The 72,019-nt window shown below is 33.8% G+C and overlaps 1 protein-coding gene across 2 annotated transcripts; it reads left to right on the top strand.

Annotated features, from left to right (window-relative positions):
- Positions 1–20,279: 20,279 nt before the first annotated feature.
- LOC115979146 (vacuolar iron transporter 1-like) lies at positions 20,280–29,773 on the top strand. Of its 2 annotated transcripts, XM_031101111.1 has the most exons (5): positions 20,280–20,449; positions 26,319–26,577; positions 26,755–26,840; positions 29,034–29,148; positions 29,227–29,773. In XM_031101111.1, exons 2-5 carry the CDS (start codon positions 26,336–26,338, stop codon positions 29,525–29,527), a joined length of 744 nt encoding a protein of 247 aa, XP_030956971.1. In that variant the 5' UTR covers positions 20,280–20,449; positions 26,319–26,335; the 3' UTR covers positions 29,528–29,773. The 2 variants fall into 2 exon arrangements, with proteins under 2 accessions (XP_030956971.1, XP_030956970.1); XM_031101110.1 differs by lacking the exon at positions 20,280–20,449 and having other exon boundaries at positions 26,230–26,577.
- Positions 29,774–72,019: the final 42,246 nt, after the last annotated feature.

Below are 72,019 nucleotides of genomic sequence, written 5' to 3'. Positions count from 1 at the left end.
AGCTCAGTTAAAAATAATTCAAATTATTTTAGAAATTGCAAGGAAAACAACTAGGCTACTCAACATAGGTTTCTAAGTTTTGAATTACCCTTACCCTCACAGTTTCAGTCTCATTTAATGAGCAACTTCATTGATTATGAAAACTAAGTTTTCAGTGTGGTGGTACTAATTGAAGTTGTCCAAAAGGTGACAAGGTTGGTTGGATATCCAAGTTGTTTAGAGAGCTCGGTGGTTGTGGGCATTAGAAAATTAATTGAAGTGGATTCCATCGATTCCTATATTTGCTGGGTGCTTAGCATGTTTGACTGGATTGTAATAACTGGACCATGTCTCAAAAGATATTTACTTTTATGATAATGTATTTACAAAGACATTATAGTAATTTTGTACATGTAAAAATCTGTTGCATACCATTTTCCTGCTTTCGTAGCTATCTTTTTTGGAACTAATTACGGTTTATTGTTAAGAGTTAACTGTATAGCCACTTTAAGTAACTTGATGTTGGTTTTATTAACTTGAGTTGGGTTGTAGCTTAATTTTGTTGATTTGGTTCAATTTGGTTTGGTTAATGTGTGGGGAAGTTCTAGGTAAGGATAAGCCAAAAATAGTGTGACAATCATGTAGTGCAAAATTAGGCAATATTGTAGTAGCTGAAGAAAATTTCCCAATAAAGCATTTATACCTGTAAACTATCATCCAAACCATAGTCTCTTGCCACAAGTTGTGATGCAAGAGCCATATCATCACCTTCCATAGTATCCCATATGCCTTTTGGGATATGATTTTGTAGATTCTCTTTTGTAATGCACAATAAATAACTGAAGTACATCAGCCATGTGCCTCCTTGGTCCATAAGTGTCAGATAGATTTAGAGCTATTACCACTATGGAGGCAGAGGTGCCAGTCTATCTGGATAAAAAACAAAAATGCGTGCGGTCAAGCTTGATACAGTTGCATAGAGTTCAAACATAATACTTCTACTTTTCTGCAGTGTATTGTTTAATGAGTTGCTTTGCTTGGAAATTCCATTGTATAAAGCTGGAATGTTTCTTCAAGTATGTCCAACACTCAATTATAAATAAAATGAAAAGGCTATACTAAAATATTTTTATATTATCTTTTGGTATGCTTGAATAATTTTATATTATCTTTTGGTTGTGTTGGCTGTTCAGTTCAAAAGCTAGAATATTTCTTCAAATAACTCTAAATGTCAGTTGTAAATAAAATGAAATGTTTTGCTAAAATAGTCCTCATATTATTTTTGGTAGTGTAGCATGTTCATATTATCCTCCAATTATTTGAAGTGATTTTTAGGTGGGTGCAATCCAATGGCTTTCTATAATTTGACTGAGAAATGAGAATTAAGACAAAACATTTCATGCAAGAGATATTGCTACTTCTGGAATTGTTTCAAAGACACCAATTAGAGCTTGAATTTCTATGAGGTTGAATATATGTCATTGCTTAGTGAAATGGATAGCTTAGGAGAGAATAAAAGTTAAGGGAAATAAAATAGTGCAAAAGATAAGGTTCCTCAAGTTGTCTTTCGTGGGTTCATAATTTGAAATGTAAAAGAAAAAAAAAGGCATATAGAGCATGTAAGTGAGAATCCGGGGCAGTGCAAAAATAGGCAATGGAAGCTTTTAACACAAAGTGAGAGAGTAAAAGTAGAGAGAAGTTAAAAGCAAAAACAGAGGGAGATTAAAAAAAACGAGGTTGGTCTAAAAATGGAGATTGGTTTAAGTATTTAGGTTGGGTCTTAGCCTATGATATTTTCATTTTTAATGGAATTGCATAAAGGCGGGAATCTACAAATAGTCTTAGAAAAATGCTCTTCAGGTTACTTGTGTGAACTTACTTACCAAGATAATGATTAGTTTGGTCTTCTTTTCCTTCTTCTTTCGTTGTCTTCTTTACTTCTTTGTCTTCTTCATTTTTTTTGAATCTATAAGTCCAAGATAATGCTTCCTTTACAAGTTATAGTTTATTAGTTTGCTTCAAGTCCTATCCTACCACGTGTATGGTTCACATTTCAAGTGTCCAAAAGTGAAAACAAAGTTTAACTCAGCTATGAATTTTCTTCTTCTCTTTACCTATTACATCTTATATATATATAAAAGATTAGTTTCAAATATTGACCTCATTTTTTCCACTGGTTAATAGCCACCACCCACTGCTTCTTTTTTTTTTTTTTTTTTTTTTAATTTTATTTTATTTTTTTATTATTCTTATTTTTACATTGTCTCATGTAACTACTAGGTTACTCCTTCCCACAAATCAATAACCCACTAAAATACATATACTATTTTCATATGTTCATTTTATTGTTTCATTAGTTTTGGTGGACAATTGCATTTTACTTGATGTGGTTCAGATTTGTTTGCTATCAAAACACTCCTTTTTTTTTTTTTTTTTTGAAGTGTTATATTCATAATATTTTCGCAACATTTTCACAAAAAATCACATATGGTAAGTTATTATTAGTTCTAATTTGAATCTACAACTAAATTACATTTTTACCCACTCATAACAACCTAACACTAAGGATTTGTTGTAAAAGTGTTAATATTGTAGACATAGCATTTCTCTTTTCTTTTTTTCCCCAGTAACAACTTATTCTTACCCCACTTATTATTAAAATAACTTTAACTATTTACTAGCCTAAAATGTCTTTAAGCTTTACTGTGTAAAAAATATAAGCTTAAATAATTAGTGAGCCCAACAATTGCAGCTCCTATTTCTCTTCATCTCAAAACTAAACATGACATTGGCCTTTTTTCAAAACCACCTATTATGCAGGTTTGAGCACTATTTTTAAAGATAGTCATAGTTCTCCTATCATAGTCCATATTAAATTAATTCCTTACCAAGGAAACCCATTGTGGATGGCTACCATGCTCTATTGAGTGTTACACTTCGGTCATGAACTGTGGATCAGAGATTTAATTGTAAAGTTTGCTATCTCACAATTGCTGGCATCAATTAATTGGGTTGTAGGAACCATGCTTGAAGGAAATTTCATGTGTTAAAACAAATTCATGCTTTCTGTGAAATAGGCGAGACATATATCCTATAGGATAGTTTCTAGACTATGTAATAAGTAGGTGTAAGTGTTGGAGTTCTATAGCTTTTGAATTTTTTTATTAAAAAAAAACTATTTAGGATGTTTTATAAATATTTCATTTTTGGAATTTTCCTATGCATCACACGGGTTAGCGACTAGTATATGTAACATCCAAGCTTCAGCCTTGATGTTAAACTTGAAGATCTAGTGTGTTATAGCTTTAGCCTTGTCTATAAGCAATGCCTCCTAATTTTTTTTTTTTTTTTTTTTTTTTTTTTTTTTTTTTTTTTTTTTGCTTTGTTAGGCTGCATTGTGGACCTGACTTTGTAAACATGAAGCACCAAATCTGAACATTTTAGATTTGCAAGCATAATAATTCCTATAAGATTTGAGTATTTGCTCTGGGTGCTCAATATTATTTGATATTATGAACAAAATGCCAATTTATTGTAAAAACCAAATTCCATTCTTCAATTGAAAAGCTATTCCCTCTTTGCTGTCATAGAAGATTTTTTAGGTTCTACTAATTTTTCTTCCATCTTAAAATAAAATAAAGTATCACCAATTCATTAATAAAACATACAATTTGGAAGCACATAAACTTAAAGCATTCATATTTTGTTTAACAAACTAATAGGGAACTTAACTTGGAAGTGCATAAACTTTAATGAACTCCGAAACGAAGCCATAGGTATATTACATCAACTCATACTAAATAAAATTCCTCATGTACCCCCTATCTATTTTTTCATTCTAAAGAGAGAAACTGAAACAAGCATGACATTCACATAAAAAATAGTAACACTTCGTTGAATTTCAAATTGAAAAACATTCAGTAAAAAGGAAAATGATAAAATTAAGAGCAAAATTTATTCTTTTTTCTTTTTCTTTTGCTGAAATCATATAGCTATATTTTGAAAGCATGCACCAAGCATGTCTAAATTGCTGAAACATTTATGAGACTCCTTTCAAGTAACAGAAATTGCATATCTTCCTATATCATATTTGTATATTGGGCTAACACTATAAAATTGTGTGTTAATCCAATCTAAATGAGGCTCATTAGGGGGTCTAGTGAAAAAGGGATGATCACCCGCATGCCAAAATTTAAAATCAAGACAAAAAGGAACTAGGATGACTTAAGAGCAGTTGATTCCTTTTCAGCAATAACATGATTGGCCTAGTTTAATCTTGTTACCACCCACTTAATTTTTCTATCTTAGCTAGTCTTATAGATAAATATTTGGTAGTTTTCTTATTCCGCCTACTTGTGAGCTAACTGAAACAGGGTTTATTCTTTAACCCCAGACAGAATAAGCCAAATAATGATACTAAATTCTCTACCAATTACCTTGGTTAGTTATTTGCAATACTTGAGATGAACCTAAACACCTGATACCCTTTAATGTGTAAGGATTTGGAAACTGCATGATTTCAGTGAGTGTGGACAACTCAAGACTAATGCTTGCACGGTGGTTGCATGGTGCTTAAGATTATAAGTTATAGATGTCATTAGATGAGTTCTTCATTTATGGAATCATTATTTGCTATTTGTTTGTTTCTTGAAATATATTAGTTAGAATTAGACTCATCCTTAGCTTTGCATGCTTTGTTGTTTGACATTGGTTGATATTGTCTCCTTCAAAATTTAGATGTGCGGCCAACTGTACATGCCACTCGTGGGCCAAGCAAGTACTTGGATATTTGGGATCTTCTCGAAGACCAAGAAATTGAGTTGCCACTAAATAGTTTGCATCAGTTGGTTGATGATGGGATGAGGACTTTCACTAGTTTCTTGGGTATGATTGCGTGGAAACCCCACATGTGCCGGATTAGATATTTTAATTGGAAGGACGTGCTAAAAGAACTTAAAGAAGAGTGTTGGCGTGTTGTGGGGGTATTAAAAAAGTTATAATACTTGTAATTATGACATTTTGTACTAGGTTTTACATAAGTATTTAAGCATGAAAACATTTGTAATTTGATAATTCAACTATTTGATTGTAACGAAAATACACTGTCCCTAGTGATCCTATTGCATATGCGGCTTTAAAGATATTTACCTTACAGAAAATTGGGAAGGCTTGGAGGGATCATAAGTGTAGGCTAAAAAGTAAGCATTATATATTGCATTCAAGAAACAAAGCAGGGGTGAAGAACAACTGACCCAAAGGATGCATACTAGAAGATTGGGATGTACTTGTTGACCATTGGTATATAGATGATGCAGTGGTATGTTTGTAGGGTTCCTTTTAATCATAGTAGAGGAAAAAGTTGTTGAAAGGTACATGAAGATGCTTAGCTCCAAGAAAAGTCAATTATAACTGAAAATATTTGCACTTGTTAATGCCTTGTATGTTAGGATCTGTTTTTGGCCATGATTTTGCTTGAAAATTATACCCACTGCCTACTTGAATTGTATATATGTCCAGAAAAAGATGATCAAAATATTGTGAATGGTGTCCTAAAGGGATCACCATTGCACAGGTGATCCCTTTATTTTTCTGTGATATGCAAAGTTCTCATAGAACAATCCTATGCTTCTCTTTTCTCTGTTTAATTACAAAAAAAAAAAAAAAAAAAAAAAAAAAAAAAAAAAAAAAAAAAAAAACACAGTCCCAAGGATTGGGCATCGAAATTACTGATAAAAAAAACATGTGCTTGTATATATCTTGTAAAAGACAAAAGGCCCAAGACATTGTTTACTTTAATCTGCAGATTCTAAACCCCAAAAGTGTGTGTGCATTGTTTATCTGGGTCATTGGTTAGATTCTAAAAAAAACATGTACTTGTATATATCTTGTTGCCTTAATAACTTTTGAAAATGCTATCATGTACCATTTCAGCAAACAATAGCCAATTTAGCTTGATTTTGTTAAATGTAGATAGAGTCAGAAAAGAATAAGGACAGTCGTTCTGAACAGGATGACTTACATACTGCTAGTTCTTGTAACTATGCTGTGCATGCTGCAAAAAAAGTAATAAGTATTATGACCAAATTTTAAATGATTTTGACTTCTTCTAAGTTTATGTGGAACCAATAGTCGTCACTACATAAATATGCTATTCATAACGTAGGCAAAAGCGGATGGATGTCCTGTAGAGCGTGCAACAGTATGTCAAATACTGCATACTCATAAAGATGGATATGCAATTAATACTGTAGTGCAAGAAAAATGGTGAGTAATTTCTATGAGATTTGTATCTATGAGAATTGAGAATTGTACCTTTGTAATTGGGAAAGCTTTTAGGTAATGCTTCCCTCTTGCAAAATTAATGCCATAAAATATGAGTAGAAGAGACTTAGGTTCTGCATGGGATCAACTCATACAATATATATTGCCATATAGGATCAAGGCCACTGTAATCTTTTAGGCTTATTACCAATCACTAGGTAAAGTGTGCAATATTTGTCGAGTCAAGAAATTGCTTCTATAACAGTCACCTCTCTTTCACTCTCATTCACTCACTCTCTCGGCAAATGGGCCCACTTTGGTAAAATCAAAACTTGCAAAGGCTAAAATCACATTTCCCTGAAGAGTAATATTTGTTGTTCAAAGCTAAGTCCTTTTTCCTTCTTTATTGATTTTCTTCTCTTTGTTACTTATGACAGTGTTTCAATTTCTGCAAAATCATGATGACCCAAATATCTTTTTCTTTTTCTGAATCTATTACCAATTTCTGTGGTATTTTTTTTTTTTGAAAATTTGATTTAGACCCATGATTGGAAAATTAGGAAGGTTTGGAAATATGAACAAATTTAGAAGCAAGAATGATTCTGGAGTAAATGGGTGTTTTTTGTGCATGCTGAAAAGTGTCTATAGTTCTTTTATAAAGGCTATTTAATTGTGTGTTTGGGTTTATTTTTGGATTAACTTTGGCCATCAAAGCTTTTAAGAGAATCAATGGTAAATGGTGTGAAACATCAATTCAAGTCTTCACTTGTATGACATTTGTAGTCTTGAAGCAAAAGGAAAAAGTGTTCAACATGGCAAAACTATTATTCATCCAAATAATAATAACATGAAAACCATGATTTGAATCTGGCTAAAGTCAGTGAGTCTTGGGATACTTTGTCCACTAAAGATGAATTTTACGTCATTCTTGCTTACATTATTTTGTTGCTCTCATTGGGGATTGGTTTAAAGCAGGAATAATTGTTATTTGTAGTATCAAGCATGCTATGAAAAGATGTATATATTCATTTTCTAAAACTGGTTATTGTTCTCTAAATGTGCCAAAGTTTGTCAATTGCTGTGAAATTCATGAAAAATAAAATTTTTGTTATCTTGAATCAAATGATGTTGCTAATTTCTAAATTTTTTGTTTTGTTCAAACCCAAATATCAGGAAAAAATGCAGGAATTGTTGACTGACCCTTCAAATTAATTGCAGTCATTTGACATAAGTGGTAGTATTGCATGGTCAACAGATGATGTGTTTGCCAAAGTGATGGGTAAAAAGTGCAAAGGCTATATTTGTGGGGTAGGATTTGGTCCAACCTCAAGTGGTCAAAGTAGCAAGAGTGCTCTCACGGGCATTCAAATACAATCAAGTCAAGCAAGGGACAGCGAAGTTCAACAACTGAAGGCTTCCTTGGCTATTATGGAGGAGAAACTAGCAAGTTTTGATGCAATTAAGGAAAGATTTAGTCAATTTGAAGATATAGAGCAAAGAATAGCTTCCATGCTTCAACAAATACAACAAATATCTTCACAATGCAGTTAGATATGATAAATGACTTTTAGAATGTCAATTCAAATTGTGTTTTTATTTAATGGATCATATAGGAAATATATATATATATATATATATATAGACAATTTACAGTTATGCAAGCTTGATAGTAAAGTAAGATGAAATTAGGAAATAATTTGAATAATCATTTATGACTGCTTCTATTATATATCTTTTCCCCATATAAGAAGAATGACAGAATCAAGACAAGCAACTCAGGGGATGTTAAAACTTGACAGAATCAAGACACTTTGTATGCTTATTTCGACAACCTAAAACAAACAGCTAGGAATTATTGACTTTAAAACAAATATGTAAATTAGGATTACATAAAGAAAAAGAACAAATATCCCTTTTTATATTATTAACACTTGTATATACCATGACTGCCATAACATCCAGTAGTAAGGAAGGTATGGCAGATTTGAGGTAAGTTTTTCGAATGGTTGAAATGATCAAACCAAGGCTGATGCAATTTCTTAGGTGGGACTTTGAACTTCAGCAAGTCTATAATCATCACACCTTGCCAGTGGAAGTTTGTCTTTTCCCTGCCTCCCTAACAATGCTAATACCTTTTCTTTTTCTGGACTTTTTGTAGATTACTGTCATATTTAGAGCTTGGACTATTATGTGTTTGTGGTGAGGTTGTGAAGTGTTGTTGGGTTTGAAAGGGAAAAAGAATTTGGACTATTGTTGGGTTTGTGCTGCCTGTGGCTAATTGGTTTGGACTTTGTGCTGCCTATTGGGTTTGGACTTTGGCACTCTCTTCAGCCAATGCATCACAGAATGCTCTATGGGTTTTGAAGTTGTCCTTCCTGTCAATTTTACATGAAAATTAGAGAGAAAAAAAAAAAAAAAAAAGAAGAAAATAACTATGTTTGTAAATGATAGTAAGTGTGCGTTAGGATCATTTTTTTATTTTTATTTTTGCTGAAAAAACTTATTTGTTTATTTGCTGAAAAATTAATGTATGTACAATTGTAGAGAGAGTGAGAGAGATTTTAAAAACCTATATATACATAAAAAAAATTAGAAATTTAACGGAAAAAAGCTAATCCAAATGGACTGGTACAACCATATAGTATATACTTCTCTTTATACTGTTGTGATTGGTAACATTAAGTAACAACCATATCTTAATATCAATTATATACTAATTATAGCCAAATTACAAGTCATCCAATTCAATTTTGAGAGGGGCTTTGTTTAACTTGTTCCCATTTTTTGCCTTGACAATATTTTCTTGTCATTCTATTCCATTTATACGCACTTATTGAGTAATCATAATTTGTATGTAGGATGTTCCTCCGGTCCAACGATCTCCAGCTCTTCAGAAATTGTTAGTCCCATCCTATCAACCAAGCAGCTTATAAATTTTATCTTGGTGTTCGAGGACTTTTTTGTGTACAAAGAACTACATTTGAACCACCACATTTTTTTGCAAGTGTTGAAGGATATTTTTAAACACTTTGGAACTTTGATTATTGTATTAGTTTAATTTGAGTAGTTGTTTTATTCAAAGGACCACATCTTTTTTTAATTAATCTTATGATGATGGTTATAGACAATGTTATGTATTTGATAATATATTTCTATGTTAATATTATGTTAGTTTGGAGACATTTATGGTGTTGTTAATTAGTTACATTTATGGTATTGTGTCAGTAGAGCTAAAACTATTACAAGTTCTTTGTAATAGGTCTGTAAACAATTTATCAACAAATCATGGTTTTAAATCCCAGTGTGGGGGGGGGGGGGCAGTCAAAAAGCACAGCTAAAGGTGCACATGTTATGTTTTAAATGAAGCCCTATAGCGGCGCTTATTGCCCGCTGCGAAAGGTTGTCACATATATTGGCACTACTCGCCTGTCGCTACTAGTGCAATTAGTTCGTTAAGGTGGAAACCAACAACAGCGCACATTACCCACCGTAAAAAGTCAATTGACTTGAATTCTAACTTGATATGGTGGCAGTTTTTTGCCCGCCACAATAAACCAAAACCACCACTAAAAGGTGCATATACAACGACACTTTTTGTTACTGTCGCAATAGATCTATTGCGGCTCTACAACACTGATGGGATGAATCGCCGCAATAGCACCCACCACTAAAGGTCAAATGTACCTTTAGAGGCGCTTTTTTGGGCTTTAGCGACGCTTATGGCCCACCGCAATGGCCCAGTTTTCTTGTAGTGAAATTTGGTTTCTCAGGATTTTGTGTTGCTTCCTGCACGTTCTCTTGTTCATCTTTCGAGTTTCAGTTACCTTCATAAGATCCTTAGAAACAACTTCCATATAAGATTTCTTTCGAGAGTTGTCCATCAAAAAGTGATTCTCAGTATTTTCTTGTTTCCTCACGTTTATTTCTTCTATTAGTTTAGTTGAAAAGTGTTAGGAAATATGTGATTCAATGAGAGGAATATATGTCATTATTTTATGTAATTGGCTAATCCTTTGACAAAACGCACTTTACTTGTAATTGGGTAGATCTAGGATGTGTTTAATACTTCAAGAAACAAGGTTTCAAGTTTAAGTGTTAAAGTCATACAAGTCTATCCAAGAATCAAGTTAGAAAGTGCAGGATTTTAAAACTCGACAGCTAGCATTTATTGAGGTTTAAAGAGAGCTGTTTCAGCCCGAGGCTCGACAGCTGCTCGACAGATAAGGTATCTGTCGAGATTTATGAAGTTCAAATTTTCAGTTCAGATTTTCATCCAATCCATGAATGTATGTTTGGACTTTCTTTTCTCACAACTCTAAACATATATAAGGATTATTTTAAGGGCCGTAAAAGGTGACATAAGTTGCACAAGAGTACAATTCTATAATGTGAAGAAGAGTGTGACCAGAAACCTAGCTAGTTTGCCCTAGTTCTTGAAGAAGCTACCGTGTTTGTACACCATAGGGTTTTGTGACCAAGTAACTTCATGATCTTCATCGTGTGATGAACTAAAGAACTTTGTAGCCAACATCCTTCTCAAGTTGGTGATCAAGTCGTGTATTGGGATCTGCGCAATTGGTTAGTCACGTACTGGGAGCCGTGCATTGAAAAAGAGAGATTGTCACTACAGAACAAGTCCAATTGGGTATTGGGGTAAGGGTTCAACTGTAAGTTGGTATAAGGTATTGTGATTCCTTTACTTGTAACCGCTTGTTTTGATAATAGTGAATTCTCAGGAGTGGTAACCTTAAAATCACCCGGTGGAGTTTTTGCCATGTAGGTTTTTACCATTCATAAACAAATCACCTTGTTAATTTATTTTCCGCCGCAAACTTTAGTTAATTGGTGATTTGTTTGTGCTGCCACGTACAACTGCATGTTAATTTGATTAATTAATAAATTTGACTAATTAATCAATTAATTCATCACAAGGGATTAATACGTTTTTTGGCCTATCAAAAAGTCTTTGGTGTAACGTAAGAGTTGTTTGGACTTTTTCAATGGACAATTAATGTTGATGTGATGAGGCAAGTGACCTTTCTTAGAGCATTAGCATTTTGGGGGAATAAAAATAGCTGCAATTTTAGCAACCAATATGCCAAAAATCAGCAACATCCAAGTATGTGTTGCTATTTATTTTTAGCAACTATGAACAATTGGTTCTTATATATAGAACCTAATGTAGTTGAGGATGTAAACAAAAAAATTATTATTATTATATTAAAAATATCTCCTCTTTCTCTCTCTTCAGTCACGCTCTTCTCACTCACTCGGTCACTCATTCTCTCCTCTCATTTCTCATCTTTGTTTCTATCTCCCCACTCTTTATTTTGGTCTCTCTCTCTCTCTCTTAGATCGGCATGGTGGTTTGTGGTTGTGTCACGGTAGTTATGGCCCGATTCTTTCTCTTCTTTCACTCTTCGATTCTCTCTCTTTGTCTCTTCTCTCTTTCTCTCTCTCTCTTTTCTCTTTCACTCTCCGATTTGGTGGTTTTTGATTTTATGGGTTTTGCTGTGGTGAATGGGTATGGGTATGTTGTTTTGCCATGGGTCATGTGTTATTTTGCTGTATTGTGGTGGGCTATGGTTGTTGTGGGTGGTGGTGCTATAGGAAAAAAAATATTAAAAAAATGAAAATTATTAAATGTGAATTGAAAAATAAGAACTGAGATGTTGGATAAATTGTAAAAATAGGGTTGTAAAATAGATAAAATAACTTTTTGAATTGTAAAATAGGTTGTTTTTTTATTTATTATTATTTATTTATAAAAGAGTCTCCAATGCTAATGCTTTTAGGCACTCGTTTGGAGGGGTAGGTTCACTTTGTCAGTTCAGTAAGATAAAGTGGAAGTGTTCTTGGGCCAGACCACACTTGGATTGAATACTGGTCCTGATGGCTTGTTTAGAGGCCCATTGTGTCAGGGCCTTGGCCTTAAGATTTTCCCCCTTCAATTGATAGCATTTATTGGGCTCTATCTGAAAGTAGTTTTCGAGTGGCAAAGGTTTGAGTTCAATATATATTGGTAGCAACTAAAGGAAGGCCGAAGGTCCGAGCTTGATCCCTATAAAAAACCAGGGTCTAAAAGAATTCAAGCTTGACAGGCAAAACAAAGTAAAAACAGCTCAAACCCTAGACTATGAAAAGTTGATTTTTCACAACATTGAGTAAAGGAACACAAACTTTGAATCTTTGATTAGACAAAGTGGAGTGGGAAAAAGGCAGGCAAAGTATTACCAAGCTCGTCTTTGACAGATAAATGGGACACATGGAAAGCTATTGTAGACCCTAGTCATGCATAATGAGAATCAAACTCATAAAAATAAGTGACCAATGGGGAGTAATGGCCTAATGGGTATGCCGGGGAAAAATTAAAAGAGAAAATTTTTGTCTCTTTTCCTTGTCAATTTCCTTGGTTGACATTGAGGAAAAATGTTGACTTGACATAAAAAGCGTAAAAATAGTTGGCATCCATCTTAATAGTTGAGCATTATAATTCAGAAACCGACATCTTATAGTCAAAATTAAGGTTTTTTTTTTTTTGGAGGAACGTAGTCTAAATTAAGTTGGTAGATAAGAAAGGTAATTATTAATTTTTATTTTCTTAATTTAATTCATCATATTTCTTCAATAAATTCAGTTCTCTGAGTTAACGTAACGAGGTTCAATTATAATAATGAATAGTTGAAGAAATAAATGGAACACATGGAAAGAAGCAGCTATTGGTCTCTAGTTTGTTGGGGTTACTTATAATTTATTTTTCACATGATAAGTAGATTTTTGAAGCACATGGAGCTTCATTTTTTCTTGAAACCAATTGGACCCCCGGTTTAATAATTTTATATCTCCAATTCATAACTATCTCCCTCCTTTTTTGGAAAGTATGTCCTCACCCCCACCTCACAAAAAAAAAAATATTAAAAAATCACTAATTTAAAATTATTAATAGTTAGAGATGAATTTTTAAAAAACTAATAATTGATAATAATGATTAAAGTAAAAAAAGAAAAAGCTTTTTTTTTTTAGAAAAAAAAAAAAAAAAAAAAAAAGCTTAACCAACAACATTTGTTGATTGGTGATTCCTTCGGATATTCAAATTTAAGGGACTTATAATGTCGGTTCATAATTTTTAGTTGTTCTATAGGCTATAGCCATGATTATGATCATCAATCCATAAAATGACCATTTTATTTTTCTGTAAAGATAAATTATAGTTTTTAATATCTTTAATAAGGTTGATTTCTTATAGCCATGATTGTGATCAATCAATCCAAAAGAAAATTATCGTTATTTTTTGTCATTTTATTCGAATAGACTGCATAGTGCTTTTTTGATCAATCAATTCTTCACTTGTGCCTTTAACGCTTTGTTTAGTTGGAAGAATGAAAGTGTGATGATAGAAAATATTAAGAGGATAGAAAGTATTAAGAGCACAAGAAAGTTAGAGAATAAGAAAAATTGTGTGTTTCTCATCAATCATCATGTGCATTTGGTAGCTAGAGATGATAAAAAAGTTGATGGATAAAAAGTAAATTATTATTATACTCTTATTATTATATATTACAAGAACTTGAAATGTGAAGATAGTTTTTGTACTCTTTTTTTTTTTTTCAATAATTTTGTAATTTTCTTAGTTAATGTTATTTTCTTTCACACTTTCTTCTTAATTTGTAGAGAGAGAAAATTGTGGGCTCGGTTGGAAAACTCTTTCCATTTTGTTTTCTCTTCTCTCTTTTTTCACTCCTACCAAATAATGAAAAATTACATTTCCTTCTCCATTTTTCTTCCCCTATTTTCCGTTCTCTTAATGACTATTTAGATAGCACGTTTACTGCGTCTGCATTTTCTTTGAGTTTTATTTATTTATTTATTTATTTAATACGCGTTTCAGCTTTAGGGGATAAGTGCAATTCATGCACTGTTGAGTATTGTTTATATATTGTTCATGGACCCACACTCACTTTATTCAGAAAAAAAAAAAAATTTAAAAATAGGTCTCACGGTACTATTCACATATTTAAAAATTATTTTACTACAATTTTTTCAATTTTCAATTTTTAATTTTCAATAAAATAAATTGTATCCAAACATAACTTTAATCTCCACTGTGTCCAAAAATAGCCAAAGCTTCTATCATCAATTGAACTTACCCAAAGGTCATAATTAATGGCCTAACAAGTTGACAAATTATATGACGAAGACATTACATTAAATTGTGTACTGTTTACAAGCACGCGTCCTCCACACACCATTGTAGGCAGATAACAAAAAATTGTTTAAGCATTTGATATATTTTTTTGATGAAAAAGCATTTGATATATTTATTCCACTAACAAGTTCTTTGAACATCACACATCAAAACAAAGCTGCTACGTATATTTTATTTTATACCAGCATAGTAAATGAGATTATTGCCCACAAATCACAATCATAAGTAAGTGCCCACCTTTAAAACTTTTGATAAAAGTGAGACGGGAAAATCGGGAAAGAGTAGGGAACTTCGTGAATATATAATAAAATAAGACAGTTCTAGTTCAAAAGTTGCTTTGTTTATTTATCTTATGCCTTCTGACATCTATTGACTGTATTATAGAACTAATTAACTTGAGATTGCATATGGATCCGGATATCCGGGCACTACTTTGTGCCAATAATATTATAATTCTTCCATTATAGCAGAGATACGAAACTCAGAATCTCAATCTCCCCAACAAAGATGGATTATAATATAGAACTGACAACCATGGTGATAAAGAGGCTAGAATTGCACATTTTGTGCAATTTTCTTATGTGGCTAGTGGTTATTCTTATAGTGTGCTTCTTTTTTACTTCTTTATTTCAAACCTTTGACATGCATAACACCGAGAGATAAAGCTGGATCAATTTGATTTACTGGTGCCAATGAATTAAGAAACACCATCATTTTATGTGGTCCATATAGTCCATTGAACTTAATTTCAACTGAGTTCGTTTACATTCGATTACCTTTTTCACATTATTTATTTTGGCAATAAACTTTATCATTAGCTAAGGGAAAACTTAGCTAAGATACAAACATGCAGTATTGGGATATTAAGACACAAAACATTGACCAATGCATCTAATGTTCAAATGCCCCCATTGTAATTATAAAAAGAAAAAAGAAAAAAGAAGAAATATTTAAAAATTTTCAAAAGCAACCAAATTGGTGAGGAACATATTCAACTTTACAAGTTTATTGTTATATTCTTAACACTTTTACATTGATTTTATTTTTTGAAAAATCAAATTATATGATGTATTTAGACGAATCTCTTAATTTGATAGTTATGAGAGATGAATTGATTATTTTCTTTTCTTTTCTTTATTATAATGATATAAACTATATATTTATAGTTAATTGAAATTATGAAAAAATAAATTAAAATTTATATTAGCTTATGTATGACAAATATATTAGCATATAAATTTTTATTTATTTTGTTATTAGTATTGATTAGTATTTTTCAGATTAATTTAAATTTCAATATTTTCTTTTAATTTTGCTCCCCTTGAGTTGAAATCTTTGCTCCTCGATGTCAGGGCGTGTGGCTAACTTGTGGGAATTAATTAATGGGTGTGATTTAATAGTTATGTGATGATTATCTTATTCTTTTTTGTTCTAAGATTAAACATCACGTAGTCTCGGAACTTTTGTTGCAAACCGATCTTAGAATTCTTACTAATCAAAACTCTCAAGACTTTGGTTGCAAATTGATCTCGATGTACTAACATCTCTCTCTCTCTCTCTCTCTCTCTCTCTCTTATCCCATCACACGTGATGATAACTAACACACATTTTGAGTGTGGTGTGATTCAATTAATGGATGTGATTTAATAGTCATGTGATGATTATACGAATATGGAAACTTTAAGAAGTTATAAGGAAAAATTGAATCCCTATAGTATTATGGAAACTTTATAAAGCTATCCAAATATAGTTTCTTATACTAGTATTTTGTTAGTTTTTTCCCATTGTGTATATATATAGTACACTAGAAGTCTAGAAGTTTATTACTTTGTTAGGGCTGCAACTAAGGTTCTTCTCCTATTTAAATCGATCTTTATCTTAAATAAAAGGAGTTGATGAATAAAGTTCACTTGAAAATAACCTAAATTATGAATATTCAAGGGTCAAGGTTTAAAACTCTATGACGTATAACGGGCACAAATTCATAGATGCTCACATCTTTATCAATAGAAAAGAATTAACACTAGTGGTCGCCTTGCATGATTGATGAGATTTTATAATATGCAAGTTGTAAATAAAATTGATGAACATACATCCAAAAACACAAAAGAACATTCAAAAGTAGATTTCTTCGGGTTAATCAAGTAATGAGAATATTTAAGCCCACCGAAATTGAAATACCATTCGAGTCATTTTCCAGGGCAAGACTAGAGAACCCTAGGGAAGAAAAAGTTAAAAATATAAAATAGAAGAAGAAGAAGAAGAAGAAGAAGGAGAAGAAGTCTAGGTACATTAAAAAAATATTCTGGATCTAGTTTGATGACATTGACAAAAAATAAAGCAAGATAGAAAAGCAATGTGCCCGTGCTCGTTCTTATCCTTTCCAAAATGTCAGGGCGTGTGGCTAACTTGTGGTATTACAGATGGACCAGTTGAAAGAAAACCATGCCAGCTATTCTTCTTCTTATTCCACCTTTTCAGAATGCGTGTGAGGCCGGTAATAGATGTAGGCAATAAAAACAAAATAGCGAAGGCAATGAGTAGTACACAAAGTAAAAGCAAAGACCAGCCACACAGCAAGCACAAGAACCCAGTAATCATTACTTTATAAAATATATATATTTTTCAAAAAAAATTCCTTTTCTGGGACTAAAATAACAGTAGTAGCTACTTTATAGGCATCGTGTCCCCATGAGATATTCAGATGCGCCTTTCAGAATTGACTGATATTTTTGCCGCTAGGTAATCAGTATGTCATGTGCTATCTCAGTTAAAGCGTGGTTAATGTGGGATGGAAAGAAAGAAAGATGAATGTGACTTGCTCACACTTCCTTACCAAAAAACATGATAGCCACATCCACTCAGCTTTTTTTTGGAATAAGCTTATTTCGTTAAAATCGAAAGTTTTTATTAAAAAAAAAAGTAAATAAATGTAAAAATTATATAAAATAATTTAACAAGATCTATAAATAGTATACAATAAAATTTATAAATAGTAATAAAATAAAATAAAATTATAAAATAAATTGACAAAATTAAGTGTACCAAACATTCTCTTCCATTTTCTTGGGTTGGTGAGCTGGGTTTGTCAAGACTAGCGTTTTTTTTTTTGCTTCCAAATTGGAGTTTTATCTACTTTATCCAAGTCATACCCCCTGCATAACTCATCAGAACTCCCCCTAGAAAAAGTAAAATGGTCCTAGCTCAAGTTTTTCACACGTGATTAATCTAATGTACAGTAAAGACTAGATTAATTCTATCCTCAAATAAAGTAGAATGGAAAATTGCCCGTTTGATAGTTTGATTTGAGCAATATTTTTCACATTTTAAATATATTTATATATATTTTTTTTACGTATATGTATATTAAAAATACTTAAACAAAATTACTCAAATTTCTCTATCAAACATACCTTAAAAAGAATCACTAGTAAAGATATGAATGGAGTCTTTCTCAGTAAAGACCCTTGACTTATATTACATTAGTGGTGTGCATGAATGGTGTTAGAGGTGATTTTAAACCAGACTTGAACTTTGTTGGGTTTGAGAAATTTCCAACCCAACCAACGCATTATATGCGTAGAAACCAACTCAATCCAATTCACATGAGTTGGGTTAGGTTAGGTTAGGTTAGGTTGAGTTAGTGAGTCATGCATATTTCATGCATTGTAAAAAAAAAAAAAAAAAACTTCAAATAATTGAGCATGTAATCACATAGAAAACACAACAATTTATATAGTTTAGTCTTAAACCTAGCTCTACGAGCAAAATCAAGAAAAAAGTTTCACTAAGAAAATATTGACGTTACAAAACATATTTTGACAAAAACTAAACCACAAATATACACCCGTAGATCTTTCTTTCAAAAATAAATTATAATTAACTTAGAGTAGCAAAATTTCTTTTCTCTTACCCTAAATGCAACAGGGCACATAGCAAAGAAAACAATTAAAGAAGTTTAATATATATACAGTTGAAGAGATATAAATAAAGTCGGCAACTCGACAAAGTGGTATTCTTTAATACAACTCGAATTGTTGAAAGGACAATATAGCCGACATTTGAGTGTCGATGCCCATTTGCTTAGCTATTCGTCACAAGTCTGTAAGATCGTTGTGAAGTACACAGAAAAATATGGTTAAATTGGAAATTCTTACTATTATTTGTTGTAAAAATGAGCATTTGCACTGATTATAACTGAAAAATCAAACAACATATATAGAAGATAATTGAAAAATCGAGGAAAATCATTAGTGTGTTTCATGCACTGCGAGAGAGAAGAAAGGTTATGTTCTGCATGATTGATCATGTGAACCTACATAGCACCCAACGAGCAAAAAAGATAGAAAAAGACCACATGGCAATTTGTATAAAGGAGCAACAATGATGATCGATTTTCAAGAAAGTAGATATCCACTCCAATCCAAAGATCCACATGGAGAATTTCAACACCAAAAAAAAAAAAAAAATCAAAGAGCAAGGGTTATGATGGCCAACAACAGAGAAAATGTTTTCCCATACACATGAAGAGCCACATGGATTTGAATAATTGAAGAACAGCTATAATTAATGCCCAATGGTGGTGAAGGCAGGGAAGTCTGAACAGAGTTCATTAATTTCTCCCAGGTAAAAGCAACGATCAAATAAGTTGTTCATGACAAAAACAACGTCCACATGTCAAATGTCCAAACATCAAAAACGTGAAAAGGAGACGTAAAATATCAGGTGCAGTTAAGTTTATTAATTAAATTCAAACATAAATGTATCGAGCAATGAAACATAATCTTGTTTTTTTTTAAGAGTAATTAAATTCAATACAACTATATATATATATATATATATATATATATATATATTTATTTATTTAAATTTAATTAAAAAAACTATAATAGTGTAGTTAAAGTACGGATTCTAAGTTCTATTCAATGAAAAAAAAAAAAAAAAAGAGTTTGAACAACCCTGTTTTAAGATATTTAATCACATGTACGACATTGAAGTTCATGACTTTAGACAATTGCATGTTGTGCTATTAATAAGATTTATTTCTCCAATCCAACACTAATTTAATTTTGTAATAACGAAAGTTTTATTTTTTAAAACCGCAATTAAGGTTTACTTATAAGTGTTTTTCTTGATATTCATGATCAATTTAATTTAATTTTTAAAAATAAATAAAATCATCATATTTATTATTATTCTATATATTATATAACATATAATAGTAGAAGACATCTGACTATCGGTTGACCTTCTAATATTTTGACACGTCACTCTCGATCGAGGTCTAATAATTTTTCTTAATACCAATCTTTTTTATGTTTTAATTATAATAATAAAAAAAAAGTTCTATTAGGACTCAAGATCCATGGAATATTTGGAATTCCAAATAGAAGAGTTTTTCATTTTTAGGACTTCCTCTGTCGATCACATTTTAATTGTTAGAGTTATTTAAAACCAATTACAACTATTGTTTCCATATAAAAAAAAAAAAGTAATACTAAACAAATATTTTTATAGGAAATACTGAACAAATTCTAATATAATTTTGTCTATTTTTTTATACTATTAATTCTCTTTATATTTTATTTATTTATTAATATATTCTTAAATATTAACTCGAAGTATCCATTTTTTTAACCCTTCTATCATTTCTGCTCCCTCAAGCCTCCCTCTCCTTCAAATGTTCACCTAACTATAACAGCATATACATAAATTAGTACAAAGGTCAAAATAGCATGATTAACTTTCTTCTTCGCATACTGTTTATGATTTAAACCTTATTGCCATTCACTGTTTGCTTACAACGATTGATTATTTTAAATTACCTTTTATTTTTCTTCTTCAAATACCTTTCTATCTTCCTCCAGTTGCTTTGGTAGTCAATCTTCCAACTTAATTTTTATTTTATTTTCTTTTTTTCCCCATCTTTTGTCAAACCATAGAGTTATATAGTTCTCTGCCAGATAAGACCGTTGGATATTTTACAAGAAGATTTATTGAAAGGTTAGAATAACCTAAATTTTCCTCTTTTGAATATAGAATTGCAATACTTGGTTGTTATTGTGGGCTCCCTTAATATTCCATGTTTGTGTGTTTTTTTATATTTTATATTTTATATTTTTACTTCCATAGTTTGTGTGTTTCTGTATGTTATTTCATATTTTATTAAGAATAAATAAATAAATAATATAAACTGTGGGGCCCAAATAATTTATGGGACATGCCCATTTATCTGTGGGGAGTCTAAAGGCCCAAGCCGAGGAGGGCTATGGCCCAAGCCCGATTATATAACGCACAAGATAGCCTTGGAATACAGCCGAGGACAGTTCAGTCCTCGGCAGACCCAAAGTCCCACCGGAAAGAGAGGCAAAAACGGTATAGGATTAAGCTTGAAAGAAAATCTAAAATATCCAGGGAAAGCTGCCCTTACTGCCATTCAATACTCTGCACCTGACAGAGCCGTATTCTTCAGCTTTTACAACCACCCCCAACGACTTTGGGTATGGGCTGATGGGACAAGTATCAGCCTTGGAAATGTTGACCCTATACGTGGACGAAGGACAGTGAACGCAGGCGAGTATAAAAGGAAAAATGAGTAATCTAGAACAGGGGTTGGGAAAAATGGCTAGAAACCAGAGCCTCCCAGCCCACCTCCAGGAGAAAGACTCCAGGGGTGAAGAAAACTGAACCATGTATGAACACCACGAAAAACCCACCGCCTAGTGACCAAGGCCTAACCTTTCAAACCCACGCTCTACAAATGATATTGTTTGGGCCTTTTTACGAGCGAGCCCAACATCGTTGCGGTTCGTTACGAATCGCGTCCTTACAATTGGCGCCGTCTGTGGGAAAAGCTTGTGTGTTGGCATAGGCGGTAGGTCGAGAGAGTTCCTTTGTCATTTCTAAACAACTGGTTATAGAGTTTTAGTGTAAAGTTCCGCGAGGGGCTACGCTTCTTGACTAGGGGCTACGCTTGGTAGCTTTAATCGCACGGATAACTCTAGGGGCTCGGCCGAGGAGCTAACTCCCCTAAAGCCAAGGTCCCACGCGATGAGAAAACTAAGTTTTGGATAGAACCAAGGCATTGCATGGTCCTCGGACTCAAGCCTATGGGGAAACCAACTACTTGGATGAGAAAACTGAGTTTTGGACAGAACCAAGGTATTGTATGGTCCTCATGGTCCTCGGACTCAAGCCTATGGGGAAACCAACTACTTGGATGAGAAAACTGGGTTTTGGACAGAACCAAGGCATTGCATGGTCCTCGGACTCAAGCCTATGGGGAAACCAACTACTTGCATGAGAAAACTGAGTTTTGGACAGAACCAAGGCATTGCATGGTCCTCGGACTCAAGCCTATGGGGAAACCAACTACTTGGATGAGAAAACTGGGTTTTGGACAGAACCAAGGCATTGCATGGTCCTCGGACTCAAGCCTATGGGGAACCAACTACTTGGATGAGAAAACTGGGTTTTGGATGAGAAAAAGATTGAATTTCGTAAGGTTGGCTACTTAATGAAAATTCTAAATTACTCAATCCTCGGTTCAAATACTGTAAAAGGTTAATGCCAATAGGAGTGTTAAGAAGATGGTGAAACGCCTCACTATTCAGCAGCCTAGAGGGGCTGCTCATTTTGCGGGTGATATATCTTCAGATGGTTACTTCCCACATCGCATCGAGCATTTAGTTATCATCTCGGCTAGTTTCGGGGTAAGTATCATTTTTCACAGGGCGGCATTGTTATGCCAAACAACTCTATTAAAGTTATGGTGATATCTCTTTCTTAGCAAATATTTTGGCCCTAGGTGTCATTAATTCAAATGCTATATTACTGTGCCGAACAGCACTTGTAAATACATAATAGCGCCTTTCTCTTGGATAAGGGATTATGGCCCCAATTATTGTACTCTAAGGTCAGCGGTATTGTGCCAGGCTGACTCAGTAGACCCATTATAATGCCCTTTCTTTTCCTGCCTAATGGGAGTTTCAGCCCTAAGTATCACTTGTTTGATTCAGTATTATTAAGCCGGATTGTTTTTATAAGCACAAAGCAAGATCTTTCTATTAACTGGGACTTTGGTCCTAGACGTCGGCCACAGTTTAAAAATAGAAAGAATTCACAAGGTTGTATGTCTATTCATTGCGTTATCATTTCGGAAATATAGAGATAGCACATGTGAAATAAAGTGACAACAAGTTTCATTAATATAAAGATGTATTACAACGTACAAAGAGGGGCTTAAACAAGCCTATACAAAAGGTAGATTGCCAAAACAATAATAAAAAAAAAAAACAACAACAGCAATACAGATAAGTAAACAGTCAGATGTCTTCTTAAACTCGTCTCCGAAGTCCTTCTAGACTCTACCTCAGTGGTGCCCATATTGAGAGAAGGACCTTCTTCAGAAGAAGATGGAGGAGATGAATGAAGAAGATGGAGGAGATGAATGAAAAGAAGGAGGAGAAAAAGAGGGAAGAGATGAAAAGAAAGAAAAATGAGCAAAAGAGGGAGAAGGAAAAGCACCAGGATGGATCTGGTGGTGGAAAGAAGAAGAAAGAGAGGCAAAAGGAGGCACCAGTGAACGAAGAGAGGAAGAAGCAGGGGCACTTAGTCCCTGCCTCAGTCCTAACTCCTAACACACTGGTGCCATGTTAGATATGCTCATAAGAGAGCGGTTGGTACTGATAATGGGTGTCCTCAGCTCAGTCACGCCGAAGGTTTGACGTGACGAGCCCCTGCTTCGGATTTTGGCTGAAAGGAAGGTGAGATAGATTTTGAGTCTTCGCCATCCCTGCCCTGACCGAGCCATTACGAGCTTTATTAGGACGTGGTGTTTACCGGGGGGGGGGGTATGGTTCCTTCATTACTCGTTGTTATGGTGAGCGTATTATGATTTAGTGTATTACTAGTAGGTAAAGTAAACGTTAAGGGAAGCTAAGGATTTTAGATCTCAGAAGGATAAAAAGGGTCTCTGTACGAGAGTGATAGCCTCCTACTTGTCTTCTTATAGGAAGGGCAAAACGGAAGGTTTTAAATTTGTCCAGGTTTCCAAGAGAATCTGTAAACAAAGATGTATCTGTTCCACTTCCCCACCTCATCAAACAAGCCATCGAATTTAAATAGTCTCGTAAATAGAAGTCATTAAAAGCGTGTTTTGGATAACCAAACGGCGAGAACGCGTCAGGAGTAGAATCAAAAGAATGTCTCGTAGACCGGTACACTTCCTGGGCAGATGGAGAACCGCCAGCATTAGTGAAAGGCTGAATTAAATGAGCCATAATAAAAGGCTCGGTATTACCAAAACCCCCCTTTCCAACCAAGAGGTTGGACAACAGGGTTTTGAGGGGCTATTGTGGGGCCCAAATAATTTATGGGACAGACCCATTTACCCGTGGGGAGTCCAAAGGCCCAAGCCGAGGAGGGTTATGACCCAAGCCCGATTATATAACGCACAAGATAGCCTTGGAATACATCCGAGGACAGTTCAGTTCTCGGCAGACCCAAAGTCCCACCGGAAAGAGAGGCAAAAACGGTATAGGATTAAGCTTGAAAGAAAATCTAAAATATCCAGGGAAAGCTGCCCTTACTGCCATTCAATACTCTGCATCTGACAGAGCCTTATTCTTCAGCTTTTACAACCACCTTCAACGACTTTGGGTATGGGCTAATGGGACAAGTATCAGCCTTGGAAAGGTTGACCCTATACGTGGATGAAGGACAGTGAACGCAGGCGAGTATAAAAGGAAAAATGAGTAATCTAGAACAGGGGCTGGGAAAAATGGCCAGAAACCAGAGCCTCCCAGCCCACCTCCAGGAAAAAGACTCCAGGGGTGAAGAAAACTGAACCATGTATGAACACCACGAAAAATCCACCGCCTAGTGACCAAGGCCTAGCCTTTCAAACCCACGCTCTACAAATGATATTGTTTGGGCCTTTTTACGAGTGAGTCCAACACCGTTGCGGTTCGTTACGAATCGCATCCTTACATAAACTACTTGGGATGGAATTTTTTTTTTTTTTTAAATTACAGAGGATTGTCATATATTGTGCGTATTGGAGTCTTTCAAAAATTCTTTTCCGGTTCAAACTGAATTTTAAATGGAAAAAATGATGAGAATTTTAGATCATGAATTCAATCTTAAAGATGCAACAGTCTGGGAGGGAAAGTAATTGTAGGTGAATATGAAATTGAGCTATAAAATTTATTATGCTTCAACCTTAATATGATTTTAGTTCAAATTTATTATTGTTGAATATAAAATTGTGAACCTTAAAACAGTGCATGCGGTATGATGATTTAGCTTCTTTTTTTTTTTTTAATTGGACAAAACTTAGAAGCAATAAAATAATTTTTTCTAACTAAATTCAAATACATGATTGTATTAATCAATAAGACACAAGCAATGTTTTCTTTTTTAAGTACAGTTAAGTTTAATATAGCTGCATGTCTTCATTTCATTTTTCTATTTTATTTTTATTATCATTTTTATTATTTCAATTTGAATTCATAGTTTTTGTAAAAGTCATATTTGCAGGTATGTCATTTGATGAGTAATTTTGTTTTAATAATTTGATAAATTATGTTATATATTTTTTAATTTTTAATTTTTAATTTTTTTAACAATGGAGGTTTATTAAGTTAATATTTTTCTTTTGTCCATTCACAATATGATCCTTAACCACTTTTTATTATAAAATTTTTACTTTTGAAATAAGTAACAAAATATTAGTTTGATTTAGCAAAAAAAAAAAATATATTAGTTTTGATTTTTTCTCCGCACTTATATTTATATCTTTCTTCTATCACTCAGTCATATTTACAAACCACCTATGGTTTTTGTTGTTGGTACGTGGCCTGTGTGAAACACACGCCTAACAGAGCCATAGTCAAGTAGATTCCTTGAACTGTACAGTTCAGATTCTTCAGAAACCTGCATGTGTCAGGCACCGAAAATTATATCTTGTACACACTGTGGGGCCCACCTGTGTGTGAGTGAGGCACACGCCTAATACTCACTTTACTGAGTTCTTGACCATGATATTTAGTTGCTAATTTGTCCCACACTACCAACAATCCACTAGTTTTATTTTGGCACAAGGCTGGTGCCTTACACACGCCTAACACCACCTGCCTTGATACGTATATATCAAAGTTCATATCAATCTATTTAATTTGCTAACCTTTTTGCCTGCAACTTTATCTTCAACCATATGTTTAAAGTTTTAATTTTTTGGGAACTATAAGCAGAATGAGATTAACATCACCAATAATGGATACATAGTGTTAACGGGCAGTGTAAGCCACTTGTTAAGCAATTGTTTTGTGTCAAATATTTTTGTTTTATGTCAGATTTTTGACCAATTTTATATGATGAAAGACTAATAAAAGTAATTTTTTGAGTTTCATTTCTCACTTTAGTATTATTTTCAGTTCTCCCATCAATTCATACAAATTTTTTTTATCATTTACACCTCTCAATAACTTACTTTTAACGAGCACCTTACACTTCGTGTTGCCAGTTAACATTACTCATAAAAGTAATGAAAATATTACCGCTAGCTCCAGAGTTCAGACATCTGAGTGAACACGGCTTTTGATTTTTTGATACATGGACACAAAAAAGTGGGCCTAACAATATGATAATAATGCGCACTACTTTTGATTCTTTTTCCCTTTTTAGGATTCTTCATAAAGACCAAGCACCTTTTCTTTTTAATATGCATACGGACACCGCAATTAATTTAACCTATAATTTCTTGCTATATATATGACACAATTTCGGACACCACCTTCATCCAAAGAGAGTAGGTGAGTGAGTAGGAATCAAAATATTTGTTAATTGTTAATCTTTTGTTTTCTTGCTTCAGTATTCAGAGTCTAGAAAATGGCAGAAAATGGTCACACTGCAGACCTTGAGAAACAAATGTTACTTCTCCAAGACCATGAGGAGAAGCATTTCATGTCTAGTGAGATGGTCCGTGACATAATTCTTGGTGTTTCGGATGGTCTCACTGTCCCTTTTGCACTTGCTGCTGGCTTGTCTGGTGCTGAAGTTTCATCATCCATAATCCTCATTGCTGGAATAGCTGAAGTTGCTGCTGGGGCTATTTCCATGGGACTCGGCGGGTATATTTAATAACACTAGTTAATGGAGGCATTTAAAGTTTAAATTTTAACCATCGAGTTATAATAATAATTAAAAAAAAGGTATTTATAGATAATACAGTACAATAAGTTGAAAATGATGTACCTTTACTGTGTGTATATGCTAGCTGCTCATTTATGTGAGTTGAATGCATGCAGGTATCTTGCAGCAAAGAGTGAAGCTGATCACTACGCCAGGGAGCTAAAGAGAGAACAAGAAGAGATCATTGCTGTCCCTGATATAGGTTTGGTCCTTTGCAAATTGTCTTTCTTCTAAACCATTAACCATCATATATATGATCCCAACTTTATTACAAACTCATTCCCATTCTCTTTTTTATTATATCTTATTTTGTTTAATAATAATAAGTGGTCTCAACTTCAAAAGCCGTGGTGTTATTATTATACTAGTCATTAACAAACTCCCATTTTATATTAAACATTTGTTTAGAACTATTTAATACTAAAAGAAAGAACAACTAGCTAAAGGTTTTTTATATGAATTATATGCAGGGTTGTAAATGAACCAAGCTATTCATAAACAGTTCGGGTTTGACTCGATAAAAAACTCGTTCATGTTTATTTGTTTATAAATAAGCTAAGCTTAAACTTTAGTTTTAGGCTTGTTTAATAAACGAGCCAAGCTCGAGTAAAAAATATTGTTCATGAACAAGCTCGTGAACACCAAGGCTCAATACAAAAGAAACAAAACAAATTAAGCCTTGGCTTATTTATGAGTTTGGTAATAAAATTGATATGAGCTTGCTAAGTAAACTCATATTTTTTTTAAAACTTTAATTAATTATAAGTTGAGACCACTCATCCAATCCAAATAGGCTAGATAATAAACTTGATATAGGTTTGATAATATACTTATATTGGATCTCAAGCTCAAAAGCATAATATTGAGCTTGAGTTTGGGCTTGATATTGTGATTGAGCTTGGCTTGACTAATGAATCAAGTCAAACCAAGTCGAGCTCAAGTTTTAATTTTTCAAAACGAGCTCAAGCTTGAACATTATTTGTAGGCTTGTATCAAGCTCAAGTCAAGTTTGAACATTCTATTTTTGCTATCGAGCCGAGTTTAAACATTCACTACTTGATAAAGCTCGACTCATTTACAGCCCTAATTATATGACTATGAAACATTGAGAGTGGAGGCGGGACAGTTATTGCTGAAATTGGAGAAAGAAAATGACATTATTATTGGAAATGACATAATAAAGAGACCAAATAGGCCACCCCTCGTACCAAAAACCAACATAGATGCGAAAATTGGGTTAGCACATATTTTATTATTGACATAGGGCGGTGGCACTTGAAGGCCAGGGTGGTCATAGGACCACTCTGACCTGAAAAATATACATATATATATATATATATATATATATTTTTTTTTAATAATTTAAAATTTTATATTTGTCCATCCTTCAAAAAAATATTTGAGAATACCCTCAGTTTTTTTATACCAGTAAAATTAAACTTTGTTCCATAATTTGTTCTACTTAACAATATATCGAGGCTTTCAAGCAAAAAGAAGCCCAAAAAAAATTTTGAACTAAAATCTAAAAAAAAAATAATTATAATATAGCAAGTCCCAATGCCCAATAGACCCCAAAAAAAGTCAAGATCAATTTATTTTATTAGATGGTATAATTTATGTTTTTTAAAGAATATCCTAAAAAAAATTTTGGAACCGTCACTGATAGTATATAATTTTCACTCAATGAAAAAAAAGAAAAGAAAAAGGCCATGAGATTGGACATCCCCATCATCATTAGCTCCAATATTTTACCTCCAGAATCTACCCCACAATGGATCCATTGACTATTTAATCCCTATCAATCATGTGTTCTTTCTTTGCTATTAGAATTTCTTTTACTTTTAGAAAAAAGCAATGTTAGGAAAAGAGGTTAAGAGACAATATTTAACTTTTTTGGTTCTTCTATGACTTATTTAGATCTTAGAAGAACAGTTTATACAAATCTACGCTTAAATAATTTGTGAGCTTTAAGAACACGTGTTTTCGCATGCCATCAACACCATGATAACCTTTTTTTTTTTGTTCATGCCGACAGTCACCTTTTTTTTTAGTAATTATAATAATAATTGTATCTAAACTTATTAATGGCCTATTACATATAGACAAAATTAATCTCAAGTTTATCTTATTATTATCATATAGATTTTAATGATGTTCATGCCCACTACAATTTTAATGATGTTAGAAACTCTGTGACAACTTCCCCAATATTCCAACTATAGAATTAATGATGACTATTATCATAAACTTAACAATATATATAAAAGGTTACTACTTTTAGCATAAGCTCACCAGTTAATGATACATTATAATCCATTAACCATTGAATTTTTTTTTTCCTCTCTCTAGTCTGACAAATTTTCATGTGTGATGGGATCATAAAATTTAAATGCAGAGGCCGCAGAGTGTGCAGAAATATTAGCACAGTTTGGGGCCGAGCCACATGAATATGAACCTGTTGTCAATGCTTTAAGAAGGAACCCTAAAGCTTGGGTTGATTTTATGATGAAGTAAGTTCAAAACCAATTACTTTTATGATTAATTTTTTACTTCCCAAATGGCCTAACAAAATCTTATTATGGATTCAGGTTTGAGCTGGGATTAGAGAAACCAGATCCAATGAGAGCACTACAGAGTGCCATAACAATAGCTTTTTCATATGTAGTGGGTGGACTGGTGCCTTTGTTGCCATACATGCTCATTCCTGTTGCTAGAAAGGCTCTCATTGCATCTGTTGTTGTAACTTTATTGGCGTTGCTAATTTTTGGTTTAGTCAAAGGTTACTTTACTGGGAATCAACCTTTCAAGAGCGCTTTCCAAACTGTCCTCATTGGAGCCATTGCATCGGCAGCTGCCTTTTCAATTGCCAAGCTTTTCCAGCATGTGTAGCTAGCGCACTATTATAATTTAACCACCAAGTTTCCTTTCCCTTCTTCTTTTGTTTCTCTACGTACCTCTCTTTGGTTTTTCTGATTGGACTTGGTTTGTATGCCCCTTGTGATTAGGCACTTGGGCAAATTTATCCAACCATTTCGGATCTGGTTTGTACATTATAAGTGCTGGTATTGTATGACAGCTTCACGGATTTTTGCTTGTAATATTCCAAAAATAGGTTTGCATCCAATGTTTTCTTAATTTTATTATGCATGTTTCTGGTCCAAAATTCGGGAAAAAAAAAAAATATATATATATATATATATATATATTCATGATGGGCATTAGTACATGCTAGTTAGTTCGATATATAAATTTGGAAAATCATTGTTTCACACTTACTAATGCACACCCCAAAGTGCACCATGTCCATACTTACACACATGATGTCTATTTTTTTTAGAATGTTCCCACTACAGATGATGACAAATGTATGTGAATATGAAAGATGCACGTTCACAATATTTTTACAACAAATTATAGGTGGTTAGTTGTTATTGGTTTAAATTTGAACCTAACACAAAGATTACTTTTTTTGCGCAACAATAACAATCAATAATAACTTACCACTTAAGATTTGTTGTAAAAATATTGTGGACAAAAAAAATGAGATAATCAAAACCCATATATCTAATATGGAAATTTATTATGCTATCTTTTTTTCATGATTTATCATGATTGAACCATTAAAAACTATTTTATAGTAATCGCTTAAAAGGAGAAATATTACAAATATTACAAATTTAACTATTTAAACTTTACAAATTGATGTATCATCAACTTAAGGAAAATGATACTGTATCGGCAGGTTGTATTTTCCGTGTTGGTGTCCAATCTAGTACAAGTACACCTCTGTTTCGTCTCGCTTCAAATACCGGATCATTTTGGCTTGTACTGCCCAATTTCGGCTATTCTGACCGAAAATACATTTCCGCCCGGAACACAATATTCAGCACAAAAAAAAAAAATAAAAATAAAAACAAGCAGCTCCTTGGACACCGGTCCTTCAGCATGACCAATGTTGGTCGACCAAGCACTTTCAGCAGATCCCATAGCCTAAATCAGAGACCATCTTTGTTTATCTCTCTAGCGGTTGAAAAACTTTTTTTGTTTTTGGGTTTTTTTTTTTTTTGGTTGAGGTACAGTGGCTGAAACACTTTTGTTATGTGATATGAGAAAGAGGCTAGCGTTTTGGAGTATTATATTTCTCTCTGAATGGTTGGATGAAATTTAAAGAGTATCGTACAGCTGAAAATTTGTTTAGGGCTTATTCTTTTTTATTTTTTATAGTAGTTTGGGCTCATTAGTATTAGCACAAGGTGAATTGAGCTCTTGTTTGGTGAACTACCAATCAGCCTACCAATTTTAATCTTATAAAAAAAAAAAATTAACCTCCCAAAAATTAACATTCAAGGAAAAGACTTTTTATTATTTTAAAGGAAGACAAAACTATTGAGAGAAGAAAACATATTGTTTTGATTAAGAATACTTTGAAAAGACATGCATTGGGCTTGGGTTATTGTATGGGTAAAAATTAAAATAAGAATTTTTTATTTTTATTTTTTTTTATTGGTGCAATAACTAAGCAATTAAGTACATATAAATATTTTATTTGGGGTTTTTAAAATATTAGCGATAATTTTAAAACGGAATACCGATATTAACCGTTATTGAAATATTTCGTTTTCTTGACCAAACCGAAACATCCATTAATATGGTATTGACTCCTTTGCATCAACCACAAAAAATAATTTAGACATTCACTTATAATGTTTTGAAATCAATCCATCACATTCACAGTCACATTAATTTGTAAAGATTATGTACTTTTTTTTTTTTTGAAAAAGAAATGTTATATACTTTAATTTTTAGTCTCTTTAGCATTTTTAATAAAACAATAATTAAAAAATTTATTTATTATATTATTGATGTGACTGATTACATTCATGTCATGTTAGATTGTAAATCTTTTTTTTAGTAAAATTGATAATAATTTTTGCATTTTTCTGACATAACTATTGTGAAATCATCAACATGATTTTATTGCACAAAATTTGCTAAACTGACATTTAAGGACCATCCGTCACATGTGGAATTGAAGTATAGTTAATGTAGTAGTCCCATACTAACAAACGCAAGCCACCTAATACTATTATTAATTTTTATATTATTTTATAAGCTTATGTAATATTTTAAAAAATTTACATTAAATGACTTACATTTTTTTTTTTTTTTGAGAAACAAAATAACTTACATTTATTGATGTGAAGTACAGCATCATCACTGTACTCTTAATGATTTTTCGTACATGTCATTGAAGTTTATAAAAGTATTGTAAAACAACTTTTTATGTCTTTTGAAATATATATATATATATATATATATATATGAAATTGCCAAATGACTATTTCATTTATTCTTTGCTTTTACAGTTGTACTAGACCAACTCCTAAGTCGCTCAATATCGATTTTTTTTTTTTTTTTTTTGCATTTATCATTAATTTTGAAATATTTCTTTTAGTTGTCATGCTTACAAAACTATTTAATATATTAGCATCTTGAATCTTTGAAACTCGAGTCTTGTAGGCTCGAGTTTCAATCTGAGGCGGAAGAAAAAATCCATGAGGAGCTTGAGTTCCTTCATTAAGAAATATCGTTCAATTGGATTTCTTCATTTTCTTGGGTTTCTATTTTTTGTTCATCTTCGTTCTGTTCTTCTTCTTCGTTTTGGTACCCATTTATTCGAGGCCCTTATTGTTTGATTTTTGACCAATTTGGGCAACGGCTAGCTAATCCTACACCAAATCAGTCCACAACTTCATCATTAAGGTTGGGTTTGTTTGTTGTTTTTTTTTTTTTTTTTTTGGGGGTTTTTTTTTTTTGGGGGGGGGGGGGGAGATTTTTTTTGGTTTTTGAAAAAAATTTCATGTGGGTTTGTGATGTTTTGGGTTTCTTCTTCTTTGTTTTGTTGATTTTCTTCTACTGAGTTTCTCTTCTTTGTTCTGCGGGGTTTCTTCTCCTTCTTCGTTCTTCTTCTCCTCTCTGTGGAACTCGAGTCTTACAGACTCGATTTCCACGTGGCTTTTTTCTTCTATATCAGATTTGAACTTGAGTCTAAAGGACTCGATTTTTGTCACTGATCTTGACCCTTTAACTATCGAGATGCTAATTTGTTAAAATGTTTCCAAAACATGCCAACTAAAAAAATAATTGCTAACAATAATGCTACTCTGCAAATTACCCCCTCAATATCCTTTATGAGCAATTGTTAGGATTCTTCGAGTACGGTCATGTGGTACTCCATACAAATAGAAGAAATTCATATAATAAAATTTTAACATTTTCACACAATCTTTGAAGTATATGTCATATATATATTTTAATTAAATAGTTTTTTTTTTTTTTTTTTTGAGAAACAATAGTTTAATTTTATTGATATGGAGTATTACTTCAGTTGTACTTCAATAGTATCTGATGCTTCATAGTAAAGATAATATAATAGAGAGAGTAGAGAATTTGTTGAATAAACATTTGAAAATGTGGTTCCTTGGATAAAATTTTGGTGAAAAGTTTGCTAACGGTTGAAGATGCGTAATTAAAATTTATAAATCTAGCATAGGTATTAAATATTTCTAGTGAAAATTGAGGGCACTATTGTCTTCCAAAATTAAAAAATTAGGTTCTTAAAATAAATTACATTAGGAAGAGAATTAGCTTTTATTAGATGCTACCAGAACATAATACAAAGGTTCCGTTTGCTTCAACATATATATAAATTGGTTTAAAAATATATATATATATATATATATATATGTAAGGACGCGATTCGTGACGGACCGTAACAGTGTCGGGTTCGCATGTGAAAAGGCCCCTAACAATATCATTTGTAGAGCGTGGGTTTGAAAGGCTAGGCCCTGGTTGACAGGCGGTGGGTTTTCGCGGTGTTCGTGCGAGCTTAAGTTTCCCTACACCCTTGGAGTCTTTCTCCTGGAGGTGGGCTGGGAGGCTCTGGTTTCTGGCCATTTTTCCCAACCCCTTAATCGGTGCACCTTCCTTTTTATTATATAGTCCGTCTTGGCTGATCCTGACCCTCCACTTGTAGGTCAGGCAGGAGCTTGTTCCTGTGTCCATCCCATCAACTGTCCCGTCTAACTTTCTATTAGTTGCATGGATCGACGTTTGCACAGCCCAAACGTCTTTTCTCATTAACCAGCTCTGGGTATTGGCAGGTACATTTACTGAAGGGGGTGGGACGCACTTTCCTTGGTCCGAGTTCACACCCTGCTTCCCTATGGGCCCCATTCCGTTCACATCCCCTTGAGGGGGCTGTTTGGGGATTGCCTACACCTGGGTGTTGGTCTTCCTGCTGAAGCTATTGAATGCCGAGGACAGGGTAAGTTCTCAGCCGTTCCCCTTGCTACCTCGGCCGCCAAGCACTCGTCTTCGGCACGGGCCCTGGGCCCAGATAAAGTTTGGACCGGACTGCAGAACTCTCGGACCCACAATATATATATATTTTTAACTCTATAATTACAAGTTTTTGTGGAGTGGGAGGCAAGAATCGGGGTTTAAGTATTTAGCAGAGAGTTTTACATATATATATATATATATATATACACTTAAATTATACTATAATAAGATTTCTATTTTAATTTAGATAAAAATAACAAAAATTTAGAAATATATATTTGTTTGTTTTCCAGTGTTTAGTTAGAAAACATTTTTTAATGTTTGGCTCGTATGAAAAATCATAAAGAGCTAAAACATTTTCAACCTTAAAAGATTGTGTTTTTCTTTCTTTTTCTTTTTCTTTTTTTTTTTTTAATTTTTTTATGGAGATTGTGTTTTTCTTGAGTAAAGGAAAATGATTTTGATTTGAACAAGTTTTTTCAATTGCTCCAAATGCTTGAATATAGGCAAAATATTATCCAAAAAAAATTAAATGTTACACACGTAAAGAAATGAGACCTAATATATTGCTAATGTGCTATTTTTTTTTAGGGTGAATTGCCAATTTTCTTCTTTCCACCATTATCTATATATATATATATATATATATAAAACTGAATCCTCTGACCTCTCCACAATTTTCCACATCAGCATTATATAAATAAATAAATAAAACAAAAATTCTGATTTTACTATAAAACCGGTTTTAATTTTCCACATCAGCATTACTTAAATAACTAAATAAAAACAAAAATTCTGATTTTACTATAAAACCAGTTTTAAGAATTCCTGTCTTTTCTAAAATTTCTTTGCGCTGAGTGTGGTACTAGGGTTTGAAGATGACGAAAGTTATAGAAAAAGTTTAGCGACTCTTTGCAAGTCTATGAATGAAGAGAAAGAAAAAGTGAAAAACCTCACGGCCATGCATGAGGAGGAGGAGAAGATTGAGGTTAGGAACAAAGAGCCAAACACGTTGCCTTACTCTACATGGTTGTTTGAGTCAATACTACAACTCGAATTTGGGTTTAGAGTTTACACTCTTCAACAAAACTAATGCTGAAATAATTGATTATATAATCTTCATTTATTTTTAATAATTGATTATAGAAGAGTATTCTTATTGCTTATTTTTGGTGTTCGTTAAAGACTCACAGTTGACGTAAGTATATAGCTATGAAATATTCAATCGTGTTTTGCAGTCACAATTAAGTGAGATGATGTGCAATAAATATTAAATTGATAGTTTGTTTTATCTCAATTGTGTTTACACTGTGTTTGGGGTTTCTGTGCTTTTTGCTTCACTATCTTTTTCAAATACCAAGATTATGGCTTCTCCGATTTTTGGTAAACAATTTTTGGTTATTTTGATGGTTAACAACTTAACATGTACACACACACACACATATATATATAATTGAAAATATAATGAGATGTTGATCGTTAATAGATATATTTTTCAAGAACCAAGAGTAATATTCTTTTTTAGTATTTGAAGCATTCGCTCCAACTGGTAAGGCTTTGTTAATGTCACTTTGTCTTGAATCTTCAAAGTGGCTGTGTGTAAACCTCTATGTAATTTTTATTTTTTGTGGTCTTATATATATATGAATTTTTATATTATTTTTTGTTCAAGCCGGCTGATAAAGCAAGACTTGGAGGAGTGAATCATCTTCGTCAATAAGACAAAATACAAGGAGGGTGGAACGTCATGTTCATGATTAAACATTCAAGGTACGATTATATGATTCATGGCCAATTTAAATTTCAATTTGATGATGGATTTTCAATTTTAGAATTATTGCAGGTGCTGCAAATCTATATTTAAAGTGAGAAAATTTTACATAGAAAGATGTTTAGAATGATGATTAATTTTCTATGGTTAAAATGAATCTTTGTATATAGAAGTTTGATAAATTATTTTATTTTAATGGCTGCTTAAAATGGTTTAATTGATCTGTTACGTAGTTGACCATTGCTACAAAGTACAAACACATACAAAATAAACTTTTTTAGATCTAAAATTATTTGCAAACTAGTAATGTTGGCATGTTATAGTTTATTATTTGAATATGTGTAGAGTTAAAATATAGTAATTGTCATTGTATATTTAAAGCTTTTATGATTGACCTCTTACAGTATGATTTTCATGTTAAATTATGTATGAACCCAGTACAAACAATCATAATGTTCATCAACATGTCTCTTATATTTTAACTTCTTTGTGCTCATGTACAATATAAGTATCATCTAATATTCTAGATTACAGAGTATAAGAAATATATATATTAAATAAAAAATGATATATTTGCCTATCAGGTTTTGAATAGAGGAAGCATTCATTTATTACAATTTTTTTTTCATCTACATATTTTGCAGTAATTGTATACAATTGTTTAATTTTCCTTTAATGTTTGATTATATTTCAAATGTAATTATACTTTTGTAGCATGCTTAAAGTAAATATATATAATTTTTGAAAAATTATCATGTGCATCACACGGGTTAGCGACTAGTATTTTATATATGCACCATCTTTTTAATGGGACCTAACTCTCTCTCTCTCTCCCTCTCTCTCTCTCTTCAACATGTTGACATTTCTCACATACTTCTTTAGACACGAGGGCATACGTAGTGCGCAGGTGGAAATCTATCATTCTATTGTTTATGTTTGGCCCTTAACTTTGTGCAGAGTAGTGTCTGATCCATTTTCCCTTTTTATGATCAAGTGGGCCAGCCCTAATTTGCTTTAGAGTGTGTTTGGTTGGGATGAAAACAGGGAAGATAAAAAATAGGCAGAGGAAAATAGGGTGAAAAATGCTGTTTTCCACTGTTTGGTTGGGGAAGGAAAACAGGAGAGACAAAACACATGGGAGAAAATTTTCCCTCCCGGGCTCACTATTTTTATCCTCCCAAATTGGGAGGAAAATGTGTAGAGAAAAGTGCTGTGAAAGCACTTTTACACAAATACCCCATTTCTCTCTCCTCTCACAGCTACAAACACATCGGCTACAAACACAACAATCTTTTTCTCAAACATCTTTAAACTCAAGCATAATCAGATTATCAGAATACAAACTTAAAAACAAAATTTTAAAATTAATCAAATCATAACTGTACGGCACCGAGGTCCCAAGACCCAGATGGGCCCTGGGCTCAGGCCCAATGGCACGACCCCATCGCCCTAAGCTCTGCTTGAAACTACCTTAAAAAAATATGAGTTTTGGGCCTCGGCCCTTGGACTATGCTCGGCATAAACTTTCCGAACAATCAGTGAAACCTTGTCTGGGCGTACCATAGGATGCTCGGGGAACATCATTACCGAGCATATTCACCTGAGTTGGAACCAAGTTCCAAGACCATAATCGTTGCATTCCACTCTCACCTAAACATCCACTTATAACAAATAATATTGGACCTTCAATTTCACTAACAATGGCAGTAATCATGATCTCCCCACTAACTTAAAACTATAAATAGAAGAAGTTGGGGAAGAAGAAGGGGTTCAGAAAAAAGAGAGAAAAAAAAAAAACAGTCGTTTAGGAAGGGAGGAAGAATATTACTTTGAGTCTCTGTGCCGAGAATGACCCAAAGTAGGAAATCCTGAAGCCCACTTTATAAATAAATCGTGAGCCCAAGTAAGGTTGAGCTTAACTGTCTCATTTTTGGCACCCACAATAACACAAAAAAAAAAAAAAAAAGAAAGAAAAGAAAAGAAAAGAAAAGACAAAAGACAGAAGTCATCTGACCCATTTGGACTGCCTTGGGGACGAAGATGAGTGACGACTCCAGGCTGGCCCAACTGTTTTAGGACGAAGATGACCCATCTGGACTGTGTTGGGGATGAATGTTCTGGAATCAAGTAAAAAGAGAGAGAGAGAGAGAGAGAGAGAGAGAGAGAGAGCTGGAGAAAAAAAAGAGAGAATGAGAGCTGCTAGAATGTTCTTGGATGAGGGAGAAAAAGAAAATAAAAGAAGCGGGGGGGGGGGGGGAATAGAGACAGGATAATGTGTGTGAAGGAGAAAAACAAGAAAAAAGAAATGAAAAAAAGAAATGAAACATATGGATGAAATGAAATGAGAGAAATAAGAAATAATATAAAGAATAGCCAATTTATATAAATTACATTTTTTATCCTCTCACTTTTCTTTCAACCAAATAAAAGAGTTTTTCATCCTCCCACTTTTCCATCCCTCCAACCAAACACACGCGAGAGAAAATTAAATATTTTCTATCCTTCTACTTTTTCACTTCTCCAACCAAACGAATCCTTAGAGTTAGAACTTAGCACTGCTCCTTTTAGGTTATACATGCAGGCTGTCCCTTGGCCCCTCGAAGAATTGATATCCTTTCCTTAAATGCATTTATTATGAGAATTGTTTAGTCTAGATTGAGATAAAGTTGGCACTTACCAGTCCAATTGCAACAAAGAACATACCAAAGAAAAGAAACTTTATAAAATTTTAGTAAAGAGATGCAGAGGTGCTTTCAGTGCTTTGAGCTTAATTTGTTTTCTCATAGGGGAATTTTTAATTTCCCTAACTTCTCGGGCAACTCAAAAGGCACTAAGATGCCATATGAGCTTTCGCCTTTAAGTCAAATCAAAATCATACCATAATATGGGTACAAAATATGGACTCCGTTTTTTATAATTTGGCGAGAATTCCAAAAAAAAAAAAAAAAACCTTTGCTTTTTTGGTCATATTCCTTCATTATAACAATATTGTTCAATTCTTTGCCATCAAAATTTTCTTGTAATATCGTGCTATAGTTGAAAACTTGAAAGTTATAAGTACTGGTTGACGATAAATTTAAGTGAGGTATTTTTATATATATTTAAATACAAATTAAATAATATTATGCTTAACTTTCTATATTATACATTTTTTTTAAAAACTTACAAAAACCAAACTTCTTCCTTTTTAAAATGTAAAATTACTAATTCTATGTATTTGTATCTAACGTTTTGCTAATTACTTTTAAGAGTCATGTCAATCACTAAAATAATTGGAAGAACAACATTGAAAATGATGTCAAACATTATGGACGAATTTGAAGTTTTTTATTTTATTTTATTTTTTAATAAATTTAAGGGGCTGACATAATAAATGACCCAAACATAAACTGTGCAAAATGTGATTTGGTCTTAATGAAATACTTATAAGGTTTGAGAGGGTTTTATAAAGCCATGCATATAAAACAAATTTAAGCAAAAAAAAGAAGAAGGGGTTTCTCTGCTTTTCCATCATGCTCACGAAGGTGAGGTGGGTGTGTATATTTAGGACCACCAACTTCCTATTTAAAAAAAAAAAGAGAGAGAAAATAAAAGAAATAGGACCACCAAGTTCCAATAAAAAAAAACTTCCTTTACATAGGTTACAAGATACGGATTCTAATAAGGATCCGGTTAATGTGTGCCTTTAACCATTTGTTTTTAGAAAGATTTTCTCAAAAATTGAAAAAATTGTCAATACTTTTTTAATTTTCGAAAAAAACTTTTTCAAAAATAAAAATTATTGATGATGTCGAAAATATCACCAATAGTTCACACAACACTCGCGACTCAAAGCGAACTTGCACAACAAAATAATCGAAGAAAACCTTAGAGAGCACCGGTGTGGTGCCGGCCAAATACTCTCCGAAGGTCAAGTTAGAACTATTCTCACAACTCTAGAGTTCTAGAGAGGGTCAATTATGCGTACCTTGATTTGTAAGGGTGCTTGGGTTTTTATAGTAGCGAGGATTGCCCCTCTTTTCCTTGGAGTAGAAGTCTTTTCCTCATAGAAGTCTTCTTGGGCGTATTTTACGGGATCTTTTCCTTATAGGGATCTCTTGAATATTATCTACCGTGGGAAGCAAGACAATTCCTTACACGTAACGTGGGTAGCAAGTAAACTTATGTTCGGTCCGTCAGCTTCAATTTACTTCCTTCAGCTTTTTGGGCGTTAGCCTAGTAGTGCTGTCAGCCTGGGTCGTTTCCTTTTCTTTTGTGGTCCGAATCATTATTCTGTGAAGTGCGAATCTAATTGGACTTGGATGATCACAAAACTGAGGAGACTACAATTAGTGAGAATAGTAAAGAGTGAGAGACAATTATTATTATTTTCCCCAGTTAGAAGAGATCATATATATATATATATATATACATTCGATTTAACGGGAATAATTCTAATACAAACATAAAGCCTCCTTATCCAATATAAGCAAATTCTCCACCACATGCCATGGGTGATCAAAAACAACAAAAATACAGTGAAAACCAAATCCAAATTTAACAAGAGCATTAGTACAATGGTGGCGTATGTGCTCAATCCAAGTTCTCGGGATAGTCTTCAATAGTTTCTTGAAATCAGAGAGTAATAGTTCCAATGAGAGATTAACTACTTCATACGGTAATAGGCTTCATAGACTAAACTTAAATACAAAAAGTTGTAATATATCATGAGTACAACAAAAAATTGACCTATATTAATATACCAGTGTTCATATAGGATTAAGGTTTTAAAAAGTAGTATAGATTTAATAAATAAATTAATCAGCTTATAAACTTAACTTTAGAGGTCCTAAATCATTTTAACCCAAAGGTACTATATGAAGATTGGTACTAATTAAGTCACAGAAGCTAGTCATTTGACTCATTTTACAAAGCAAATGAGTATGGCAAAAACTAGGGTCATTGTGGGAGTAATAACCTGCAGTTTGATTACAGGTATTATATAAGGAGAAATGTTAATTAATGGCTGAAGCTATTTTTAGAAACATTTTATTGAGAGAATAATAAAATAATAAATGTTGTTGATAGTTTTTTATATTTCTCATACAAATAATGTTAAAATTTTTTTATTTTGGTTTATTAATAATTACTTTAAAGACATTTGTTAACATGATTTTTATATTACACTGCTCAAATATATTGCAGTGTCCATGATTCCTGGGAAAACAATTGTAACTATTTTGACAAAGTTCTCATAAAGAGATTAAAAAATGTAGAACTATAATGAAATTATGTCCAGTTCAATAGATCCAACAATGAAGAATATTGATTTATTTTTGACAAACATAAGGTCCGTTTAGTACATGTGTTTAAAAAACAGTTTTTATCTTTTTAAAAATATATATAAGTAAAAAAATATTTAAAAATATATATAATATTATTTAAAAATTAGAAACATATTTTTGATTTCCTTGTAATTTCAGTAAAATTAATTTTAAAAGACGCTGAGAACCTACTGGCATGCCTCATGGACAAAGACATGACATGACCCGCGACTCGCCCTTTCCAATGTGCTTGTGCATGTGATCATGGACAAGAGATGGAGGAGGATCCGTGAATGTCAAAAGACTCAAAACAGAACAAATCTTTTGCTCCACACTCTCTTTTCACATGTTTAAGTGTAATGTTCTTTATTATTTATTTATTTATTATTATTATTATAGGTGCCAGTCCTAGATTCACTACTAAACTTTCTTGTCTGCTTGGATTTACTGTCCTAAACGAATTGGGTTGTTTATGAAAAATTCAAACTCAGCAAAACTTGTTTATATTTATATATCTAACAAATTAATCAAGTTCAAGTCTAATTTTGTATTCAATTATTGTTGGGGACGTTTTGCAACAAGGGCAAAAATCTTGAGCACGACCTAAATTTCCCCTCGAGTTATTTATAAGTGATTATTTGTGAAAAGTATTAAATCCAAAATTTCAAGATTTAGTGAATAAAGACTATTGGTGCTTTAACTAGAGAGAAACCAAAATGCTAACAACAAAATGCTGAAAAATTTATAAAAACACAATAGGTCTGAAACTTTGACTTACAATTACTGAGAAGAGAAAATTGAGTGATGTTGTGAGAAAGAGAGGGAAAGTTCCCTTGAACCCATATTTCCACCCCCAAAATTTGAAATTGTGAGAATGTTAGCTGGCTGAATGGACTTTTACTTTAAAGTTTCAGTTCTAAGGGTAAAAATTGGTTCTCTTTTGTTTTAAATTTGTTTTGAATCTGATTGTAAGCTTTTATATTGGGTTTTAGGTACTCTTAGTAACTGGTTTTTGGCCAATAAAAAAGGCTTTAGACCCCACAGTGTTAAACAAGTAGTAACCTTCGGGTTTGCTTTTATTTGGATAAAAGGAATGCTTACTTTTGTTATCATTAAGGAAAAAGGCTTGCCTAACCCCTCATTGGCTCTACCTTTTTGGTTGTTTCAGACCATTAGGAGGCTCACCTAAGTGAGGGCTAGCAACTGAAATTGGCAAATGAGAGCTAGCTATGTTTAAAGGCAAAAATGGGTTAGGGAAGAAACTTTGGGCCACAATCGGCCAGAGAATAAAAGTTCTTTTGAGGTAGAATTTTCAAGTACAAGACCTCATACATAAGTTTGAGATACTACTAGTTTCCCGTGTCCATTTGGTAGCATGTATGGGCTGGACTCATGTAAAAGGTTCAAAAGAAACTGACTCATATCCTCTAAACCACAGTTTCTCAATTTCCCCCAATATATCACATGGGCTTGGGTCATGCTTAAAAGAATAAAATAAAATATAATACATAAATTGAGCCCATAAGAAAGTCAAACTTGGTTGAATTGGACTTGTAGAAAATATGTCACAAAAATGGGTAGCAATAACTATTAAACAAGATGAGTTTAAACGTAATAATGTACTTATAAACAAGTTTGTGAGTATGAGTGTTGATTAATGTATGCATAATATTATATTTTTATATGTATAAAAATTTAAAATATACTTATATAAACTTGAGATTGAATTATGTAAGTAGTAAATAAGTTTATAAGATATCAAATTATTATATATAAATATATATATATATATATATATTTTAACCTCAAGATATTGATTTATTACTTGTAATTTATTGATAATTTAAATAGTTTGTTTTGTAGTAAAATTATATTTTATTTTAATGATACAAGGTCGAAGAAAATGAAAATTTTTTTTTACAAGTTTATGAAAAATTCATTTTTATCTAATGAATTGAAATAATATAATTTCAATTATAATATAATTAATTATTAGCATGGTTTTTGAAGAGATAATTTTTTTAATCGTAGTATTTACTATATATGAGAAACGAATAAGTTAAACAAGTAGCTTGTAAACAATTTCGAGCTTGTTCGACAAGAAAATGAATAAAGCATGAGCATGTAATGTAGTTTGGTAACGAGTTCAAGCTCAATTTGTGTTCAAAATAAATTTGAATGAATGCTCCTAAACTTTTAATACTCCGCTTGGCTTGTTTAGAGCCCTACTTGGAAGCCTCTTCTAGCCCCGACTTCTCCTATTGTTGCAACAATTATTTTATGTATAAGATATATGGATCTTTTCTCTTACAATGTGTGGACTTCACAATCATGTGGGACCTATGCATATGAGATGGAAGATGCATATATTTGAAACATGAGATAATATCTTCTCTTTTTGTTGGCTTAGTGTTGAGCAAGTTGCTTGAAAATTAATTTATTGTCAAAACAAATCTTTTCTACACACTTTCTCATCTTCTATATATATAACTTGTTTAATATTATTACGCTTCTTATAATCAGGGCTAGATGATAAGAACACAATATGGGGTTCAGTACTGTTCTAACAATAATTCAAGGTGCTCTTGATGAGGTAGGGTGAGAGAATTACCATTTCAAGGGTTCTTTGGTTTGGTTGAGTGGAAGCAAGTGAATTGATTTGAGAGCTTGAATGAGGTATTTAGGGAATTTGGCCATGGCATATGGCAGTGATATATGTTAATGGCTTGAGGTGATTTGAGATGAGCTCTTGAAAAAAAACGTTGTATAGGATGATGAGATGCAACTAGGGTTTGAAATGGAGAGGTGGAATGATGTTGGTGGATGCAACTAGGGTTTGAAATCATTGCACATAGTCAATAGTAAAACTCCTAACTTAAAGTTTTGGCTTCGTCCCTGCTTCTTCATGAGAGAGACACCGTCCAATTGTAATTATATACTTTCCTAATCTCTACCCCCAAGAAAGATTATAATAGTCCAAGCAATAAATTGACAACTTTATTCGATTAGTAAAAATGAGATTACAAGTATCTATTTATAGGTCCATAACTCTATTCTTACTTGGTTCACTAATCTACCATATAAACTATTAATTTCAGCATGTGTTACCTTTCTAATAGAAGAATAGTATATAATTAGATAGTAGTATTTATAATTGGGTTTTACTAATGTATGCCCTTAACTCTATTCTTACTTGGTTCTCTATTTTTTTTTTAAATGGATAATTAATGTGTGCTCTAAGGGCATACATTAACCGGATATAATTGGCTAAATTGTCTAATTATATGAATTAGACATGTGGTTGATGTGATTGGTGTAATAGACTTCTAAGTTAACCCTAGCTTATCTACAAGTATGTTAATTGTGATTGGTATAATAGACTTGATAAATGTGATTGTTCACATTTATCAATATTGTTGATAGAGTATAATAAAAAAAACTTACGATACTATCACTTCTACATCTTTCAATGTTAAATGGTCATGTGAAAGTCATATCACTTTTTATTTTATTTTATTTCCCTCTCTCTCAAATAAGGAACATAAAACCTAGAATTATAATAAAAAAATCAATGAAATCTTCAAACAATTAAATTATAAACTAAACCTTTTAGAACTTTAAATAAAAGAAATACTGTTTATTATTCCTTGATGTAAACATTTGATACATTGAAAGTAGTAAATATATATGTGACATCTAGCCATTGTCACTCTTCTTACAAAGTAAACTCATGATTCTTTATCATCTTTTAAACTCATGATTCTTTATCATCTTATCTACAATAGCAACAGCAGCTTCCTTCCTCTTGTTTCTTGTCAATAACATCTTCCTTACAATCTATATCTTCAACTTATTTAAAGAGGAATCGCTTGTTTTGTTGTAGTTATCATCTTTGATTGAAATTTTTTCTCTTGCTTGATAAGAAATCTTGAATCCAACAATTGATGGTGGAGCCGAAGCATTATAAACCACTATAAGTGTTCCGAGTTAACAATGCAATAAATATATGTTAAAGCCCAATATTTGTTCAATCCTTTTGTCATCAATGCCTCTATTCTTGGTGAAAATGGCCAAATACCACCCTTTCATAAAATTTTTAGCAAAAAAACACTGTTTCGAAACTAAATGAGGATCTACCACTTTTTCTAGTACTCGAGCCCACTAAACTCGAGTTCCCTATTTTGTATTCCACTATGGCACGAGCTTGGTAATCGAGCTTCATGGGCTCGAGTACTATATGTGTGGTACCCGAGTCCACTAAACTTGGGTATCAATTTGTATTGGACCCAATTTCTGAGTGCAAAATGCCCATTGATACTCAAGTCCATGAAACTCGAGTACTATGTAGCAGTACCCGAGTCCATTGAACTCAGGTATCAATCTGTATTGGCCCCAGGAATTATGCCCATTGATACTTGAGTCCATGAAACTTGAGTACTGTGTTAGCAGTACCCGAGTCCATTGAACTCGGGTGTCAATCTGTATTGGCCCCAGGAATTATGCCCATTGATACTCAAGTCCATGAAACTCAAGTACTGTGTTAGCAGTACTGAAGTACATTAAAGTCGACTATCAATCTGTATGTGCCCCAATTTTTGGAGAGTAAATCATGCACTTAAAATCTTTACATCCATTTGCATGAAGTTGCTTATTGCTGTACTCTTAAAATCTTTACGTCCATTTGATTTTTTAGTGAACATTTTTTGTTTTGTTTGATAAGTTGATTTTGGTGAATGAAGCAAGAACTTCATGCAAATGGGTTGAATTTGCTCAATGGACAAGAGTCACAAGGCACTGCGAAAACCCATGAAACAATGCACAAGGTTTCGTCCATAACTAAAGATGGCTTATATTGAAACAATCAAAGTGACCACCATTTTAACAATTGTAGATTTGCAACAAACAATTTCAAAGTTGGTACAACTAACTTCAAATTAATACTAAAAGATATAAAGTCATTTGTAGCAAAATTCTTTAATCCATCGATTGAACTTGGCATGATACAATTATTTGTGAACAACATTATCAATTTGTAGTCAATCCCTACAGTCTAGCAATCAACAATCTAGCAGTCAAAAATGTGGAAAATAACTCATCATTGAGCATTAAAAACTAAAAGAAGTAAAGGAAATGAAGCAAATATATTTCCTTTTTCTATTACGTTAATTAAATTTTATTGACGTTTTAAATAAAAATATAATTTTATCTCAATAAATTTCAGGATTTGATCATTTCATTTACTTTTGGGAGGAACGAACAAACATAGGGAAAATGCGAAATAGAATGGGGATTCCATTCCTTCTCACAAAACTCTCAAACGAAATATTCTTTATGAATCCATTTTATTCCATTCCTCCCTACCAAACAAGTTGTAAACATTTCAGGCAGATTGGTACTCGAGTTTCTAGGACTTGAGTACCATGTGAAGTACCCGAGTCCAGTGAACTCGGTCGGGTTTTTTTTTTTTTTTTTTTTTTTTTGTGTGCAGAAAAGTGGAGTCAGGCAGATTGGTACTCGAGTTTCTAGAACTCGAGTACTATGTGAAGTACCTGAGTCCATTGAACTTGGGTATGGCTCGGGTATTTTTTTTTTTTTTTTTTAAAATATGGTCAGGCAGATTAGTACCCGAGTTTCTTTAACTCGAGTACTATGTGAAGTACCCGAGTCCATTGAACTCGAGTATGGCTCGGGTTTTTTTTATAGAAAAAAATATGGTCAGGCAGAAAAAGCTCGGGTTTTTTTTTGCAAAAAATTTGAATTAGGCAGATTGGTACTTGAGTTTCTAGGACTCGAGTACTATGTGAAGTACCCGAGTCCACTGAACTCAGGTATGGTTGTGTACATTTCATATTTGAATAATGTACCCCTTAAAAAAACACATGATAATAAAATATATATTTTGTAAAATACCACTAATAAGCATGATAACTAGCCAACAGCAATATACCACTATCTATTATAAATATTATATGTAGAGAATACATCGAATGAGTTCAAATTTAGTAGTGACTAGTGATTATAATAAAATATCTATCTATTATAAATATAAATATAATTATTGTATGTAGATTTGAACTCATTCAAATTTAGTAGTGACTAGCGGGTACAATAAAATATATTTTTCTTAATTAGGTTCAAGTTGCAGAAAAAAAAGAATCTAACCAGCATTAGTTAGTATATTATTCAATTAAAATGAAAAAAAATAAAATAAAGAAAGAACTAATTTGGATTTGGATTTGTCATCTACATTACAGATACAACCCTCCGTTGATATGGCAAATGTACTGAAATCACAGATTTTCTATTATATATTATTATTAAATAAGAACTTTTAAATTTTTTTGCTGGGTAAGGATAAAAACTTACTACTCGGTTGTCCCACTTTTTTTGCTCCACCCTATACTTCACTAATAAAAATTTGCCACATGTTCACCTAATTAATTAATTACTACCATTAATTAATAATGGTAGTATTAATAAGTCAATAATGGTAGTATTTAATTAGTTAGGTGAACATGTAGCAAGTTTTTATTGGTATAGTATAGAGTAGAGCAGGAAAAGTGAGACAGAAGATTTGGACTCCATTATATACACTTCCACAACCAAAGCAATAAACCAATAAGTATAATGTTAGGGACACAACTCACCCTCAAAAGCTTATAAGCAATACATAAAAAACATTTAGTAACAATAATCATTTTCTACTATACAGCTCACACATCCATACATACAAACAGACTAACTGCCATACTACTTCCCATCCAAGAGAAAGAAAAAGCAAAACAACTATACTATAAGTCCGTATTACTTTTTACCTTTCACAATAACACGCTCATAACACGCTCATCATTTTCTTCACAAACAAAACACAAAAACACCCAAAAAGCTTGTCCTAATTGGCATTATAAACAGCCTTACACCGAGAAAGCATAATCTTCCATGCCATTACCAACATCTGAGTTATAATGAGTAATACTCATTATAATTGAGAGCCGCCCAAAAAAGGGAAAGCCCGTACTCCCCATGTTTAGGTGACTTCAGATAGCAAAGGTGCAATTCTTTCAGATTTTTGTCAGATGTTCGCTTTATGGCAAGCACCTGCAAACAGATGCAATTGAAAGGTCAAGTTACTGTTTTCTCATCCACGGCTGTGATTTCAAAACACTAAAGCAGGAATTCTGAAATTCATAACGAATATAATGAAGACCACTGCACACAGATGCATTATCTCATAATGGAAATGATTGAGATGTGTTTAGGCAGATATTGTTGGGTGCACTGTAACATGAGTCCAGCCCATGTCTATTCATTTAATGAGCTTGTCTTTAATGTTTCTTATCTTTTCTTCATCATGTACAAAAGTCAGCATTAGTAATTGGGTTGGTTGGCTTAGGCGTGTCCAACAGGCTGAAGGAAGAAAGAAAAGAAAGAAGCAAAAGCAAGAGTCATTCGGCTATGGCAGAGCTGAAGAAAAGAGATTTGATTGAAGTAAAGTCAAAGTAAGTGGCTTGCATTTAGTGTGATTTGATGAGAAGAGTGTGAGAGGAAGAAAAGAAGAAAAGGTGAAAGAAATAAAAGGGAAAGGCCATTCCGCCATTTGGGGCAGAGAGTGAAGAAAAGAAGTGAAGTCTCAAAGTGTGAGGACTAGTGCAGTCTTGAAGAGCTACGTAAGTGAGAACAAGCAAAAGAAAAGAGAAAAATAGAAAGAGTAAGAGAAAATATACAGTGAGGAAGAAAGTAGTGAGTGAAAAGAAAAAGAGAGTTTTTTTTTTTTTTTACTCAAATTGTATCTCTAAGTGTTGTAATCTCTATTTAATATAGTGAAATTATTCGGAGTTTGTCCCGTGGTTTTTCCCTCTAAGGAGAAAGGGTTTCCATGTAAATCTTTATGTTCTTGTGTGGTTGTGCTTGCTAAAATTTATTCACAGTTATATAGAATTTTTCCCAACAAGTGGTATCAGAGCGTAGGTTCGATTGGGAGCAATGGCCGGAGAAGAAGGAAAGACATTAGGAATCGAGAAGTTTGACGGCACAGACTTTGGCTATTGGAAGATGCAGATCGAAGATTATTTGTATGGGAAGAAATTACATCGTCCTCTTTTGGGAAGGAAACCAGATAGTATGGAAGAAGAAGAATGGAGTCTTCTTGATAGACAAGTGCTAGGAGTTATACGATTAACTCTAACAAGATCAGTTGCACACAATGTTATGAAGGAAAAGACCACAGTAGATCTTATGAAGGCTTTGTCTAGCATGTATGAAAAGCCTTCAGCTAACAATAAGGTGCATCTGATGAAGAAGTTGTTTAATCTGAAGATGCTGGAAGGTACTCCTGTGCCTCAACATCTGAATGAGTTTAACACCATCACAAATCAATTGTCTTCTGTGGAGATTGATTTTGATGATGAGATCCGTGCATTAATTGTTTTGGCTTCTTTGCCAAACAGTTGGGAAGCCATGAGAATGGTAGTGAGCAATTCTGCAAGGAAGAGCAAACTCAAATATGATGATATTTGAGATTTGATTCTAAGTGAAGAGGTTCGCAGAAGAGATGCTGGTATAAGCAATGCACAAGATCAAGCTCTTGTCATGGAGAACAGGGGCAAAAATAGAAGCAGAGGGCTTGATGATCCGGCCAAATCCAATGATAGGTCATAATCAAAAGGTAGATCTCAGTTTAAGGAGATGAGAGAATGTTTCCATTGTGGTAAAAATGGTCACATAAAAAGAAACTGCTGGCATTGGAATAAAGAACAAACTGAAGAGAAATATGAAAAGAATGATGATGAGAAGAATACTGCAGCAGTTGTGTTTCATGAGGATGTTTTGATGCTCTCTCTTGAAGAGCAAAAATGTAAGCATGTTGCTAAGAATGATGTTGAGTGGGTTGTTGATTCAGCAGCTTCCCACCATGTTATCCCCACAAAAAGGTTGTTCACCACATACAAAGCAGGTGACTTTGGTGTTGTGAAGATGGGTAACTCCAGTTATTCAAAATTGTGGGAATTGGTGATGTATGCATCAAGACCAATGTTGGTTGCACGTTGATATTGAAGGATGTGCGACATGTTCCAGATTTAAGAATGAATGTGTTATCTAAATTGGCTTTGGATCGAGCGGGTTATAGTAACCATCTTGGCAATGGAAGATGGAAACTTTGTAAAAGATTATTAGTTATTGCTAGAGGGCGTGCTTGTTGTGGCATGTACAGAACTCATGTGAGGACTTGTAAGAAAAAGTCCAATGCAATCAAAGTTTTTGAGAAAACTAAACAGTTGAGAGTTGATAGTAATGGTGTTGCAGCCAAGAGAGTAAAATTCTCTCTACCTGAAAGTGATTTAAATGAGAAAGTGATATTTGATGAAAAATATCATGATGCTAGGAAGAATGATGAAGTGAAAGATCATGAAGGTCTTGAGCAGGGGGAGCCAAGAAATTGGATTAAGGATATCCAAAGTGAAATAAATTCTTTGAGAATGAAATGAATTAATTTTGATGAAATTTTCTCAGTGTTAGTGAAGATAATGAAGAAGGTTGAGTCTAGTATTGACTTGGCCGGCATGGATTCTAATTGAAGAGTTGAGTTGAAGATCTCCTTCGTAATGGACTGGAAGGGGAGATTGTTGGGTACACTACACCATGAGTCCAGCCCATGTCTATTCATTTAATGAGCTTGTCTTTAATGTTTCTTATCTTTTCTTCATCATGTACAAAAGTCAGCATTAGTAATTGGGTTGGTTGGCTTAGGCGTGTCCAACACGCTGAAGGAAGAAAGAAAAGAAAGAAGCAAAAGCAAGAGTTATTTGGCTATGGCAGAGCTGAAGAAAAGAGATTTGATTGAAGTAAAGTCAAAGGTGAAAGAAATAAAAGGGAAAGGCCATTCGGCCATTTGGGGCAAAAAGTGAAGAAAAGAAGTGAAGTCTCAAAGTGTGAGGACTAGTGCAGTCTTAAAGAGCTGCGTGAGTGAGAGCAAGCAAAAAAGAAGAGAAAAATAGAGAGAGTAAGAGAAAATACACAATGAGGAAGAAAGCAGTGAGTGAAAAGAAAAAGAGAGTTTTTTTTCTTTACTCAAATTATATCTCTAAGTGTTGTAATCTCTCTTTAATATAGTGAAATTATTCGGAGTTTGTCCCGTGGTTTTTCCCTCCAAGAAGAAAGGGTTTTTACGTAAATCTTTGTGTTCTTGTGTGGTTGTGCTTTTGCTGTGCTTGCTAAAATTTATTCACAGTTGTATAAAATTTTTCCCAATAGATATGTATCAAACGTAGACCTGCAAAACTTATTTTCTACAAACATACATATATTGCAAAATTGAAATGGGAATAGATATGTCACTAAGATGATTTAAGACCAGAAGGGTTTCCCTCTCAAGCATGGGAAGTGGGTGATGTACCATGTAATAGTGCATCAAGAAAATAGATAAAATTAAAACCCGTCATCCACAAGCATGTTCTTATTTGGTTTTTCTATCTTTAGTAGGTGTCAGATTCTTATTTTGTTTTTCAAACTTTAAAGAAACTTAATGGTTTAAGACTCAACAAATACACAGTAACTGAGGTGCAGAGGTGAGATGCTGCTGCTTCCAAACAGTACATGATAGATCTTCTTTTCGTTAACCCCAAAGGAGCGTATGGAAAGCTCTTTTTTAGTATTGGGGACCAACTTAAAAAAAACAAAAAAAAAAAAAAAAAAAAAAAAAAAAAAAAAAATGAAAGAGCCTATGCTTATTAAGGAATTCAAATTTAGCCTGAAACAATCAATAGGACTTATAAGATTTCAACACATAGCTAACTAGGTTCTGACACAATTTGTATCATATTGCATATCTTACATACATGCACACATATAACACATACATAAAGACATTGAAAAAAAAAACTGTACCTTCTGAATCTGCTCAGCGGTGATATTAGTATTTGCAGGAATTGAAGTTGCACCATTATTCAACATATTTGGTGATTGCTGCTGCATTTCTGTCCTCTATAATCTTTGATTACCCAAAAAAAAAAACAAAAAACCAACCATAGACCTTGTTTATTTCAATGGAACTGAATCATGAACAAGATTTCCAATTAATAGCAATTTTGAATTCAATTGCTGTAAAACTTCCCGAACTTCAGCTTCTTTCTCTGTTGCTGACTTCTTATTCTCCTCTGTATTCTTTATCATCTTAGTGGCATCTTCACCTGCCTTTTTCTACAAACAAATTCTGAAATTTAGTTCTGAAAGTTCAAATAGTGTAAAAACATCCTTGAACGTTTAGACCCCCAATTTACAAATTAACCAATTCAAGTTTTATGTCAAACAACTAGTGTGTGGAAAATGAACAAAAGCTATAATGTAGAATTGGAAAAACTATCTAAGCCAAATTAAAATCACAACCCACAGCAGATAATAAAAGGCAAAGATAAAAGGGAAGGAAGATGCAAACACAAAGACAACACGCGATGTGTTATCGAAGAGGAAACCGAAACCCTCGGCGTAAAACCTCTCTGCCGCCCTCCAAGTGGTAAACAATCCACTAGAAAATGTAGTTGGGATACATGGACAGCAATAGACCTTCCAAGCCTAATCTACCCAGTGCACCTAAGCCCTCCAAGCTTCTTGCTCCAACGAGGTTGCGCCAAACCTTTTTCTTTTCTAACTTCCCGGATTCCGCTACTTAACCATGGCATCAACCAATGTAGATTGGTTCCTTCTTAACTGCTTCCCAGAACACCAAACAGCACTCTCACAGTAGTGAATATGGTGAGAACAAGTTTATGGTAAAATGCCTCTCAAGGGTTTGACAATGGAGAGGAAGAGAGTCGAGGAATTTGAAGAGACTCTAATGTATAGATTGTAGGTGAATCAATCTTGTTTTACTCTAGGGTTTCTCTCTCAAAAATCTCTCTGGAAGTTCTCTTTCATTTGTGGGTATAAGGGGTATTTATACTGAGGTGAGAGGAGAATGTGAAACGTCAGGTTTTTCAAAACAGGGGTGGCTTGCGGCTTGGCCTCGCGACTTGACTGAGTCGCGAGATCCAGTCGCGAGATAACCGTATGGCCAGTTATCCTATTTTGTCCTGTAGTGCTCCAGCTAGCATGACTGTTCACCTTCTAGCATACTTGGCACGTGTGCTGCATCTGGCGGCTTTCAGACGCAAGTTACCCGCAAGATCAAGCCATGAGTCTCTGTTTTCTTGCACACTCTTGAGCAGTCAACACTACCTTTACAACAAAACATCAAGCCGTGAGTCTCTGTTTTCTTGCACACTCTTGAGCAGTCAACAGTCTATCTCACTCACTACCCTTACAACAAAACCCACCTAAATACAGGGTTACCAAATGCTGAAATACGAGCAAATTTGGCACGGAATCAAGTCAACAAAATGGTTGATTAAATTCAACCTTACAAGTTCCATACCAGACGAACCCAAGAATTAATTACAAAAATTAAAATCCAATAAGAACAAAATATTCAGAAGTAATAGATCGAAATACTAACAAATTTTAAGTCAAACATCATTTGCCCACACAGAATTAATCCAGTTCAAATCCCAAATTCTGGGGCTCAACTCTTACACAGAAATCAACAAGACATACATGGTGCCAAGTCATTTGAATTTGAAATCAGTAATCATCAGTATTTGCAACATTTGAAGACCATGTGTTTTTAAAAGTTATAGGGAACAAAAAAAAAAAAAAAAAAAAAGATAAAAATGAACAATAAATTGTGGGAATCAATGCAGAAGACACATAACAAACTTGTAGAAATGTTGGATTTTGAGCATTTTTGGTTTAGACATGGTCAAAAACCATAATAAATAATAAGGCGACTTGAGGGAGGTTGATAATTTCCACCATATGCACTGCTAGGACCACTATGCTGCATTTGTGGTGGTGCAGTTTGCTAAATGCTTTAAGGTTCTAATTTCATCTGCAAATATGTCAACATGCTTGAGCTGGTTTCTGTATATAAAAAGAAAAAACACATATGCAGCTTAATAGGATAAACGTGTAACAGGTTGAGCTTTTGAGCAGATATCAATATATGTCATTAAGGAAAATAAAGCAACTAGAACTCCCAAACCAGAAGAAAATATTCTTCTTCTTCTTCTTTTCAATTTTATTTTACTTGTTTTATAAGTGACAATAGTTTTATTGAAAGGAAGAAGATACTTTATGCACACAGAGTTCATACAAAATTGAAAGCTCGAAATGTGTAAAAACACAAGAGCTTGTTTAGACCCCCAATTCAAATTACGGCTTGGTTGATTTTACATTAACTTAATACTGCGGAATAGTGTAAAAGCAAGCATACAAGCAAGGGAGCTACCCTAATCCATATTTAAAGCAACACAGCAGTAAAATGAAATGAATAAGAGTAGGGAAGAGAGATGCAAACACAGATAACACCGAGACGTGTTATTAAAGAGGAAACCGAAGAACTCGGCGAAAAACCTCTCCACCGCCCTCCAAGCGGTAATCGATCCACTATACAATCAGTTGAGATACATAGGTAAGCAAGAGACCCTCCAAGCCTAATCTAACCTCTGTACCTAAGCCCTCCAAGCTCCTACTCCAACAAGGCTTCTTGGAACTGTGTCTTGTCTGGCTCTCCGGATCCCGCAACAAGCTCCATGTTGCATCTGCCATCCTTGGCTTTTTCCAATGTTTCCTAGCAGCACCAAAACCTTATTGGACACTCTTAAAAGGTGTGGTAAGTATTTGGGCTATTGACCTCTCAATGGTATGGAAATGGAGAGGTAGGAGATGAGGAAATTCCACAAACAAATGTGTAGAGAATTGTTGGTAAAACAATTTCTAACTCTTAAGTGTTTTAGCTAGGGTTTTCTCTCAGAAGCTCTCTTTCACATTTGTGGGTAATATGGGTATATATAGTGAGGGTACAGAAAGTGTGTATCAGACAGTACAGACTGGCAGAACAGAAGGTCTCGCGGGTGTCTCACGGGAAGGCCTTACCCGTGAGATACTCGCGAGACACAACTGTCTCCATCTGTACAGACTCTTCGCATTCCAGTCATGTGTAAGGCACATGCTTCACTTCGCGGGAAGCTTAGTCGCGAGACACCCGCGAGAAGTCTTCTGTCTTCACTTGCTTGAGTCTTCACACACTCTCTCTCTAGCACACAACCCTTACAATCAAATCCCACAATAAATACAGGGTACACAAGATTGAAAATAATTACAATCAAATTTGGTATGGAATAAAAGCCAACAAAATACAAATTTGTAAATCATAACTTTACAATCTCCCCCTTTGGCTATTCCGTGACAAAACCCCTAACAATAGACTCTAGACTTAAATGTGAGTTTGGGAACAATGACATAACTCACTCACACCTAATCTAGAAACTGTGAAGCACTCACAGTTTATACCTGTAACCTGAAACACTCGCACATAAACAAAACTTTCATTAAGCTTATGACAAGTTGAACACAAGGTATGAACAAGAGCAAGCATAGTGCGATCAAATATGTAAACAAAAGATATCATGCAAGAAAACACTTTATCAAACAAAGGCAGTCATTAAAGAATGACTCCAATGAACATATAACAAGTAAATGTTCATCCGGACATGTACAACGAAGCAATCACTTATGATTACTTGCATGTCCAATCACACAACCAATGCAAAATACACGAAGTATATGCATCTAGGAACAATCCTACCAGGGCACAAGTGTGAAGTACTCAAGACATTTTAGCAATATCTAAAAGTACAAAGAGAATGCTACACAAGAATTGAGAAAGACACAAACAATATGCTGAATAAACACTGAAATAAACTAAATCATGTGCTGAGGTTTTAAACAAAAACAGTAAAAGCATAAACATAAACCAGTAGTTGTAGGAGCTAAATATAAACACAAGTAACCCAAACATTAGTTACTGTCTTCTTCTCCCCTTATCACTACACTCCCCCTAACAACGACACCTTCTCCCCTTTTTTGTCATGGAATAGCTAGTCTTCATGTTCCTCTAGTCCAGTTGATTCTGAAGAGATGTGAACTTGGTGTCAAAAAGATTGTGTTGGGAGTACATGATGGTAGATAGTCCGGATATCTTGGTAGTAATCTCTTGGAGAGTATCCAAGATGCTGTTTAGTCGTTCATCATAAACATGTGATGTAGAACTTGAGCTTCCCTGAGTAGCAGGACCTTCTTGCTTGGGATTCTTTTTAGTGTGACTTATGCTTGCATGGAGAGTGCAGATAGAAATTGGACTTGGCCTTGGATAGGGGTGCTCATTTTCCGAGAGATAAACACCTTTGAGCTTCAAAATCCATGAGATAAGGTGACAAAAAGGAATGCAATTCCTTGAGGCAGTCCGGTGAACTGTTTTTGCTAGAATGTGGAAGATATGAGAACACACATCAATCTCGACATTAGAGATTAAATCATGCAAGAATAGTGCTCGACCGAGATTCATGAACCCAGTGCTTGACAGAGGGTAGAGGTTGCTACACATGATTGTTGTGAGTAGTCTTAGTTCTAGAGAAAGAGATGCCACACTTATTGACTTCCCATTTGAGGAAAATTCCAGATTATTTCCTAAGGCTTCTCTAAGAATCTCTTCATCAGAATTTAGCTCATCATATACCGGCGGTATGGGGAGTATTGGCTAGTTGATGTGTAGGATTTCCGCCAAGTAAATCGGTGACATTGAGAAACTTTTTCCTCTAACCCAATATTTGATCTTCCCTCCGTCAACAATGGCATTGGAATAAAATTCTCTCACCATGTTCTCGTAAGCATCTTCAAGAGTGGATAGAAGAAAGTTTCAATCCTTTGTGGCAAACCATATGGGAATATTGGTGTCACGTAGAGATGGCTGGTCAACAACTCTTTCAACCAACAGTGGAGCTTCCATAAAGTACTTCTCAAAGTTTTGAGATGCAGCATAAGATCTGAAATAGTTCTGATAAAAAATTCCTATTGGTGATCGAGTCCTCTTTGGCTTTGGAGAGAGATTATCAACATCAATCACATACTCGTTTCCGTTGTTGTTGCCTCCTTTCACAGCTGAGCTTTTAAATGGAGACATCTGCACAAATGAACACAAAACAGAAACGAAACACAGAGCACACAGACAACAAATCAACAAGTTAAAGGTGATAAGCCATGTAAATGGACACACAATGCATGAGTGAAGTGAGTATAACAGTGTGTGCAACATGGGCAAAGTGTGTGACACATACAGACAAAGACCGAAACATGGTAAGCATGATTAGACAAGACAAAAACCTATCATTGGAACTCACTTGAGTCCAATTCAGCACAAGAATGTCACTTGGACATTGTGACAAACACCTATCATGCAACAGTGCACAACAATGATGAAAAATACATGAACACATTGAAGAATGCCTCAATACAACCTTAAAATGCCACAAGGGGCCAACACATATACAAAAATGGTAAATGGGACTCAGCCCAATCAAGATTTTGGAAAAAATTTCACAAAAATTAAGAACCCCAACCCATTTTCCAAAAATCCCCAATTTTGAGAACCCTAACTAATTTTCTTCATAATCTATGAAAAAAAAAAAAAGGAAAAAGTTTTAGCAAACATACCTTAAAGTTAAAATCACAGAAAACAAGCTTGGAATTGATGGGGTTTGATAGAAAATTGATTTTGGGTTGAGACAGGTTCGAGAGAGGCAATGCGAGGGGAAGTTATAAGTTTTGAAACGATGTCACATCTGCTACATAAAAACTGAAAACACGCTTTTTTCGCGGGTTAGACAGTAGCAAATAAGTCGCAAAACAGTCACGAAAAGAGCCACTGAAGCATAAATGCTTTTGCGAGAAGCTGTTAGTTGCGAATTAGGCGCGAGACAGTCGTGAAAGTTTCTATGTGATGTTGTGAAAAATCCAGTTTTTGCCTAAAAACCATTTCGCGAGAAGAGTTTAGTTGCGAAATACCCGCGAGGCAGTAGCGAGAGTTTCTGTATGACTTTTGATTTCCCTCAAGCACATTTCGCGGGAAGCTCTAAGTCGCGAGCTTCTCGCGAAACAACCTCTGAACCAGTTTTTGATGAAAAACACAAAAATGCATGTTGAACAAAAACTAGAAACATGAAAGTAAAAAATCACTTTCAAAAACATATAAAACACTCAAAAATCATTTTGGGTTTGATTAGCAAGTATGTTGAGCATACACATCACATTTGAACATGTACAATCACACAAATGAGATAGACATTATTTGAACAAAGTCTCGTGTGTTGTGTGTGAGTATCAAATGTGGAATAGTCCATAGTCTAGAGTGAAGTTTCAATGATCAATTCAAACAAGTCATACGCAACTGGTACGAAATCAAGTGGTCTATATCTATTATAGAAATGAGCATACATGACCTCCCACAAGAGAATGACTACAATTCTTAGAAGCTTTTCATTTGGCTTCTGCATAATTCATTACAGTTGATCCTTTTTTTTTTTTTTTTGGTAGATATTTCATCTCTTTTTGAGATTGGTGCTTGAAATTTTAGATATTTCAACACTGAGAGTTAGCCTTGGCTTTTGAGCACCTTTCATTTTAATGTAAAAGTCGCTTTCCCTTTTTCCTAGTCAAATACTAGTATGTGCGACAGGCTTTTGCAGCTCAATATCTCTTTTCATTTGGAGATTTACATTTGGTGAGCTCTATAGCAAAACATAAAAAATAAAGTGGGAAGAGATATAGGCACAAGTCTATGCAAGTATCAATACCATCAAGATTATTAACCAATCATTCATGACAAGCTTGAAGATCTATTTACAACAATCACACATAAATTTCAAGATTTCTCCCACAAAGATTAATGTGCATACAGAACAAGTTATGCTCGTAAATGTACTACGCCATAAGTAGGTACTAGGCCAAACTCACATGTGATATACACAAAGACAAGCGATCAAACTTTTTGAAGATTTTTCAATTTTAAACACACTCAAAAACAGAGTAGGAAAAATAAGATCAACAAAAAAAATAAATAAATAAATAAACCAAACAAAATGCTAATATCAAAGCTTGTGAGACCTAAGCACTGGATGAGCAACAATGAGCAGAATAGGTTCACAGAAGTGATAGAGTTCAAGGAATGATACCGACACCAATGGTCTTACGCAAGGACTCAAACCTTGGACCATCAAGAGGTTTGGTAAAAATGTCTGCCTTCTGGTTGTCAGTGTTAATGAACTCCAAATACACAGTCTTTTCTTCCACCAAATCACGAATGAAATGGTATTGAATCTCGATATGCTTTGATTTTGAGTGTTGGACTAGATTTTTGGACAAATTTATCGCACTCGTATTGTCACAGAACACACACATAGTATCTTGAGTGATTCCATAATCATGTAGAAGCTTCTTTATCCATAATAATTGTGCACAACAACTCGTTGCTGCAATGTACTCAGCTTCAGCCGTTGATAGAGAAACTGAATTTTGCTTTTTGCTCATCCATGACACTAAATTATTTCCAAGATAGAAGCAACCACCTGAAGTTCTTTTCTTGTCATCAATGCATCCGGCCCAGTCAACATCAGAATATCCAGCTAGGCACTCATTTGAGTCTCTTGAATACCAAATTCCATAATCAGATGTGCCATTTATGTAGCAGATAATTCGTTTGATTGCTGTCAAGTGTGACTCTTTGGGTGCCGCCTGAAATCGAGCACATACTCCTACACTGAAAGCAATGTCCGGTTTGCTAGCAGTGAGATAGATAAGACTACCGATTATGCTTCGATAAAATGTTGGATCCACTTCTACACCTGCTGCATCACGACTCAGTTTTGCTGAAGAACTCATGGGAGTGGAAGTGTGTTTCTTAGAGTTTAGGCCGAATCTTTTTACTAGATTTTTGGCATATTTTACTTGAGAGATAAATATCCCATCTTCCCGTTGCTTCACTTGAAGCCTTAGGAAGTAGTTTAACTCTCCCACCATGCTCATCTTAAACTCCCTTTTCATTTCTTCTGAGAATTCATGAGCTAGGTGATCTATTGTGGATCCAAATACAATGTCATCCACATAAACTTGTGCAACAAGGAGAAATTTCTCATTTCTTTTGACAAACAAAGTTCGATTAGCTTGACCTCTCTCGAAACCATGATCCAGGAGGTATGTGGTGAGACGATCATACCAAGCTCTTGGTACTTGTTTTAGCCCATATAATGCCTTCTTCAGTCTTAACACATGATCCAAAAAGTAAGGATCTTGAAACCCCTTTGGTTGCTCAACAAACACTTCTTCGTTTAAAAACCCATTCAAGAAGGCACTCTTTATGTCCATTTGATATAACTTGAAGTTCATAATGCATGCTATGGAAAGGAGAATTCGGATTGACTCTAGTCTTGCAACTGGAGCAAAAGATTCATCAAAGTCTATGCTTTCAACTTGCATATATCCTTGAGCCACCAATCTAGACTTGTTTCGGACAATTTCACCATCTTCATTAGTCTTGTTCTTGAAGATCCATTTGGTGCCGATTACGTGTGTATCCTTGGGCCTTGGTACCAACTCCCATACATCATTTCTAACAAATTGATGCAACTCTTGGTGCATGGATTCTACCCAATTCTCATCCTTCAAAGCTTCCTCCACTTTCTTTGGTTCAAATAGAGCAAGATAGTAGTTGTATGTCACATGATTCGCACTGTAGGCAGGTCCTTTTCTTAACCGAATTCCATTATCTAAATCACCAATGATATTACTTGAGGGATGATTGAGAATTACCCTTGACGATGGTCTTTTAGAGGTGGAAGGTTCCTTATCACGAGAGATTGGAGGTTGAACTTCAGGAGGGGTGAGTGGACTAGACAGTCCTTGAGTTGATCTAGTCTCCCTTCTTGATATAGGAGGTGTAAACTCCTTGTTTGGTGATTCTTTCTCAGCATCTTCACCTTGAGACATGTTGTCATCACTTTCATTTTTCTTAAGATTCGGTTCATCACCATCATCATCAATATCCTTTTCAGAGATAGTGTCATCGATGACAATATTTATTGATTCCATCACCGTCTTAGTGCGCTTATTGTACACTCTATATGCTTGACTATTTGTTGAGTACCCTAGGAACATCCCTTCATCACTCTTAGCATCAAATTTTCCAGGATTCTCCCTATCATTGAGAATATAACACTTGCTTCCAAATACTCGAAAGTATTTCACCTTTAGCTTCTTTTCTTTCCAAATTTCATATGATGTCTTCTTTGTTCCTGCCTGAAAGTAAATCCTATTTCCAATGTGACACAAAGTATTCACTGCTTCAGTCCAAAACTTATGTGGAATGCTTTTGTTTAGTAACATTACTCTTGCCATTTCTTGAATCACCCGGTTCTTTCTTTCAACCACTCCATTCTGTTGTGGAGTTTTCGGAGCTGAAAATTCCCTCTTGATGTCATGTTCATTGCAGAATGCTTCAAACTTTGCATTTTCAAATTCTTTCCCATGATCACTTCTGATTTTAACTATGGGAACTGTATGTTTTTTGACCCCTTAAAAACACAATTGGATTAACCTAGGTAATCGGCCAAGTTGTTACTTAGTCAAAATTAACAAATCTAGGTTATCAAAATCAAAACAATCATATCATGCAAAGTAGCGGAAAGATAAATAACACAAAGATATGATCACCCAAGAAACCAAACAGGTAAAAACCTGGGGAGGATTTAACCTAGCTATCCTCAAGGTAAACCTGAATCCACTATGAAAGAATCCAAGTTGTTCAACAGGACTTAGACCGCTAACATCCTATTGCTACCCACCAGTAGAAACTTACTGACACGACCACGTGCAAGCTCCGAAACCACAGACTCCTTCTTTCTTAGATTGTCTAGCAAGTACAAGCACACCCGCTTGTGTTTCTTTAAGCTCTTATGGCAGCAACTGAATGATCATCAAGCTCTTGAAGAAATCTCCTTCTTGATAATCCTAAGCTTGTGTAAAGGAAATCTCCTCACAGATCTCACAAGAGATTTACATAAACAGCAAATATGAGCAACACTAAAACGTGGCTAGGGTTTGCCTTTTATACCTAGGGCAAATTAGAAAACCATAAACGTTTTAAACAAACTAGGGCTGAGTTGGAATTTTGCAGAAAAACGCCTCTGACCCGATTTTCGATTGATCGAGCCTAAGCTTTGATCGATCGAACTAGGCCGAGAAGCTTAAATAACTTCTACAATAGATTATTCCAACTTTACATAAATGAACCAATTTTGAGCAAGTCTAAACACGACTAAACATATTGTTTTGATCATGGTTTGCCAACAATACACATTAAAGTTCTAAATACATAAAAACCTAAGTCTTTAGAACCTAACAAACTCCCCTTTTGACAATCCGTGACAAAACACAATTAAAAGCTCAAAGTTTACAAAGAAAAGTCCTTTATAAAAATAATGCTCATAAAACAAATTCAATCCTAACTACTATCCATCAGTTGCAAGTGTAGACAGCAGCTCAATTGAATCAACCTGTATATTTCCTGAAACACTAAACAAAATGAATAACCGCATGTGTGGAAAATACAAGTAAACAAAAAATAAATTCTTGACTTCACAAAACAAAAAACAAAGACGTATATCATGAATAACTCATAAATATAAATCAATGAGCAGTGAAACAAGAAAGTATCCCCCCCTATTAAAAACAATAAGTATCTCCCCCTTTCAAAGAAAAGCCCTTTACAAAAATAATGCTCATAAAACAAATTCAATCCTAATTACTATCCATCAGTTGCAAGTGTAGACAGCAGCTCAATTGAATCAACCTGTATATTTCTTGAAACACTAAACAAAATATATAACCGCATGTGTGGAAAATACAAGTAAACAAAAAATAAATTCTTGACTTCACAAAACACAAAACAAAGACGTATATCATGAATAACTCATAAATATAAATCAATGAGCAGTGAAACAAGAAAGTATCTCCCCCTATCAAAAACAATTTCAACTTCCCCTAAACAAAACAAACAAGATTCCCACATATTCTCACATTTCATCAAAATCTCCCCATTTTTTTCACGTATTGACAAAGGCAACTCAATAATGAGTAAACATACGCAATAAAGGATAAGAGAAAATAGAATCAAGTGACACAAAACTGCTTTGGGAAAAACAATTTTGGGGAAAAATTAGGAGGTGGGGAAAATAAAGACACACAATCTGAACTTAAAAACTAAGTTGAGGATACACATGAAGAAAAATAGTCTCTCTTTCAATAAATGCAAACTTGGTACTATGTGACCCATAAACAGTTGCATGAGTGGAGAAAATATTTGCACATTGATTATCCATCATATCTCTTAAGAAAAATATTTTCTGCAGTTCACACATAAAAATAGCATATACTAAAAAGTACATAACTCAAAAACTTAATCAATCAATTTTTAAATCAAGTTGAGTACCCAATTTAGCAAAGTGTATGCATGTTATGTGTGAAAACAATGAGAGATATGACCGCAAAACTGCAAGACGGATACAAAAAATCAATGCATTGCATGTGAATCCTAAACAAAAATGATGCATGAAAAAAAAAATTTGGTCAAAAACCGAAAATCTGAAAAAAAAATTCAATTTTTTTGAAAAACAGAGCAATTTAATGCAGAAACTTCTCAAAGCATAGTGTTTTATGAATGAAATGCATGAGTATGAGATTAAAAGTTTTTTAAAAACACTAGAATTCAACCTAGATCTTCCAAAAACAAGTTTTTCAATCAAATTTTCCTCAAAAACTCAAACATTAAGCACATTTTCCATCAAAATCAAGGAACATTTAATCTTGGATGGCCACAACAAGATCACACACAATATAATGTACCAAGTTTAGCAAAGAGTAACTTGGGTAGTGTGTGCAACTAGCAAAAACTTGAGATACATGTGAGGTGATATGTGTATAGCAATTAAACACAAAGTCTACAAAATCCATCACATAGAATTTGACAGAGACTATTACCAAAAGAGTTACATTATATAACTCCCACATCTCCTAGATCATAAGCTTGCAATCATGTAAGTTTCTTGATTTTGCCTCATATTGTACATGCAAATTTTAATTATTCAGAAACTTATTAAAATAGCCAGGATAACGTACACACCAATTTTAGCATTTAAACCGAGGTTACACCTTATGATTTTTTTGTGCATGTGCTATACTTTCTCGAGTACAAAATCTTATGATATGCACTAAGATGTTCATGATTGGCTAGTGAACAGTGGTGAGATGGTTATTTATGCCTTTCTCAAAAGGTTCAAGTCCGACAATCAAATATATGTGACTTCATGATCAAGACAAAGTGATCAAAAACTATAAACATCTCCCACACAATATGCACTACAAAGCTCAAACTAGTAAAGTGCAATAAAATAAGCTCATCCAAGTTAAACAAGGTACATAAACTTGTTATGTAAAAACAAAATTGTCAATCCTTGATTATAAATCCAAGATGTGAAATACAAAACACAATAATCTTTTTGGTAAAAAAATTATGACCAAAAACAAAAAGCACACATTATGCTAAATGAACAATGCAAATGCAATGTATGACAGTGCTTAACTTAGCTATAGAGGGTAAACAAACAAGAAATATCAATTTCTTAATTAACCCATGAGTACATGTACAAACTAGTACATACTCACACAAAATCAGAAAAAACTTAGCACTTATATAACACATACTATTCAAGTTTCTCCACAATGTCAAGCATGTTCTAAATCAAAAGAGATATCATAATTCATGTAATCCTCAAGAAAAATAAAACAAGACTCAAAATAAAATATTTTTGTCTTTTTGAAATTTTTTTCAATGTTTTTGGATTTCTTTTAATAAAAAAAACAACCTAAAAAAACCAAAACAACCAAAAACAGAAACAAGACATGTCCACAAACAATCGAAAGAATTAAATTAGGGACAAGTCAGCAACACTCACTTTAGAGAATTTTTTTCTCACCCATATAGCATGAGTCTTCGGCTTTATAGGTGAAAATCCATGAGAAGCAGAGTGTATTTGAGGAATTACACCAATCTTCTGAGACAGACTAAAATCCTGCAATTTCCTTTCACAAGCTAACAAGCTTAAATTTTTCAAAAGCATATGAAACAATTTATTTGGATTTATGGCAGGAGAAATATCATCACATATCCTAGATTGAAATACAGAATGCTTAAATTTCAATTTATGACAATTAGGACGAATGTGACCACGGACACCACAAAAGTGGCAAACAGAAACAAATTTAGGAACATCAGTATTCCTAGTGGGGTTTCCGGTCACAAGCTTTGGTTTTTGCCTCAACAAAGTACAATTTGGTCTAATATGACCAACAACACCACAAAGGTGACAGGTAGGCACAAAAATAGATTTATTATGCTCTCTAATAGTAGGTTTAGACTTAGAGTTAGAAACTTCAAAATCTACAGCAGAACTTTTACCTTTGTCTAACCTAGCAAATAAGCCTTTTCTTTATTATTCCTCTTAAAAGGAGGGATATAAACTTTCTCAGTTTTAGGCTTAAAAGAAACAGAAACACATCTGTTATCAACAGCAGGCTTGACACTAGTCAAATTTTCAATTTTAGCTTTAAATTCAACTAACTCTTGTTCCAAGCTTTTCATCTTCTCCTCCTGAGAGGAAATTTGATTTCTCAAAAATTCTTTCTTTTTATTAGATTCATCTAATCTAACAACCAATTCCTCTTTTTCAGGATTAGCCAATTTTAACTCTTCCTTGAATTTCTTAGCAATTTTCATAGATTTCAATAATTCCTTATGAAGAGTTTCACAGGAATCAATAAAGTCAATAGAAGCATAAGTAGAAATATGATCAGAAAGACACTTCAAATTATCCATGACAACAGGGGTCAAGGATCAGCTCTTAGATCAAAAGATCTAAAACAAAAGAGCTACCTACTCTGATACCACTTGTAGGTTTTCTGACCCCTTAAAAACACAATTGGATTAACTTAGGTAATTAGCCAAGTTGTTACTTAGTCCAAATTAACTAATCTAGGTTATCACAATCAAAACAATCATATCATGCAAAGCAGCAGAAAGATAAATAACACAAATATATGATCATCCTGGAAACCAAACCGGTAAAAACCTTGGAAGGATTTAATCTAGCTATCCTCAAGGTAAACCTGAATCCACTATGAAAGAATCCAAGTTGTTCAATTGGACTTAGACCACTAACATCCTATTACTACCCACCAGTAGAAACTTATTGACACGACCACGTGCAAGCTCCGAAACCACGGACTCCTACTTTCTTGGATTCTCCAACAAGTACAAGCACACCTGCTTGTGTTTCTTTAAGCTCTTATGGCAGCAATTGAATGATCATCAAAGTCTTGAAGAAATCCCCTTCTTGATAATCCTAAGCTTGTGTAAAGGAAAGTTCCTCACAGATCTCACAAGAGATTTACACAAACAGCAAATATGAGTAACACTAAAACGTGGCTAGGGTTTGCCTTTTATACCTAGGGTAAATTAGAAAACCCTAAACGTTTTAAACAAACTAGGGCTAAGTTGGAATTCTGTAGAAAAGCGCCTTTGACCTGATTTTCAATTGATCGAGCCTAAGTTTCGATTGATCGAACCGGGCCGAGAAGCTTAAATAACTTCTGCAACAGTTTATTTCAACTTTACATAAATGAACCAACTTTGAGCAAGTCTAAACATGACTAAACATATTGTTTTGATTATGGTTTGTCAACAATACATATTAGAGTTCTAAATACATAAAAACCTAAGTCTTTAGAACCTAACAAGAACTCCTTCTCATTCTACAGCCTTTTGCATAGTCTTTCCATCTTGTCATATGCTTCTGACTTCTCTATAAGAAATTCCACCGAAGAATATCTTGAGAAATCGTCAACAACCACCATAATATAGCGCTTTCCACCCATGCTTTCTGTCCTTGTTGGACCTATTAGATCCACATGCAATAACTCCAAAGGGCGTGAAGTAGCAACCACATTTACTTTCGGATGGCTTGACTTTGTTTGTTTTCCCAATTAACATGGACCACAAAAGTTCTTCTCAATTTTTCCAAACTTTGGTAAACCAATCACAGCTTCAAGTTTTGAAACTTTTGCCACTTGTTTATAATTAGCATGTCCAAGTCTTTGATGCCACAACTTCAAAAGATTCACTCGAGCACTTCGACATGCTATGCTTGGTTTGGGAATGACCCCATAACAATTGTCGGTGGTCCTAAGTCCCTTCAAAACCTGAACACCTTCTTCATTTAGAATTAGACATCCTTTCTTTGAAATTGGACTAAGAAGAACAAGAGTAGGGAAGAGAGATGCAAACACAGATAACACCGAGACGTGTTATCAAAGAGGAAACCGAAGAACTCGGTGAAAAACCTCTCCACCGCCCTCCAAGTGGGAATCGATCCATTAGATAATCAGTTGGGACACATAGGTAAGCAAGAGACCCTCCAAGCCTAATCTACCCTCTGTACCTAAGCCCTCCAAGCTCCTACTCCAACAAGGCTTCTCGGAATCGTGTCTTGTCTTGCTCTCCAGATCCCGCAACAAGCTCCATGTTGCATCTGCCATCCTTGGCTTCTTCCAATGTTTCCCAGCAGCACCAAAACCTCACTGGACACTCTCAAAAGATGTGGTAAGTGTTTGGGCTATTGACCTCTCAATAATATGGAAATGGAGAGGTAGGAGATGAGGAAATTCCACAAACAAATGTGTAGAGAATTGTTGGTAAAACAATTTCTAACCCTCAAGTGTTTTAGCTAGGGTTTTCTCTCAGAAGCTCTCTTTCACATTTATGGGTAATATGGGTATATATAGTGAGGGTACAAAAAGTGTGTATCAGACAGTACAGACTGGCAGAACAGCATGTTTCGCGGGTGTCTCATGGGAAGGCCTTACCCGCAAGATACTCGCGAGACACAACTGTCTCCATCTATACAGATTCTTCACATTCCAGTCATGTGCAAGGCACATGCTTCACTTCGTGGAAGCTTAGTCGCGAGACACCCACGAGAAGTCTTCTGTCTTCACTTGCTTGAGTCTTCACACTCTCTCTCTCTAGCACACAACCCTTACAATCAAATTCCATAATAAATACAGGATACACAAGATTGAAAATAATTACAATCAAATTTGGTACAGAATAAAAGCCAACAAAATACAAATTTGTAAATCACAACTTTACAACAATATTCCCAAGGAATACAATTACCAATCTTTACTAATGAAAAGAGAGCACAAATGAACAAAATCTAACATAGATTGCAAACCACTCTTTTACTACTATTATCCTCTTTTGATAAATATTTTACTTCTATTGTCCTAATTGGCCAATTTATTGTGAAGAAAAGTTTGCAAACCCTAATCAAGTTTCTATAATCTAGTGAAACATATATCAATAATAAATTCAGCTAGATGCAAATGAGTGTGGTAGCTGGATGATCTCTATTAAGGAGATACTTACAAAGTGAAGGAAAACCACAACTATTAGAGCACAAATGCCTCCAAGGAGAATATGAAGACCACTTCTAGCAGTTTTCTGCACATCAGAGTTGTATTTATCAAATAAAGCATATAATAAAGACATTTTAAACACAAAAAGAACAGATGAACTCAAAATAAATGAATATCCTTAAAGTATATAAAAAAATATTTAAATGCAAGAATTTTCTTAGCATTCTGATTAGTTTTGGATAATTTATGCAGATAGGTGTGAACCTTGTTTCAATCATTTGATAGGTGTCGAACTATTAAAATACTCAAGACTCAAACTTTATGTTCACGTTTTGTCAACCAACATAACATAGACCTAACAGTCATGGTAGGGATTAGGCTTTTGCTTTTGAAGCATAAAAAGAAAAGTAAAGAAGAGAGATTAGGCTTTTGAGACTCATTTATTTATTTATTTTGTTCTGTTTAGGGTGCTACTAATTTGAAGTCCATAAGCAATAAGGAGAAGTTTTTAACACGGACTAATGTATCATTAATCATCAAGCCCACAAGCACAAAAAGTCTCCTCCACTTTTTTGACCTTTTCCAACCTGATCTTATCCTGAGACATGTCTATGGGCTCATTGGGGCCTTTGGTCTAGCCACAGTATGTTTTAAATCCAAAACACTGATGTTAGAACTTAGAACAAGTCTACTTACACAATAAATTAGTAATTTATAGTTGATTCCATACTAAGTGATGAGAAATCATAATTTACCATCTCAACAAATTATTAAGAAAGTTATGAAATTTATCATTTTTTTTTTTGGGTGGTTAATATGCAGCAAAAGAAAGTAACTTTATAATTAGGCATGAGATAATCTAAGCTGGCAAGGACAACAAAGATTGATTAGACCAATCTTTTCGGGACCAAGGGGTCTTGGACCAGTAAATTTTGCTAAGTCACCTTATGGACATCTTTCATTTTCCTTTTTATTGAGCGAAAGAGAAATCTTTCATTTTCCTTTTTTGGTCAAGATAGCTTTATTAGAATTGTTCACAAATTAATACAAAAGCTAAAAGAGCAATTCAGCTTAGCTTGACTAATTAAAACAGTAAAACATAGAGATAAGCTATTTTTGCCTTTTTATCCTATACCCTTAATAAAAGGGTTATCAAAAGAAAGGAAAAGGTTCATTTCTATTATGGTAACTTCAAAAAGTTTACTCATTTTAGGTTTCTTACCCTGATTCAGGTTGTTCATTTCCTAACATTTCAAAATGGGTGACATTAGCCACCACCATTTTCCTCAAGGACTAAAAGGTAGTGCACACATTAATGTGCTTCATTGGATTTTCAACATCCTTCCCACCAGCATGCTTGACAAATTCCACTGGAGAAAGAAAGCTGCCATGGCAAACACATACCATTCTCACTTGACCTTTTGTGTACCTGTATAAAAACCCTTCAATTCTATAGAAATCATTATATTCCTCATGCTTTCACACATAACCTCTGCCCATCAAGAATGGAAAGCATCCTTTAAATAAATAAAAAGGAAAAAAAAAAAAAAAAGAACGAGTTGCCTATGACAATTCACTGTGTTAAAAAGATGATTTCCTTTTAACGATATTAATCATTTCAACTTAATGGACTGTATCATTAAATTTAAAAAAAAAAAAAAAAAAATCAAAAGGAGAAAGAAACATTTGCTAAATATAAACAATCAGAAAGTAAGGCAAAAGGATTTTAATAATAATAAGAGTTAAAACTAGCAAAGAGTACCAACAATACTAGGCACCTGAACGAATGTTATAAACACAAGACTATTGCAGGCTTTGTATGTCAGGCTAAGAACATTGGTTTTTCATTTCTTCCTCTTTACAAAATGAGATTATATTGGACTTGAGGAGTGTAACTATATACTTTAATGCAACCCTAGTGAAAGCTTTCACTTTTAGTGCAAGGAACATTAAATGATTTCCTTATGTTCCTGCTTCTCTCTCTGCCTTATTTTGTTACTAATACTTAATATATTACACTTTTGAACCCCAAATACTTACACCAATGAACTCTAAAGGTAAGATATTAACATCTTACCTAAAGAGAAAGATAACCTTTCTCTGTGGATAATCATTTGATTTTTAAATGATACATTCATTTTCTTATCAATACAGTAATAACCTCATGATTCCATTTTCTTAGAAATCTAAGACAGGATATGACAACAATACAACAGAAGGAGAATTTACATTGAAAATCAAATTCACAAGGGTTTCATTTGCAAAGAAGCAGGTGTTGAAGGTGAAGAATGCATGCTTGATGCAAGAAGGAAGCAGGAGAAGCGATCAAGCTTCTCAATTTATGAGTAAAAATATAAGGTAATGAAAGAAGCAACAATATTTGGCACCTTTAGCTTATTTCAAACTAGGAAGATTTTCTATGAGCCAAAAGTACGTGGCAACACCAACCAGCACAATTAGGAATTGACATGATAATATAGACAAATGATTCTTCTTTTAGTTTTTATTTTTATTTTTTTAAAGGTGATTTCATCCATTTCTTATCATTTCCATCACTTGCTGTGTTTATTTTGAATGGTAAACAAGTGTGCATGTACTTTAATCCTGAGCATAGAGTTAATTGCTTCTACACATAAGATGAGCTAATAACCCTATAAAGTGAATTATGTTTGCACTGTATCTTAATGAACTTAAAAAACACTTAATCTGACATACCTTTCCAACATGAGGGGCAATGAGCCATGCAAGAGTAACAGTAAGAAGACCTGTAGCAAACAGCCATTAGCATCCCAACAAGTTCATGTGTCTTCATACCTTTGAAATGAAGAGATCATACAAGTTTCAGGCCATCATTAATTACCAACTGTGTCTCCTCCCCTTGGCAGTTTCGGTTGGACTGGATAAAATTGACCATGCTTAGAAATAGATTAATATAGTAGACAAAAGTGTTGCTGAAAAAATAAAGGAGAGTGTAATATAGTTGTGCAACTGAAAAATAACTTACATAAGTTATTCTATAGGTCTGAAATGGAAATTTCTGAAGTTCATTGCTAGAATTTTGCAAGTTACGAACAAAAAATATATCAGCTTGTAAGCCCAAATCTTCAAGTTCATTGCCAAAATATATGTGCTACCAAAAATATATCACCGAAGGACAAAAAGATCCTATACATGACAAAAAGATCCTATACTATTGCAAACCCAAAGCAGCACTGATTCTTGACCATTCTTGAATCATCCCCGTTTTCTTCTCCTCACTAGTTCCTTGACTGGTCTCACCTTGCCTGAAAAGAATAAAAACAAATACTAATATGCAAATGATTTAATTATAAAAAGATGTATATGTAATAAGTATTGAATCAAACTATAATATCATGTCTAGTCCCACAGTCAAGAGGATATGTCCGTATCTGTTGCGGCCTTTGCGGTCGATCCTCAATGTGTGAAGCCTCTGGTGGGGGGGGGGGGGTATCTGTGTCTGGATGAACTTGGTATGCACAAACTCAGGGGGGA

Source organism: Quercus lobata, chromosome 3 (assembly GCF_001633185.2).
Source record: "Quercus lobata isolate SW786 chromosome 3, ValleyOak3.0 Primary Assembly, whole genome shotgun sequence".
NCBI lineage: Eukaryota > Viridiplantae > Streptophyta > Magnoliopsida > Fagales > Fagaceae > Quercus > Quercus lobata.
The sequence above is the reverse complement of the archived record's forward strand: the minus strand, read 5'-3'. Positions and strand labels throughout refer to the sequence as shown.

Coding starts and splice junctions, on each gene's coding strand:
- LOC115979146 (XM_031101111.1), top strand. CDS start 26,336: ATGGCAGAAAATGGTCACACTGCAGACCTTGAGAAACAAATGTTACTT. Junction 26,578..26,754: donor ATTTCCATGGGACTCGGCGG/GTATATTTAATA, acceptor GAATGCATGCAG/GTATCTTGCAGCAAAGAGTG. Junction 26,841..29,033: donor CATTGCTGTCCCTGATATAG/GTTTGGTCCTTT, acceptor ATTTAAATGCAG/AGGCCGCAGAGTGTGCAGAA.